The 72089-nt window shown below is 41.8% G+C and overlaps 1 protein-coding gene across 1 annotated transcript; it reads right to left on the bottom strand.

The window, feature by feature from the left end:
• Positions 1 to 27445: 27445 nt before the first annotated feature.
• LOC148022571 (protein ORANGE, chloroplastic-like) lies at positions 27446 to 68306 on the bottom strand. The gene is made up of 8 exons (XM_087695518.1): positions 67942 to 68306; positions 32045 to 32183; positions 31735 to 31848; positions 30597 to 30683; positions 28878 to 28954; positions 28568 to 28695; positions 28086 to 28222; positions 27446 to 27957 (listed from the first exon to the last, which is right to left on the bottom strand). The coding sequence occupies exons 1-8, from the start codon at positions 68175 to 68177 to the stop codon at positions 27880 to 27882; spliced, it is 996 nt and encodes a 331-aa protein (XP_087551644.1). The 5' UTR covers positions 68178 to 68306; the 3' UTR covers positions 27446 to 27879.
• Between the last annotated feature and the right edge of the window lie 3783 nt (positions 68307 to 72089).

Below are 72089 nucleotides of genomic sequence, written 5' to 3'. Positions count from 1 at the left end.
TCTCTCTTTTACTCATAAAATTGCATACGACTCATGAGAAATTGAAAATAGACTAAAAGAAAAGGTAAAGTAATATGAACGACTCAAGATTGGGTTCAATCTCCCCCCGACATGAAGTGGGCAGCTCCCTTCATGCCGTATTTATAATATTATTATGAAATCTTATTTTCCCAAGATTTAGGCCCTTTACAATCACTCTTTGCATAAAGAGTTTGAGTAAACCGAAAAAGAGATAGAGTAATATGAATTAATGGATGCTAGCAGTTGTGCATCCCACAACTCTCTAGAACCATTAATATTTTATTTGAACATATCTTCTAAAAATCTATTTTGCTAATAAATATTTACATAGAGGCTATGCTCATGCTTTATAAGAAATAGCGGTGCGTCTAATACAATAATCCAATAATTGCCTAATAAATTCTTGAGGAAATAATCTTTAGAATGCTTGCGCAATGGTGCGCCTTTCCAATTCTCCTTGCTCTACACATCAACTGCCAAAAATTTAGAAAATCATGTTAGAAAAATAACCAACTGAATAATTGCAGCTAGCCTCATAAATCAATTAATTTGGAATTCCATACAATAATTAGTTCATGAAGACGTTAATACTCATGTGGATAAAAGGGTACCACCCAAGTTCACACTTGCATTGACGCCCGAAAAGGATAGGCGTCCCCATCGACCTTCCGCCTAAGACAATTCTTAGAAACATGCCCCGCATTGACAGAGAACCATTTAAGGCACTCATTCCGCCAACGTACACACAAAGGAGAACCATTTAAGGTGCTCATCCCTTTGCGTAGGTGCCACCTGGCAACATACCCCCGGGGTGGGATTAATCCATACTAAGAAAGCTTTTAATTGTTTACGCAAAGCTCGCTTCGCCTGTGTATGATTAATAATTGGAAATAATTCAGTTTTTGTTAACCCTTCGAGTAAAATTTGTTTACCTTTGTGCTCAATGTGCATTGAGTGTGTGTTGTAATCTATATTGGGGTTGAATTGGTGACGCCATGGCATTCCTAGAATTACGTCAGCAGATTGCAAATGTGCTACTAAAAAACTTCGCTTTTCCTTATAAGATCTAATACAAATTTCTAAATTATGAAATTCTTTAGTACCATTATATTGTTGTCCTAGAAATGCAGCCTTAATTTTATAGGCAGATGGAATAGTTTTAAGTTGTAAGTTTCTAGCTACTTTTTCTGAAACAAAATCATGAGGACTACCATCGTCATGCAAAATAGTCATATCATTATTATTGATTTTACATCGCATCTTTAATAAGGCATGCAAAGAAATTTTAGCAGCAAGGTCTTCAGGTTTGTTAGAAATTTCGCCGATAAGTGTAGCCTCATCGAAGTCGGGCATTGCTTCAAGGTCTTCATTGGATTCTTCAGCTCCAAGAAAATTTAGATGTGCCGTGGGTTTCTTCCAATCACGGGTGTTGCCCATGGGACAACAACTCACAATATGACTAGGACGCTTACAATTATAACAAATTACATTTTTGGAAATGGCATTGGAGATACTGGGGTTAACATTTTTAGGTTCAACAGATTTAAGCAAATTTGAAGGTAGATTGGGAGGTTTAGAATTAGAAATTGATTGACCATGATTATTAAGAACATTTCGCATCCATGACCGTCGGTTAAAACGATTCTTTCCATATTGAGAATTGAAGTTATGGAAAGAATTAAAACGAAATTTGTTACCCATGTTGTTACTGTTGGATGCCGGAAATTGCCTTCGATCTTTAGACTACTTCTTTTTAGCATCGTGAGCTAGGGATATGGCTTCCTCCAGGGTATTGGGCTTGAACATGTTGACTTCGGTTTGGATGGATGGAATTAAGCCAGACATATACTTTCTCTTGAAGGTAGATTCGGCCACTGGCTCCACCATTTGGAGATGCAAGAGAGTGCTCCAAAATCTTTCTGTGTATTGAGGGATAGACTCACGTTCCCGTTGCATTAATAGATCCCATTGTTGTTGCATGCGGAGCTCGAATTGTGCAGGGAGAAAATTTGCAAGAACCTTCTTGCGAAAGTCATTCCATGTGAGAGGATGATCAATGCTTTTACGCGTAACATCCCACCATAATGCAGCTTTCTCAATAAAATAATGAGATGCACATTTAATTTTATCAGTTTCTGAGTATTTCTCATTGTCAAAATAAGCTTCGAACTGACTTAACCATGATAGAATTTTGCGACCATCTTTAAGACCATCAAAAGAATTAAATTTGAATGTACTCTTGCTTATCTTTGACTCCTTTCGACTAGCATGGACATCCAAAGTAGCATTGATGGCGCGGACTAGGTTGTCGTCGTTGGTAGAAATTTTACTAGCAGGACACTTGAGGGACTTCAGTTCTTGCTCCAGTTGTACGCGGTGTTGACACTCTTCTTCAAGTTGCATGGATATTAAATCCATATGCTGCTCCAAGGTTGGCTCAAGAAGTGGTGATGTAGAGTTGAAATTAGCCATGATTGCTTGATGGAGAAATTCAGAGATTTAGGATGCCTTGCAAATGAAAAATGCCTTGCTTTGTCATTGAAAAATTTTTCGTGTAAGACCACAATTTTAAACGGTCTTTGGACAAGAAATTATGGATGGAAGTAGGCAAGAAATGTGGGAATTTTTTATGGAAATTTTGTGAAATTTATGAAGCTGGAAAGAACTGCACAAGAACTACCTCTACGGGAGAGATAGTCGGCTGTGACTTGTGAAGATTTGCAGGGTCTGTGTATGACTCGGAGTAAGAGAGGTTGAAGTTGGTTAAGTAAGTTAGTAATGTAACTAGCTTGATAAGTTGATCAAGTTAAAAAAAAACTTGACGTTTTTGGACAAGAATGTGTCGTGATGCTGCTGTGGCGTCAAAAAACAGCCCCCCTCCCATGAAATCAAAAAAGAGCTTAAGCTTTAGCTAGGCTTTTAATTAAGCTTACTCATCACCTGTAAGCTCCAACTCTTCACGAAATCTGGTGCCATGATGTGGGAGTGGGTATTCTGCAATGTCTGGGAAAATCACAGAATTTCTTGATTGTGATAGAGGGGTTTGGGGTTTTGAAGGCCTGGGAATCCAGCCGTGTAGTCAGTTCACGATGAGATGGACCGTACAGCCTGTTTGCAGTAGTAGAGGCCTCACTTCACGCCAGAGGGTAGGCAATTGGAAGCCCAAGAGGTAGGCTGGGCTCTAATACCACTATTGCGAACAAGGGATGCATGGTTTGCATGTAGCGAATGGAAGAAGCTCCCTCTTTCTCTCTTTTACTCATAAAATTGCATATGACTCATGAGAAATTGAAAATAGACTAAAAGAAAAGGTAAAGTAAGATGAATGACTCAAGATTGGGTTCAATCTCCCCCCAACATGAAGTGGGAAGCTCCCTTCATGCCGTATTTATAATAATATTATGAAATCTTATTTTCCCAAGATTTAGGCCCGTTACAATCACTCTTTGCATAAAGACTTTGAGTAAACTGAAAAAGAGATAAAGTAATCTGAATTAATGGATGCTAGCAGTTGTGCATCCCATAACTCTCTAGAACCATTAATATTTTATTTGAACATATCTTCTAAAAATCTATTTTGCTAATAAATATTTACATAGAGGCTATGCACATGCTTGATAAGAAATAGCGGTGCATCTAATACAATAATTGACTAATAAATTATTGAGAAAATAATCTTTAGAATGCTTGCGCATGGCATGCCTTTCCAATTCTCCTTGCTCTACACATCAGCTGCTGCCAAAAATTTAGAAAATCATGTTAGAATAATAACCAACTGAATAATTGCAGCTAGCCTCATAAATCGATTAATTTGGAATTCCATACAATAATTAGTTCACAAAGACGTTGAAACTCATGTGGATAAAATGGTACTACCCACGTTCACACTTACATCGATGCCCGGAAAGGATAGGCGTCCCCATCGACCTTTTGCCTAAGACAATTCTTAGGAACGTGCCCCGCATTGACGGAGAACCATTTAAGGCGCTCATCATGCTAACGTACACACAAAGGAGAACCATTTAAGGCGCTCATCCCTTTGCGTAGGTGCCACTTGGCAACATTCTATCCCCTCCCTTGGATGTTATAGGCTTTTTATTACTTCTCACTTGAGCACTATTGCTCAATGTGAGTCAACTCATCAATGTGCCACATCTGATTCTCTCTCTCCATTCAATTCTATCTAATTGACCTCATTAAATAGTCATTCGGGGCCCCCCCTTTTTGAGGAGTGCTAGTGTTCATGGGGCCCTCACTTTTACTTATGCTCTCTTGACTAGGTTGTGTTTTCAATTACTCTTTGGCATAATGGTCCTTCCCTCTCTCCCACGTAGTTACAATGACATTTCTTTTAGCTCAGGTCACCCTTTGACATCTCACTCTTCCTGAAAGAGATCTAGCTTGTCATTTTTATTTATTTATTTTAAAATGTGTATTTTAATTAATTTTTTATTATTTTTATTTTCAAATTAAATTTGTACTTATTTTCTCCTCTCTCCCTCTTATGTTCGAATGCCTGTTGCACTCACTAAGCTTGAATGCAAACTTCCCATTTTATCTAGAAAAAGAGATATTTTCCTCTCTCACGTTCAATACTCCTATCAATTGTGTTCTTCTCTTGATCTCTCAATTAGCATTAAACAAGCATTCTTTCTCTAAATACTTTCTATTCATACTCAAGACTACACTTAGATGCTAGATTTCAATAATCAACTTCAACTAGAAAAGCATCAACACAAACTCTCTCCCTTTTTTCCTCTTAACCTAACCATGCATGTTTTGGAACTCACTTACATGCAAGAAAAAAATCGATCTCCCATTGATCTCTTGCTTACCCTTCACAATACACTTCTTATTTCTATGTAGAGTGGAGAAATGAGAGCTTTGAATAGTTGATTCTACCATCTTCGCAATAAAAGCAAAATGTCAGGTCACAACTGTTTTCAATGATGGGACAAGTGTGGAGCTCCTATTGTTTTAGGAGTTTGACCATTTGATGTAGACTAGCTCTCATCTAGTGTCTCATATCTCTCTCAAAACCACTGGTGACCCTCACAAACAATAACAACAACCAATAATACTTAGATTATAGTAGACACACCTTGATCTCACTTGTCATTGTAGTCTCTTACAAGTTAAAGGGTATCTCATGATCCTTGTGTAGGTGTCTCGTTCTAAAAACTTGATCACCTAATGTGCCTATGACCATGAGCCTCAAGTCGCCATCATAAGAAGAATGCACAGATGAGGAAAGAGAAGAGAACTGTCAAGTGCTTCATGCCACATTCCTTAGGCTCTCATAGTCACACTCTCTCCCTCACACACACACACACACACACACACACACACACACACACACACACACACACACACTCTCTCTCTCTCTCTCTCTCTCTCTCTCTCTCTCTCTCTCTCTCTCTCTCTCTCTCTCTCTCTCTCTCTCTCTCTCTCTCAACAACATGACAACTCAAAGTAGTAGTCAAAAAATTAGAGAAAGAAATCTTACAAGGAGTCTCAACACACACTTAAATGCACTATTCCATTATTTTTCATCCCTTTTATACATTTTTTGAGGGTTTTTACACTCTTTGGCCCCTTGGGTGTGTAGCCCATTCAAATGGCTCCATGGTGGGTTTCTTTTTACTATAGAAGTATAGGAGCTACATGGGACTCTATCCACAAATATAATACAAAATTACACAAGAGTGAGCTAGACTCCCTGCATTTATTGATCACATTATCCAATTACATTTGCTGACATGGACCAAAAATTTAATTCTTCTTGTTGTTGGGCACTTTCTTGCTTCTTTGTTTACTTTCGATTTCTAATGGGGTTAACATTGCCCTCTTACTTTCACAAGGTAGAGAAAGAGAGACAAAGTATTGTGGAGCCAGAGTACGAGTTGGATACATGATAGGTAGCTATCTTTCATGCCAATTTCATAGCTAAATGAAGCTCTTGATATAATAAGATATAATAAGAGTCTATCCATAGCCCCATTGTTGGTGAAAGCTCAAAATATTGGTTACATTGCTGAGACAAAGGGTTCAACCCTTTCTTGTATGGAAGATCATACTCTCATCGTGTATAGGATTAGGAGAGTAGTGATTACTCACAAGGATAGAGCTTTGCTTTTGAAGAAATGTTTGATTTGGTATATACATGACTAAATGAGGAAAATTTGTTTGTGGTGGTTTAAGAAGTTGAACTAATGGAGAAGATTGAGCTTCTTGCTCTTCCAATAGACCTCCCAAAATACACATTAGGTGATAAGGCCAAGTCACTTCATTTTGCAATCACGTGTATGCTTGATTCCTTTAGTACATCTAATGCATTGCATGTTTTCATGATCGATGCATCTCAAGTTATATCTTACTTGTAGATCATAGAGGAAAAGTGTACAAAACATTGAACTTTCTTGCATTTTTTCTTTTCTTTTTATATTTTCTTGTGTATCTTGAACTCAATGAAAGTTTCTATGCATAATATTTGCATGTAGTGGAGTGTCATAGCTCACTTCTTTCTTTGTCACTTAAGTCTCCTCTTCAGTCTTCAGTAGCTACTTCTTCCTTTTGTTTTAGCTCTTTTGAACTTAGATTCATCCTTTCCAAAAGTTATAAAACTTTTTCAAAGTCACACCCTCATTCCACAGGACACTTACAGAAGATTTACAGAACATAACAGATCAGAAACAGAGTAGAGGTAGAGGCTCTACAGAAGCTCATCAGAGGGTTACAGAAGGTCATTAGAGAACATCAAAACCTCATAACTCATACTAAAACCATTCCAAACTATCAAAAACTATTCAATAAGCTTTCAAAATATAAGGTATTAGAAACAATCAGAACCTCAACAGAACATATCAGAACATCACAAAGCTTCATATTTCTACTGAGAATCATCATGAGCTTCCAAAACATAATACATATCATCCAAAACACTTTCAAACACTTCCAAAACAACTAATCATCACTTAAAATCCATCAAAATCAACTATTCAGGCCTAAAAAACAACAAAAATCAGTAAAAAAATTCGTCTTTTTCCACTCTCAACATATCCCCACACTTAGAAAGGAAGCGTCCTCGTGACCTAAGGAAAAGAAGAATATAAGTTCAATAAAGAGCTCAATTTTTTTTTCGTTAGAAACTTTAATAATCATCCCAAACACGACCCCAACATGCGTGCATTCAAAAGGGATTTCAAATGTAATGTCTAAGACCCCCAAAAAATTATTGCAATATCTTTTTTGAGCATAGTTGTTAACCCCAAGTCAAGATGGCGAAGCCAAAATGGCGAAAAATGGAGAAAAAGCAAAGGAAGATGAAGAAAAAGAGTGAAGACATGCAAGCGGCCCCTAGAGATGGACCGGGGCAAAAAGAGCAACCATAAAAGAAAAGGCGCCTCGAAAAACTCGAAAAATCTTTGTAAAAGAGCGCCAAGCTCCCTCCTGTGCCCATTGTAAAATATTAGACGGGTGTAGGCTAAAAGGCCAAGGAAACACTCATTTGCAACAGTTCAGTGTGAAAGAGGGAGAGAGAGAGAGAGAGAGAGAGAGCTACCGGCCGATTCGATTCAATCGCACCAATGACAAGCCCGTCACTCCATCCAGGTATATGAATCCCTTCTCTTGCTCCCCTAGGTCGGATTTGGAAGGTTATGCCTGGTATGATTGAGTGAAGCACGAGAGATGATCAAAATCGATTTTTTGTTGTTTACGTGTGCCGCGCTCGGCCCGTCCGAGTGACCACCCACTCCTGGGTCGAGCCCCAGAATCGGCCCTCGGTCACGTGTCGAATTCGGCCCATCCGACCAAAACCCTAATCGGCCCATCCGAGTCTATAATTCGGAACATGAACAAACTCGGCCCTCGGCCCACTTGCCTCGGCCCGTCCGAATAACCTTGTCTGAGTCAACCACTCGGCACTCCGTCCGAGTCCACCCTGTCCTAGTCCCCGGATTCGGCCCTCGGCCCATGCGCCTCGGTCCGTTCAAGTAACCCATTCGGACCCTGCAATTCGGACCAGTTGGGCCGAGTATAGATTTTTGCTAGATCTTTAGAAAATTGGCCTGACTCGGCTAGGTCTCAGCAGCTCAGACTGTCGAAAGCCCGTAGGGCGCTCAGAACTTGATTTTGACAAGCGGAATAGGCAAACTAGGAGGGCGCTGCTGCTTAGCAGCCAGGAGTGGGAAGTTGCAAGACCTAGAGGCCCAGACGCGACCCGCTGAGCTGTAAGGCCTGTTCGGACAAAAAACGAACAAGGCAACATTTTAGGGAAACCCTAAACCCTAACAAGACGACTAGGAAGTGATCCACAAGCCTGTTCGGCCCAAAATAACGCGAGAGTGCGTAAGATGACTAGAAAGTGGTTGCTGCACTCACCCTGAATTTTTGCACTTGAAGTACACTTAAGGAAATGGAAAGCCTGATCGAGCACAAGTGCACGAGGAAAGACACATTGAGTGGCCATGAATTGAGGACTGTATTAAATAACTGAAGGAACTCACCCAGATAAACCACTCAAGGAACCCACCAATAGGAGAAAACCCAATACAGAGACAAACCGTCAACGATCAGAGGTAGGACCAAGCAAGGGACGCCAATGAAGTGGATCTGCCGAGCCTACTGAACCTAATCGATAGCTTGGTGGAGCACGACAACTCGACAATGGTAGAGGAAAGTTCAGACCAAAGATACAATGAGGAATTCGACTTAGGAGCCTTCCCAGATGCAGTTCAGCACTTGGTCAGTAGTTACGACACTCATGCTCGATACGAGCACCGCGGTAGAACGGCAGACGCTATCATTGCAGATCTAGAAGAGGAGAGAAAGCTGACCTGCAAGGCATTGCAAAGCATGGCTGAGTACAATAGGGATCAGCAGGCTAGGAACCAAAGGCAAAGCATGGAGTTGCGAGAGGTGCAGCGGGTACTGAACTTGGCTGGCAGGAATCGAACGGACCATGAGAGGGCACTAGAAGGAGACTTAACGTTGAGTGGGCTTCTGATGAAGCGACTGCTCGATAACACAGCTGCAAAGTAAAGTGCCACGGTTCTAGCGACATCGCTGCTCGCAGGGCTAGGAGCAAACCAAGGCTCAAAGAGCCAGGTCAAAATCCCTATTGTTGCCAAGCAACTCGATAAGTACCAGCCCATGATGATCCCTATAGCTTTGTTGGGCAGTTCGAGCAAGTCTGCGAATCCAATGGCCTCAACGACCTGACTCAATGCTCGCAAGCGTTCGGGCTTTGCTTGGGCGACAAGGGTAGGACGTGGTATACGAGCTTAGATAATGCGGAGCGAGCCAACTTCGATGGCCTCAAGGATCTCTTCATCAAGAGATTTGCTGAGCCTGGATACTCCGATAATCTACTCGTACGCTTGATGAACGTCAAGTAGAAAGAGAAGGAGGACATTCGTGACTATGTGACCCATGTACGGAGTCTCTTTAAGAGAATCCCTACTAGAGAGTGACCTACTGAAAGAGCAATGTTGACTGTATTCATCAGCGGGATTCAGAACGAGGAGCTATACAAGGCTTTGGCAGGCAACTCGAGCTTGCAGCGGGATGTACTAGCTAGGGTCTTTGAGGAGGCCATCTGAGTGGATGATCAGCTAAAGGAGCGGAGCTCTAGGAGCACGAACGTAGAAGAGACCGCTTCACGAAGCTAAGAGACACTGTCAGTCTCGAGTGAGCGATCAGCACCATCAGCCTAGGATAAGGGAAAAGCCACCGAAACGAATCAAGACTTGGCTGATGTTAGAATGGAATTAGTCAAGTTGCAAGAAATGTTGAGACGACCAACGCGTCCACACATCCAATGCGTGTACTGTGGCGAAAACCACTTGCCAATCGAGTGTCAAGACCCTAGGTCATGACCTTGTGCTAACTGCAGTAGGTTCGGTCATGATGTTGCGCATTGTAGACTGCTAAGGAGACTTTCGTACTCACAACCATACGGCCAACCTTACCTAGTGAGCAGGCTGTAGCCATTCTTCGGAAGGGGAGCCCCATTGGCCCTTTCCGCGCCCAACGACATTAAGCCGGTTGTTCCCAGGATGGAGATAAATCCTACATGCATTCCTAGGCCGCCTGGTCCTTATGTAACCCACCCACCGAGTGATGCTCTTGTCCAATATGTGGAAGAACCAAACGAGGAGGAAGCTTACATATGTCCTTATGTTTCACAGGACGACGAGGGCAATGCTGTCCTCATGGACTATCGACCAGTTTCGGTGATGGCGTTGGGAAGAGGACGAGGAAAGGGCCTAGGAGGGTAGGCACAGAACCCAATTACCTGTTGGACCTGTGGCCACCTAGGTCATGTCTCGTCGTGTTGCCCTGAGAGGGAGCAACAAAACATAGATAAGGCCGACCAAAGGTGCGGTGAGTGCGGAATCACTCATCTTTTCGTCGATTGCCCAAGGAGGAAGCCGTCACCTGGTTCAGCCAATGAACTGTCTATCCCATTGGGGCTGTTCGGTGTCGAGAACCACGACGGGGAGCCCACGCCTATCCCGTTGCGGGTCATGACCCGTGCCCAAACGAAGCAAGCTGGCATCTCTCTGCCAGGACCTAGCAATCTGGATGCAGCCTCGATAGGGAAGAAGAGCCGTAGACGGTGGAAGAGGAAGTCGGAAGCTAAAATCGCACTAAAGACTGAGAGTGTTACAACTCTGCCCACTGGGAAGAAGGTCTTCGATGTAGAAGCAGAGACGTCAGCCCCTAAGACGGCCGAAAAGGGAAGCGCTAAGGTAGGGGAGTACCCGCAACTGAAGCGACAATTAGAGGCCATAGAGAAGGTGAGGAAATGGGTAAAGGAAGCCCAAGAATACCTAAAGGACGCTGAGCTCATCATGGAGGATGGGATCGATGACCTCTCCAGCATAAGTACGTCGACCTCACTCCCACAACCCAAGTGTGCTCTTGAGAGAGGGAGTGTGAGAGTGTGAGGGAGTGAGTGTGTGTGAGAGTGAGGGATCAAGAGGGTGAAGCTCTTCACCATTTCCTCTTCTTCTTCTTCTCTTCCCTTCTCTCTTCTTGCGTGCATGGCTATGGAGGATGGAGCTTGGAGGTGGAGGAGGCTTGAGGATGCTTGAGCTAGCATCTAGGATCGTGGAGCTACCGGTGTGTAGAAGAGAGGAGGCAACTCGTATCGGCACTAAGGTAAGCTCACTACACTCATAGGATCGACGGCGCGTCAGCCAGGTGAGAGATAGCCATTAGAGCTCGCTTGGAACGCTTGAAACAATAAGCGGTCCGTGGGTCTTGGCGGTTGAGCGAAAGCTCCCACAATAGTGATCACTCCCGTGTAAGTTGTATTTCCAAAAGTTGCATGCACATAAAAATGCTAAGTAAGATTGAGCGAGCTAGTGAGATTTGGTTTGATGTGGATGCTCTGACGGGTTTCTTACCCTATGGTTGTATGCAAAGAGAGTCTATCCACGAATACCCAATAGTAAAATTACACTAGCGCCATGCTCCACCATATCCTAGTGGGGTGGGTCCAATGTACATCCTCTCCCACCTAGAACCATGCTTTTGAGCATAACACGTGTGAAAAAAGTCCACCTCATATTTAAGATGGGAAATTCAATCAAACAATCCATTCTAGTGGTGGAAAACTAACAAAGATTATCTTGTTATTACTCTTTCTTAACCTTCTTCTCCTTCCATTGATTCTCTTGCTTGCAATAGACAAGACATGGAATCTTCATCTTATGGGGATTTGAAAGAAGTCCTAATTGCATTCATCTTTCATAATGTGGGCTATTGTCTATTTTCATGTTGTCATATTCCTCTTCACCTTATTGTGGAGAGAGAGAGAGAGAAAGAAAGAAAGAAAAGAAAGAAAGTTATATTAACGTCTTCTAAAGATCAAAACTGGCCTATGAGACAAACTGTGATACAACTGATGAGGTCCAGCTATCCAAAATAAAAGTGCTGAATGAAAAGCTAAAAACTGGAAACTGAAAATACGGTGCTGTGAGTGTGATAAGTGTCGTGTATGTGTATGTGCGTATGTAGCTCTGGTACTCTAGATAATGGCTACAAAAGGGGAACAAATGTCGGCTGTGATAGGGGAACAACTGTCGGCTGTGATAAAGTGGTGCGATGTGTATATGTAATAGATGCAGGGAGATATACTATCCTGGGATGTAGTAGCAGTCGTCGAAGTCGCTAATAGCAGGTGATCCCTCTTGGATGCAGGATGTGGTACATCCGCGGTGGAGAAAGAGCAAACTGGAGATCTGAGATCCAATGTGTCGAGTGTCGTCGGATCTCAGTCTGCTGTCGATGTAGATCAAGAATCCTCCGGATCTCCTGTTGGTGTGGTTGTGGGGTCCGAAACCCACGGATCCTCGTGCGGCATCGGGTACGCTGGTCCTCAGCCTACTGTAGTGTGAGCCCGGAGGTCTGGCTGGAGGCTTGTACAGTAGCTCTCACTCTGTCTGTCTGAAAGAACTGTGTAATAGTCGTCTGGGTGGGCCCCTCTCTGACTGGGACCCGCTGTGTGCTCTGCTCTCTGATGTGCCATGCCTCTCCCAGAAAACGGCCAAATGATCTCTGATCCATATCAGTCATACATCCCTGAAGTGAGCTGCTCAATGTGTATCTAGATCTCAACTCTGAGTATGCCGGGCATCTGAGAACAAAATGCTCCTCATTCTCCACCTCTGATCTGCAAAGGGGGCATATCCTCTCCTCCCGCGGGATGCCACTGGCTCTGCCACTCTCAATCATAAGCTGATGTGATGATACCCTGAGCTGTCCAATAAGAACTCTCAATCGATGTGGCATATAGATCTGCATATATCTCGAAATCTCTATGAATCCCTGCTCTGATATCCTCAAGAACTGTGTATAATAATGTGCCATCTTCGATGGCAGTGGCTGTGCAGGGCTGACCCATGTCCTCTGTATATAAATATGCCATATCTCCTGTCTGATGACTCTGTTCCTCTCAGAGAGAGAGAGGGTGTAAGTGGGAGCCTGAGTATCATATACAAGAGGTGGGAGTCTATCAATGTCCAGCCTATGTCTGTCAAGCCAAGCTCTAGTCTGTGCATACCATGATGTGGTATCCCCCGCTCGAGCCATCTCCTGAGATGCCATATATGCTCTATATGCAATGCGATCTCTGTCCATATCCTGAAATCTGTGTAGGAAGCAGACTGTCTGAAATAATGCCTCGACTAGCATGGGCTGTGTGGCAAGCTCTGCTCGCACAATGTCATGTGGGACTGAGGCCTTGGTGCGAATCAATCTAGATATCATGATCACCTGAGGTCTCTCCATCAATGTCCATACATAATCGGCAAGGCCTGGTCCCCATATAGCTGCTCCATACATCAGTGCTGGAGTGACTAGAGTATCAAAGAGCCACCCCTTGCCCGCGGGGCTCCTGAAAATGTGCCTGATGACACTGTCGCTCCATAAGAGCCAATGCTGAGTATCCTCTAGTGAGGCGGTCACGAGCTGCCTGTGTCATCGAGAAAGTCCCTGAAGCTGCTGTAAAGGTGACTCCCAAATATATATATGATCTAGTGACCTCAATACTCCCTCCTGCTGCCATGAAAATACTCTGTCTGCGTATCTGAGCTGATGTATGGAATATAAGAACCTTGGTTTTACCAACGTTCACTGTCATGCCTCTCTGTATGCAAAAATCATCCAATGCTAATAAATGCTGCTGTAATCCCTGAGCTGAGTCTGAGACCAACACAATGTCGTCTGCATATAGTAAGATATGAACTGTGGCTCCACTGAGATCTATACCTCCACCGGCTCGCTGTTGAATAAACTCTGCTATCTCATCAATGTATAGCCCAAATAGAGTCGGTGAGAGTGGGCATCCTTGCTTCACACCAATGGTGCTCACAAGGGGATCTGATATACCTCCCGGACATCTGACTCTGCCAGTAACCCGCTCATATAGTGCACAAATACCCCACATCATGTCATCATCCACCCCTAGATCAAGTAGGCGTCTGAAAAGCCTCTCTCTCGGAATCGTGTCAAAGGCTTTGCGGAAATCCACAAAGCAACAGTACAATCTCTGTTTCTTCACTCGTGTCTGGTCGATCAGACAACGGAGAGTGAAGATGTGGATGGAGGAATGAGCTTGTATGATTGCTTTCTCGCACATGGAGCTTATGGAGACAAGAAGTTTGGAGCTTTAGAGAAATGCCATCAATAGAATCATCATAGATTGGGAGTTCATCAAGCACTTCCAGACTACGTGTAGCGAGTTCCTTTGCTTTTGTTGATTGATTGTTTGGGATTTCCAAAGTGATATCCATGGCATAGGTGAGTGGTGTGAGAGACTACATTGCAATGGATATGTCTTGGTAAGATGTTTGCAATAGCAAAAACATTGCATGTCATAAAGTAGAAGAGTTGGCAGAAACCAAACAACGAGACATCAATGATTAGAATGGATTAGGTTGATCGGATAAATTTATATGTAGATTTTAAATTTTTTTTCCTTGAGATTAGAAACCTTTCTTTCATTCAAGAAAAATGCACAAAATTTCTAAAAATAACGTGCATTGCTTGCCAAGTATCTTTGAATTGAGTGTGCTAGAAGAGACTTGACAAGGGATACCAATTCTTTGTCTATGTTGTGGCAAGGGAAAGATGAGTAATTTCTAAAATTTCAATACTTTTGCGTGAAAGTACTTAAGTTTTTCAATATGTATGGGCATGGCATTATATCATGGCTAGCTAGATTATTTTTGCTAAATAGTTGAAAATTGCATAGTTTAAAAGCATAAATCAAAATCATATGAGAATCTAATCAAGCAAGGAAACTAGTGAAATGCTTATCTTTGAATTTTTCAATTTGAATGAACTTGATGCAAGCGTGCATGTGTTTGACTAGCTGGTTGTAATCTATGGTAGTTGAATGTAATAGATGAGATCTTGTGTGAAATAAATAGGGATGATGTATACTAACAAATTATTGATTCTTTACTAAACATTCATTGAATATGCTGAATTTATGGTATCTTGGCATATTTGTAAGTGTTGGACATGATTTACCTTTACATAACTAGTCAATTAGGACTAAATGTGCATTCATTGAGTGAATCAATTGGTTTGGATTATTTCTACATCCAAAGCAAACCCAAAACCTACTCTACTCAAATTTGTGAGGGTTTTGATCAATGGGAATCTATGGTTTTTTAGCCTATATTTGTAGGCTATGGGTAGAGCTTGACTAGCTCCACATAATTGGCATTGTTTGGGCATCAATGAACCATATTGGTATATGGGTTAAATGACCATTCTACATTAGCCTTTTTTTTTCAAATTTACTAAATTTTAGGCCTATAATTCTTATTTTTTGATTGATAATAGCTAGACACTCATCTTGGAGTCTCTATGGGGTCTTTTGGGAGCTATTCTAGGCCTCATTGAGGCATAGTTTGTACATCTTTGGAATTTCCACCATGTAAAATAGATTAGGATTATGAATTGTATGTTTTTAGGCTAAGAATACAATATTTAGACCATATTTGGCTTTCCCACACCTTGGAACTCAAATAGACATGACTAGTGAATTAATAATGACTTGTAAAACCTAGTTTAGACCACATATGATCTTTTAATGCACTAGGGCACAATAATAACCAAAACTCAAAGTTTTGCAAATTTTTAACTGAATTTTTTGGTCTCTTTTAAGTTTTGTTGATGCTTATCTTCTTTGTCTCCCTCAAGGATCACCTATCATAACATTATCCACAACCTTAAACTTGTTTCTTTAAGTTACTTTGGTCTTGAGTGTTTTGATATACTTTGCACCTACCTTGAGTGCCATTCCATCCTTGCCTAGAGTTAAACTTGAACAAAAATTACCTCGAGATGCTACTTGCTATAAGTTTAACACTCGCTTAGAGTTGGATGCATGTTGGGAGTGACTACATGCTTGTCAACAAGTGACATAACCACCCAACCCTAAATAACATCAAGTCATGAAAAGATTATCTCGAGTTGTAGGCACTTATACTCCCTCAAGCTTATTCACATCACCTACCTTGTGTGTGGGAACACCTTACTTGGAGGCGTCAAGTACTTGTACTTGATCCAAACACTTGAGCACTAGCACACCCTTGAGTGCAACCACACTACCATCTTTATAGATCTCAAGTTCATCCAACAATCACATGCCTTGAAACTAACCTTAAAACCACTCTCTTACCACTCTTTACCTTGATTTAAGATTCAAACACCCTTAGCTCAAATCGACATGCACTTGGCTCATATACTTTAGCACTAGCATCAATTAGTAACACACCTCAGGTGCACCCCTCGACCACACCTCGAGTTGGCAATATTCATCCACTATGCAAGGCACATTGGCTTCCACACCTCAAGCCACAACATAGTGCTCACCTCGAGTAGCCTCATTTTGTGACTTACCTTGAGTAGATTTAGTAGTACCTATCTTGAGTAACTTTGTGCTACGTTGCCTCAAGTGGCTTTGTGATGTGCCACCTCAAGCAATGCCTAACACACCACATTGAGTAGCTCTACTATGAACCTACCTCAAGTAAGAAGTGAAACCACCTTGAGTTGTGATGGAGGCAACTACATCGAGCCTAAGTGGATCATAAGTCTTAACAAAGTGATCCATACTCTCAAGTGATTATGATTTAGTTATTGATGGCCATGATCAGTTACCTTGAGCATAATGAAAAGCAACACCTTTGTGAGGAAAAAGGCATCACCTCAAGCTACCTTAAAAAGTAACATGTCAAATGTTATAGAAAGTAGCCCCTTGAGCAATGTCAAAAAAAAAAAACCTTATCAAATGTCAAGGAAAGATCCACCTTAAGCATAAAGAAAGCACCATGAGATGGCCCTCTGATGTCCTCCATCTTGAGTGGCTAGCCCCTCAAGCCTTTTTCTTGTGACCACCTTAAGCACAATTTACCTTGAGCTTAGATGTCTTGAGTTAAGTAAAGCTCTATATCAAGTACAATAATCACTCTACCTTGAGCACAATAATTAACCTACCTTGAGAAACTTTTGATTTTAAGTTACTTCTAGTAAGATGCTCAATTGCGAGCCCAAGTGGTTGGGTGCTACATATCTTCTCAAGTTAGGTGGTAGATCACCCTATGAGCTCTTGACATATCATCTCAAGTGTGAGCCCTTGGACATCCTTGATGTCATCTTCTTGAGTAGCCACTAGCATGATATCACCTTGTGATCTATGTTAAGTCAATTTGATTGTCACCACAATCTTCTTTTCTATATCAAGCCATCATGGTTAACTTGAATTCATCTTCATCTCCATCATAATAGTTGCCACCTTGATCACAATACCACCTCAAGGTCCTACTTACCTAGAGAAGGTTGACCTATCGAGGAGGGGTTGCCTCATGATCACCTCAAACTAGGGTTGCCTCACAATCACCTCGAATTATGGGGAGCACCCCACCTCGAGTTGCATGGAACATCATATGGACCATATAGAAAAGAAGTCCATACATTGCAATGAAAATTAGCATGTGTGAACACGTAGAGAAGGCTCCACCTCATCAAACGTGATAAAATGTAGAACTTTGAGTTTAGAGAATTTTATTGTGAGCCATCTTGCAAATCATCAACTTAGGTTATTTGCAACTTTCATTTGAGGATCATAGCGAGTGCCTTTTCTTCTCATTAGCTTAGAAGCAAAGTGGAAGGAAAAGTAATCATAAAAGCAAAGAGTAAGCTTGATATTGTCATGCTCATTCAGATTAGGCATCATCATCATAAGAATCTTTTCATTGACATCTCTATCGCTGCATTCTAGCCACACTCATTGAGCTTGTCACACTGCGTGTGCCTTTAGTCATTTCAATGTGTGTAATCTAGGGTTGTTTTAAGCTTCAACAAAGCTCTTACCTTGAGCTTTTCAAGCACTCATTGGACAACTTACAAGCTCAAGAAGAAATAGAGCATCTCCTAAGAGACCTAGAAAGTATCAAATTAAAAACCTTGCATGAAGGACATAGTTGCCAATTGGTTCGATAGCAAGAGAATCTCTCTCTGTGCACAAGAGAACTGGTACTTAAAAACCAAGGGCTTTTGATTCAACAGTAAAATCACACACACACAAACTTAGGTGTTTTTTTGTGTGTTGGCAATTTAGCTAGTTGTAGTCACACCCTTAAACCCTAGGCACTAACATTAGGTCATTTCCATTAGGACTTGGGTTAGAAGTCTAATTCAAGACTTTTTATTTAAGCCAAACGACACATCCCCACTCTTAGGTTAGAACCCAATATATTAACACCATCCACTGGGTGGATTTATCATGCACTAAAGCTTTGGTGACACTACTTGGTTGGTAGAAGATTCACACTTGTGTGATTGATCACAAAAGGCTCAAGTGGATATTCACCAACCAAATCTCAATATTTGGCAGAGGAGGTGGACTTAAGTACTCCAAGAATTTGATTTTGAGACCAAATACTATCTAGGGAAGGATTATGTGGTTGATGCTCTTAGCCAGAAAGCCTTCCTAAATTCTTTACTCTTGGAGAAACCCTTAAGCAGTTTTGATGCAAGTTTAATTTCCATGCCTAACAATCCCATTTTGGAGATAGTGGTTGTTGAGATTCCCAATGATCCATAATACCTTGTGATAAAGAGGATTGTCCAAGCAGAAGGAAAGAACCACAATGAAGAAGAAAAATTTAAAATCTATCATGTAAAAGCTAAGCTTTTATACTATTAACATAGGTTATGCATTCCCAATAGCTAGGACCTCAAAAAGAAAAGCATATATAGCTAGACATCTCAACTATGTAAAGATGATAAATGTAGTAAGGAAGGGCTGCTATTGGTTTGGGATGAAGATTTATATGCTTAGGTATGCCATTCAATGTTTGAGTTATGCGTGGATCAAAGTTGAGAGGATCAAGCTTTTAGGAGAGCTACATCCTCTTAAAATGCCTCATATGAAGTGGAAATACATCATCATGGACTTTGTAATTGGTTTGTACACTATGTAATGAGGATATGGTTGCATCCTACTGATGATCAATTTGCTGACTAAGGTAGCACATGTCATTCTTGTGAAGACTACCTTTAAATCATCTAACATCACTAGATTATTCATTGGACAAATCCTTCTACTATATGGTTTGCCTAAGAGGCTCATTAGTGATAGTGATTCACTTTGCACCTCTTTGGTTTGGACCTATCTCTTTTAGCCCATTGGTGCCCTACTTTGTTTTAGTACAACCTATCACCTTTAAGCTATAGGAAACACTAAAAGAGTCAACTAGGTTTTGGAAGAGATTTTAAGGGCCTATTGCAATAGAGAGGTAAACAAATGGATTGAACACTTGTCTCTAGTTGAGTTTTTTTACAACACTTCATATCAACAAACTATTGAGATAACTCCCTTTTAGGCACTATAAGGGTAGGAGTGTTTACCCTTGTAAAAAATTTTGACCCTATTTTGAGGGTTGAGGCTTCCATGAAAATGCTAGAGGATATGGGAGAGTAGATAAAGACAATCAACTAGGATATTAAGGCTACCCAAGATCGATAGAAGGCCTACATACATCCAAAGAGAACCCCTTAGACTTTTAAAGAGGAAGGCATGGTCTTTTTAAGAGTTTGCCCAAAGAAGAGTTTGCCATCCCTTGAAAAATTTAAGAAATCAAACCTAAGATACTATGGATCCTACAAAATTGTCAAATATATTGACAAAAATGTTTATTGACTAGAACTTCTACCTCATTCCAACGTCCACAATGTATTTCATGTGACCCTCTTAAACTCTTACACCCCTAATCCTGATCATGTCCTTGATGGTGAGAACAAATTGTAATGCCAACTCAAGGAGTCCTTGAGGTATGGCTTAAGAGAATACTAGAATTCAGGGAGAAGCCCCTTAGAAACCACACTCTTTGTAAAGTCATAGAGGCAATGGAGAAGAAGATGCAATGGATTGGGAGATTCAGTCTCTACACCTCAAGTTTCTCTCAAATATAACATACTAGGTTTTTTCTTATTAATTTACATCCTCCTTTCAACATACACCTTCTTATTAGTTTTCTTTTAGAAATATTTAATCTTAGAATGCTTGCAATCCAAACATCTGAGTTGTACTGATAGGAAAAATTATTTGAGACTTGCAGTTTTCAAATTATGTGAAGCATGACTTCAATATTTAATTATAGTATCCATTCTGGAAATGATATACTTAAAATGCACAAGAATTGCAATATAATCAATCTTTTTACAAATTAAAAGAAGTCAATGCTAAGGGTAAGCAGGAGGAGAAGTTAAGGGAATAAAAGGAGTGTATGAAGGGCATCCAAAAGTGGTCTCGTGTAGGTCTAGTTTGACAATTAATAGTAAAGAAAAAATTAGTAAATGACTAAAGTTAATTGGGAGGGGGAGTTAAGATAATAAAAGGGGTGGATACAAAATTTCACTATGTTTCCCCCCTCCCATTGTAGGCATTGACACAATGAGCTCCTCCCAATCTCCATCTTCATCATCAAATTATCTCTCATGATCATGGACACCCCCATTAGGGGGAATATGGACTTAAAAAGGGCCCTTTAGCTTAAGAGTTGGTGACTCTCCTAATGACAAGAGATTTAAGGTGGATCAATGGGAGAGGGGGTGGTGTGCACATTTTATCCACTCCCTTTTCCCCCTTAGCCCTACCACTTATAGGCTTGTCCCCTTATGACCCCTTTACCCCCCTCCCCCCCCCCTCCCCCTCTTGCTTTTACCATCCTATGTTAGGTGGGTCCCACTGGGTGTCCAAAAAGGTGACCCGAAATTTGAAAATCCTCCCCCTCCAAAAATGGTTTTTTTCTCAAAGTAAAAAAAGAGAGAAAATGTTGGTGTCTTCCTACAACACATGCTTTCAATTTGGTCATTCTCTTACATCTATTCCACAAATCTTCTTAGCTTTCCATCTCCTTTTCATGCTCCAAGCTTCTCTCAACCATAGCCACTTAGCTCCCATCTTCTCTCAGCTACCATAGCCAAATAGCATCAAACTTCTCTTTTTCTTCCATGGTCATTCTCTTAACTCCATTCCACAAATCTTCTCATCTTTCTATCCTCACACAATCATAGTCACATAGCTCCTAGGTTCTCCTAGCCATAGCCACATAGCATCGAGTCTCTCTCTTTCTTTTTAGCATAGCCATAGCCACACATCCCCCATATTCCCCTAGCCATATCCACCCAACATCCAACTTCTTCTATTTCTTACATGGTAATTTTCTTTTTTCCATTCCACAAAATTTCTCATCTTTTTGTGCTCACATAGCCATAGCCAGATATCCCTCCTTACTTTCATTACCATTCCAATGGCATCTACATGTCGGAAAAGGCAACCCCATGATTCCGTATCTGTTGTCTATGTATACAATACAAAGAATGAACATGGAAAATGAAAAGGATCATTGTTCAGGAAGGATTCATGGGTCTATATGCAACCTTTAGCAATAGGGCCTCATCGAGTTTGTTATCGTGGTATATTACAAAATCATTAGCAGGCCAGAGTGTTCGAGTTTCGGGAGGCTCAAGATGGTTCTTGTTGTCTCAGTTCAACATGTGTATGGTGTGAAGGACTTGAAGCTACCTATTGGGGCTACTTGAAAATTTTTCCTCTCGAATTGTAAGTTATTGCTTTTATGTTCTTAACTTCTCATATGTTTTTGAGGTTTTTACTTCTTCTCTCATGTCAAACATTTTCCTTTCGAATCTTGTTGAGGATCAACTTTTGGGAAGCTTGTCTTGGACATACAAAGCTCTACATGTGGATGTGGGTGAGACAATGATGATTGGAAAGTCATCATAATTATCTTTTACATAGCAAGATTTTCTTCTATACGTTCGTGTTTATAGTGCCTAAATTGGTGGAGTTGTATGGTTCTCTTGAATTACTTCCGTGTCCATCTCTCAATTCTTTGGAATGGCCCATTCGGATTGAGTAGATGCTTCAGACATTAAAAATGAAGATCACACATGAGATTCATAGCTCGTTCAGATTTGAAAGAGCTTCGAGATTAGTGGGTCTTTCATGGTTTATACCAATTCATGTTTTTTCATATATCTTCAAAAGCACTAATGGGCATCAATGTCCCTCCATGTTAATTTGTAAGGACATAGCTAAGGACATTCTTAATTCCAATTTTGAAGAAGGATGGAATGAGGTGGGTGGGGTGCACAAAGGTGACATCTTTTCATGCATAGTGGTGGTCTCTATGGTGTTACATTTTGTTACTTAAATGCATGTTCATCATTGTATGTGCACTTCTATTACCAATGTTGGATGAAGAAAGCATGCCAATGGATTTCCTTGGAGTTCACTAAAGACATGGGATAAGCATTTGATGTTCAAATTCGTATACAAGGTGGAATGATTAAGTCAATCATAGTGAGTGATTGTTGGAGTCTTCTAAATTTGTGAGAGCATCTTGTCTTGATGGGAAGTGTTTGTACGAAGAGCTTCAACTTCTCTATTGGTGGTAGAAATGTGAGCTTGTTTAATATTGTTTTTTATAATAAAATTTGGTTAGGATATGTTATTTTGAATCTTATTTATTTATTTTTCATTCAAATTGGCAAAAAAATACAGAAGAATTATACGTTATGGAGAGTTTTGAGAGAAATCAGAATTTGTGTACAAAATAATGTATTAGAACTTAACGATGAATAGATCATGTGATTTTATTTTTAAATTCTTTATACATATTTTAGATTCTCTAACATTTTATATTTTGGAATTTTTTTTATTTTTTAAAAAATCAAAATTATATTTAACAAATTTAATATATTTTTTAAAACTTAAACTTTAAAGTCAATGGCCTATGAAAACGATTTACTTGGTCTCATTTTCATTTTTCAACTCTCCAACCACTTCTGCTCTCCCAGACACCCTTGCACTTGCCTCCACCCCTTCTTCTATGATGGATCACACTCTAAATAGCTTCATGCAATTTCTTTAGGGCATGGAATTTTCTAAGAGATCACATCTTTACAAAATCTTTTGTCCCAATATCAAGTACTATGATATGGTATTGTGGCATAGTCCAAGCTTGCAATACCCTACTAAGTACATAAACACATACTTATGAGAATATACCGTCATATTACTCAGTAATGTCTTCACCTTCATTTTGCTCATTGATAGTTTATATGCTATATCATAAGTTAGGCCATATATTTTCAAATCCTTTTTAATCTTTACCTTGCCTCCATGTACACTTAATGAATTTAATACCTTCTTGAATTTCTCAATTGCTGCTTTACGTCTGGAGGGAGACTTCATCGTGTATAATTTACATGCAACTTCAATAACTTGTCAAATATATGCATAAGGTAATGCAAATTGCAAAAATAGACATTCTCAATGTTTATTGGAAATATGACTTTCCAATTCTCATCAAAACATGGCCTATTTGGTGGTGCCTTTCTATTGCACGCTAGTACTCCTCCCTTTCATGCAACATTATCTATGACCTCATAAGAATTATTTGTTTTCATGCAAAATGAACAAGGCAATGATAGTGATGCCTTATTGTTACAATTGAACATACACTTTAGAGTCTTGAGATCACCACCCAAGTCCCAATGAATATTGAATTCTCCGACTCCTTCTACATAGGGATTCTCGCCACTTGTTTGCTTGGAAATTATATTAGGATATGGAGTATGTTGGAAGATCCAAGAGAGAACATTATGGGTCTCCTTGGACACTTTGGCTATTGCTAGCCACCAAATTTCCCTTTCTGAGTGCACACTAAATAGTTGGACAAGTGTGCTATCTTTTGTACAAGCCATGGCGCAATTCATCAATGTAAGGTCCACCCTCTCCAACTTGCATCCCTTTACGATTTGGCATTCGTCAATTTGTCAAGCTTGATAACAAACTCCAAGGTTGAAATAAAACTTGTAAATCATAGTTGGTACAAACTTAGAATAAACAAGTGTACTATATTGAATCCATAATGTTAGATTAGGGCAACTCAATACCTTCTGAGCATTGCACATTGTAGAAACAAGCCATAGTACATTGTAACTTAACCAAGTCAACAAAAATATAGTCATAAGAAATCTTTCCAGCTTTAGTTTCCTTCAATTCCATTTTTCCACTGATAAAGAAATACTCTCCTATTGAATCAACAATGAACATATTTCGGGCTCATCTTATAACTCTCAGCTAAAATGGACAAGGCAAAATTATGTGCTTTATTTTGCTATGAGCCAATGTAGTTGCTATCATATCGTTTATGGCCTCATAGCCTTGTTGACTAAGCCTAGTTGTATCATATGCTATTTGAACTTCTTCTACGAATAAACTCTTTAAGAACCTCATTCAAAGCAGTAAGGCAGAGGGCTCAATGTTGAGGGTCTCTCATTCCAATCAAATGCTTGCATTTTAAGAATGCCTTTAGAAGCTCCACTTGTTGACTCGCACCTTGGCCGCCAGCATCATTAAAAAAATTCATGATAAAAAATATGTATTTTCAGGGAAAAAAGTAGATTCAAATTGTCTTTCAATAAAAAATAATGAACCTTAATACTTACACACGCCTTTTTTGTGATTCACCATTCAAGGATAGTAATAGCATTGGAAGTAATCGACATTTTCTTTCCTTATAAGCCATAGGAGTTTTCTTGCACCTTTGCAACTTTGCTTCTACAATGTTCTTATCCTTCTCCATTTGGTACAAAAGCGATTTTAATGAAGCATTCTTTTGCTCCAAGGTTGAATTCCTTCGCATGTCCGTGTCTGTTGCCAGGTTGTGTCCCTTATCTTTATATTGCTTTAACTCTTCTTCAAGCTTATGTGCTTTGATTTATTGATCTTGTAGGGATTTTTACAATACATTTAAAGAACCATGGGTCTGTAACAAAGATTCATGAGTGCTATATAACATCAATTGATAGTATTGATGCATATGAATATATCTCCCTTTCTTCATATTCTTTAGTACAAATAGTAGTTCTTTCTTGAAAAATGATTTGGCAATCATTAGAGTCATTTCTTGGTCAACAACTCTCTCCATTGGGTCCAATATGCACTATAGCTTCCTCTCATACTCAACTCTTGCTGATGGTGCCTTCCCCACTATATTGGAAAGGTGGTTAATGAATACTTTTGCTATAGACACCTCATTAGTATGGCATTTCCCCCCTTCATCTTCAATCTAAACTCTAGCCTCCCTTCTATTCTTTTGCTAGAGGGCTCTAAAGAAGGCCATGGTAGGGGCATCGTGTTGGTCCAAATAGTTTCCCTTCAATCATGTTTTGACTACGACAATCTTCCTCTCCTCTTTTGCCTTAAGAAAATCCTAAATTCTTTGCAAAACCCAAACCATATGCTAGTCATTAGAATCAATAGCAAGGGCAACCATAACATGGGCCCAACATCTTGTAGTAGAATTAACATATTTCCTTGTATCTCTAACTCTATCTCTACCATATTGCTTGGTCTCTTCTACTACAGCATCGATGGCTTTCTCTACCCTTCCCAAAGGTTCATTTATCCTACACATTATCTTTCCACACTCCTCCCAACTTCATGACAAACTCCTTATTCTTCAAGAAGCTATTGTTAAACATAAATGGGGGTGGGCTACCATGACGATTTTGCAATGGGCTACCTCCCACAACTATTTGAGTGGCCAATACTGCTCTCTCCTCTTCAAACCAAAGCTCTATGTAGGCTTCAGATCCTCCTTGATCGCTTTTAAAGTACCTCCTCGACTCTAGCATTCAACAACAATGAAGAGGCAATATCCATAGATATCAATTTGGTCTATGTCATGTCTACTTAGTTTGATTTCTTGAAGTGCCACTATGTTTGGCCTCCTTCTAAATACTAGCCTTTTGCATGTATTGATTCTAGAGCTTCAACATAATCCTATTACATTCCATGATGTGCATTTTAATCTTCCATGTGTATTAAAGATGTTAAGATTTACCATTGCAGGTATTGGGACTCCTCATTCCCCTCTATAAGTAGGGCATATACATTCTTGTCAAGCAAAAGGTTCTTTGCTTGTCTCTTGAGCAAGCCACTCTTCTTTCCATTCCTTGTATAGCCATTTCCTTTGCTGTGGGTACTTAGTTTTCATTGATCTCCTAAGGAGAAGAAGCCTTAGCTAGCTTCTTGTTTAGACCCCATTAAGACTAGTTTTGGGCTTGCCCTCGTTCCCATCATCTTGCTTCTTCTCCCCCTCCTTGGTATTCCTAGTGCTTGCTTTTGTTTAAGTTTGGAGAGAATTTTTTGGGATAGATAATTCTTATTTTTAGCCTCTTTGGGTGCCTCCTTTGTTCCTACTTCATTCTTCTATTTGCAGTGTCTAGCATAGGGGCTAGTTTGGTGACACAAGCAACATGCATCAAGGAACTTGTTGAATCTAACTTCAATACATATCTCAATATTGCTCGACTTGATGACCTCCAGAAACTCCAAGGTTTCCCTTTACTTGTTCCCAGAGTATGCATGCCTTTTTGTCAAACTTGATGACTCTATTATATGCTTTGAGTATACATAGCACCCTCCCCAACATGTCTAACAAGGTGCCAATCTCATCGTTAAGCCAATCCAATAGGCTTAGATAGTAACTCATACATGGCATTCTTGTTGTAAGGACTCTTCCAGATGGAAGTGTGCCATCCATGAAAGGGCATAAACAAAATTTGCCCTAAATCCAATGGTCAATGCAAGAATCCAATCTCTGTCTTGTTGAGAGTTGGCTAGTACAAAGTAGAAGCCTCTACCAACAAATTTGTATTGATTGACCACGGTCATGCCATGGTAAGTTTGCATGAACCACTTAGGGAAATCTTCTTCCCCTGGTAGATGGCCCATAAAATAGAGATATAACCCACAAACAACAAAGTCAGCATACTTCTATTTGATTCTCTGCAAAGATAAGGTGATTGGGGCTTTGAGGACCTTTGCTCCTAATTCAGCGACTCCTTTAAACCTCTTATCAAAGAATTCTTACATGTTTCACCTCACCTACTTCATACTAACAATCTCTATAAGAGTAAGTTAATTATAGGCATAATGGCAATTTGAGAGATGTTTCTCATCCATAATCAACACCAAAAGTGAATGTTCTTGCAATTCACTTTCTCCTATATCTACATGCTCCTTTTGTTTCAAAGGGATTATTTGTATCCAACAATCTTTCTATTTAGGGTAGAAAGCACTAGATCCAAGCTTTGTACAAACCAATAAATTTCCCTTAACAAAAATAGATATATCATCCAGATCTAACATCACCAATTAAGTCAAGGCATTATCCGATGCAACTGCTAATTCAATAATAACTTTCTCAATTATTAGACATTCTTGCCCTCAAAATATACTTTCAAAGCAAGGACAAAACTTACAAATCAAAAGTAGTCAAAATAATATGCAAATGTCTAGGAGTAAATCAAGCTTTTTCTTCCTCTTATTATCCGCAAACAAAGGGTCTAACAAAATGCTTAATCGAAACATTTAAGCAAATGATCTCAATGTACGTAGACCCTTTATAACAAAATTGTGTTGAAATCCTCACTTACGTGGGTTCATTGCATGTGCACGCGCACGTGTGTGTGTGTGTGTGTGTGGAGTATGTGTGTTCTTGAAGTATATTACCTCAACATTTTGCCCTTTCTCTGAACTTTCTATTAGAATATGAAGCTCCTTCCTTTAACATTTTGGCCTTTCTCTCAACTTTTTATTAGAATATGAAGCTCCTTCCTTTACGCATCTTTCAGAATAACGCAAACAAGGTGACCACAGCAATCGCGAAGTCCTAAAGCACCTTCTCAATTATTCAAAACTTCTGCAAACACTTCAGTGCAGATTTTAGGTCAATCAAATGGGTCAATGCGGAGATCGTGCTCGCTTGCCATGGCCGTTCCAGTGCACAGGCATGTAGGGCACATTACCTGCAAGTACATGTAACCCATAAGGGATCATCTTGTAATAATAAAACCAAATTTCTGTTGATGATTGTGCTTACAGATCTAGTCATTTTAGACACAGGAGCTTCTTAGTAAGGACAATGAACAGATACCCTTGTAGAGCCAGAGCAGTTGGGGCATCTTTGAGTTACAGGAGGCATCAACGGGCTGAGAGAACTGCCGTACGTTGAAATGGCATCTACTGTCACCACTGCTCCTGTGCCAGAACAGCGTGCACAGGCCAAATAGCCTAGAGGAATCACAGGGAAAATGTCACATAAGCAAGCAACCGATATCACTAATAAGCCATTATATTACCATAACCACCATGTACACTGCTTTTCTGTCATTTCGTGCATGCAAACGTTTGGTTATTTATACTTATCTCGTATGGTTTTTATATGGATTGAAGAGGAGGCAATGGGACTACTTTTGTTGATGCATCAACAAATTCACAGAAGGCTACTTGGCCCACTTCCTGACAACTTTGCTCACATGTATGAAATAGTGGGTGTGCTGGTAATTAGACATAGAAACATCGAGTGCAAGGCCACAAAGGCAAGGGGACAGACAAAACAAAATAATCAAAACCTGCCTGTTCCATGACAGTAAATGCATCTTTTATGTTCTTGTTGCTTGACATTGTTAACTTCTACCAACATCAGTGAGGATATGACCCCAACTGCACCGCCTGAGAATGAGGCAACAATAGGGTCTACTTCACTGCAAACACCTCAAAATTTAATCAAAATGAAGAAGTGTGAACGTGTTAGTGGCACAAAGAGAGATACAATGCAGTTGCTTCAAGTTCTTATGATAGAGGAGTGAGGTTTGCTTTTACAAATAGAAACCAATGTACGTGCTTTATCTGGAGAAAACAATTCATTCTCATGTTTGCTTCAAACCTGAGCTGTGGTGGTAAGTTCATGCTTCTTATAAAATCTTCATAAGATGTACCTCCTAGTCCCAGTTTCAGCTCCAGCTGCAGATTTCATTGCTTTCAGACATTGGCAATATATTTCTCTATGTAAACTTCGTAAAAGGCTGAAAATTATCCAAAGTCGAAGCACATTAATGCTAAGAAGTAAGTTTTCACACACACACACACACACACACACACACACACACACAGCAATTAAGAAAAACTGCACATATTTTCTTTAAACAAGGACAAAGATATCATGCAGCCTTCTCTAGTATTATCACAAATGCACGCCTTAATAACCAGGTTTGCCATCATGTCATGCCACCACTCTCAAACATAATTTCAACAGACAGAGTCATTGAAGCCTCCAATACTATCATTGTCAACGAGTTGATATGACAGGAAACTTGTTGGGAACAATACCTTGTGTGAACAGTGTGTGTGTGTGTGTGTGTGTGCGCTCACACGCATATGTACAAGAACATGTCCAGAGTTAGGAAGCTGGGCAAGGATACAGGCATGTATGCATGCACACTTGAGCTTTTCTAGATTTTCAATGCAAGTGTGTACAGATTTTCTTATGCATGTCAGACTAAGCATATTGGACTAGTCCTGGAAACCTGGATACTGAGGAGAGAGCAAAGTCGCACTTTCCTTAAGTTTATTGTAATTTCTCTCGGGTGCTCTTTACAGCAATCTCTTCATGACAGGTGCTACTTGGTGACAGCATAGTCCACAGATGGGATGTGTTCTTCAGCACATCTCTTCAGCACATGCATCCCTAAAGATGCAGATGACCGCATTTATGAGTCTTCTCTGATTTGGTATTATTGCAGTCGTGAGCACATTTAAATTGTTTATGCTTTTCTCACATGGAAAATTTATCTTTTATGTCAGATTCCCTTCCCCAAAGGTATTGCTGCTCTGATACTAGTGTAAAGTAAGACTAAACTACTTGTTTCTTGTTCTGATCTGCAAAGTAGGGTTTCGGCAATTGCACAGAGAAGAGAAGAGAGATGAAAGAGTGTGTGAGATACATGTTCACCTCCCAACATTGGCAAAACCCTTTTTGTGATTAATTGCTTTAATCCTTAGCAAGTGTGGTGCAATGCATGCCACATCACCCACTTACTTAGCTCTAGCCTCTATGCACACATTAATTGCTTAGAGCCCTTGTTTTAAATGGCCTAAAACCTTGGTCACTCGAGTCTCTTAAGTGTGCTATTAGTCATGCCCCCTAAACCTTGTACATAAATATTATAAGATACGCACGGTCAAAACTCCTTAAAATGTTTCCCTGTAAAATTAATTAACACTTCAGTTTATGTGACAATGTTGGCTTCATGTACGAATGGTGTTGCAACCAAACTAGTCAGCCCTTCCATGATGCTGCTTCCATATCGACGTTTCTACTCCAATCCTGCCAATCTTGCTCTAGTCCACTCATACTCCTTCCATCTATCTCAATTGCAACCTTTTAGTAGACCAACTGCTATCATGATTTTCTATTTAGCAGGTAGAACATGTCTGCCACATCTCCCATTCAGTGTACATGACTCAGCATCAGAAGTTACATAAGTTTAGACAAGAAGGAAATTTCAGCATCATGTTTGCAAAACGCAAGATAAACAGCCATGTGATCCTAAAATGAACACATTAAGGTAAAAATTAGTAATGGGGAAGGGAAAGCAGAATGTACAGTAGGTGCAAGCAAGCCACCAAAAAGAATGATTGCAGCTACAAGTCCGCAGCAAAATAGATAGTATTGCTTCAATGTTGCTGAGCTCTGAAGCAGAAAAAGAAGAGAACATGGTTAGTTCTTAATAGCAATGTTAGCAATCGCAACTGCAAGTCCGCAGCAAAATACATGGTACTCATTCAATGTTCTCAAGCTTTGAACCAGAAAAAGTATAATTCATAGCAATGAAAGTGGTTAAACATGAAAACTTTCAAAGCAAAACTGTCAGAAAACTTTCCCACTAAATTCTACCTGTTATCATGGCATTGCTCAGCCTTGTGAGCCTTTTTTCAGAACTTCTTACATACTTCTCTAATAAACTTAAGAGTCATCTAGGAGGGTACACCAGCTTTCCAGGCTGTAGGAAGACTTTTCCAAACCTTTCTACACACTTCTATGATCAAGTTCCATGGCATGGAATTGCTGGCTCTAGAGGCATGTGTTTCTCTTAATATAGCAGAACACATGAGCAATACTCCAAAGACAGAAATGATAATCAAAACCCTCAAACATACAACTCCACAGCAAATATGAAAATGATTGCCTTTATTACCAAACTGTTTGATAGAAAAGGGTTAAGAAGAAACTTAATACGGTAGTTTTGAGATGTCCTGAGGAGGTCACCATACACAACCCCATTCTGGTAGCACTAAGAGATCCCAGAAAACTTCTGCGTTGGTCTAAATACAAGACTGCTTAACCACAGCACAGAAATGAACAAACCTTCCTACCTTATCAAATGCCTAATGTTTGAAGCACGATGTTTGCCTCTACAACTCAAGCCTACAACTGTACACACTGTTGCATGTCCCCAGAGTAGCAATTATTTTGAAAATTTTACCATCCAGCTTGATAAAACCTTTGGAACCAATCGAAACCCTGACTCAATTTAGGTAAAAATTGCTTCAGAACAAAATCAACTGCTCATGACACAGGCCAACCATTGTGATGTTGATGCCCTACAAACTCAAGGTGTCAGACTAGCAAGAATAGATTAAAACAAACCTTTATTTAATCCCCCATTTTCTTCCCTTCTAAGCCTTGCAACTTTAACATGCTTAGAAACATGATCATATCAGGACTGGCAGCTGTCAAGTACCAGAGGAGGGAGAAAAGGAATGAAGGAAGGGAAATTGGGCATCTCATTTTCCTCGTCAGTTGTCATTTCATGTTCTGCTGATTTAATACGCTGCTGTATCCGCAACCGCCGGACCTACACCAAAAAGTGTAAATTCCCTCCCCAAAAGTTAGCTACACTTGTGTACTTGCGTGTGTGTGCGTGCACGCACAAAAAAAAGCCATAACCATATAATTGACATATTATTTTGTATTACTATCAAAGCTACACTTCTAGAATTTGCAAATATGAAAGAATATATGGTAAAAGAAGTGTTGTGGTCTGAGACTACCTCTTCCATCAGCAAAAAAATCTTGTTTCTTCGACTTTTAATGTTATCCCGGATTTCCTGCAACTGCAGCTTCGCGAAGTTTTGCACAGTTTCTGGACCCTCTATGATGCAAAATGCTCCCAACACACCATCCTCTGAGCTGTTAAACATATACAATGTGTCAAGTAGGATATGGTAGATTAAGAGGCCTATACAATGTGTCAAGTAGGATATGGTAGATTAAGAGGCCTTTTTTATTTTCTTCTTTTGGGGATGGGTGGTTCGGTTTTAGAGAGAGAGAGGGGGCGGGGGGGGGGGGGGAAGGAAATAAAGCTACATTTAACATTTACAAGAAGCCAAATCAGCATACAAAGATAGAATCTAGATATGTCCCAAGGTGGGTTTTTCTTTCCTTTTCTTTCTTTTCTTTTCTTTTCTTTTTTTGGGGGGGGGGGGGTGTGGTTTGGTTTTGGTTGTGTGGTGTTTGAGAATTGGATGCAGCAATGGAAGCATAGAAGAATATTGAAATAAATTGCTGAACACGAGATAGAAGAGAGAGAAAAGAGAAAACACAAGAACACCCATTGCAAAGGCGAATTCAAAGATGTGCTCAAGAAATGGAATCCATATACCAAACATGAGGTAGTTGCGTACAACAGTAAGTCACTAGCTGTGTGGGCAATGGCATCGGTTCCCTCTCTCCAACCCTTGCACTGGAATCTGCAAGTGGTGAATGACTGACTATAGAGGAGGGAGCCAGAATATAAAGGCAAAAAATATGCCCATAATCTGATCAGGTCAGCCAGCATTTAATGCTGGTCTGCCAGCAATAAATGCCAAAATCATCACCATAGTGACAAGTAAAAACTACCTGAATAACACTAGAATGCCTAGCCCACTAGAACACATGCCTAAACTCACTCTTGTGCTGACTAGATTGCTCAGATCATGGGTGATCTGATACAATACAATGATACAATGATAATGACTCATCCTAGTCCACACAACAAAGACCACCAAAATAGAAAACCATGGATACCCAAGCAATGGGTGATCTAGTCACCATCAAGTTGCCTTGTAGAGAACTTGATGTTGCTGCCAATTGTACCAATTCCGCAAAATAGAAAAGAATCATAGCAACCCTCTGTGTTTGTCAACAAGGCCTTGCAGTAACATACATGACCATCCTGTCAAAAATGCCTCTAACCATACGTGAACATGGATTCCCTACCTTTGGCCAAGACCACCAAAGTGTCCCCTCCTATGAACTTGAATGAGGGGCCAATCCAACTCGTTGTCGAGTAACAGCCCATCATGAACCTAGAAGTCAATCCTAGCTCCAGGATTTCAAAACCCACCAAACTTCAATTGATGTGTCAGAGAGGTCTCTCTCTTGAGCCTATGAACCTATATACCTGTATAGATTAGACTCACCTGCCCCACCTCACCATCCTCTCACACTCCCTCTTTGGCACTAGAGAGTTGTGAGCCATAATCGCATCACCTATACTAGAAAATGGCAAGAGGGGCTGCCTAGCCCTTCCCACAATCCGAATAAAAATACCCCTTTCATGCCTTGGCTTGGGCCTTAGCCGAAGGATCCAAGTCAAAGTCAAAGGAGACGGATGACTCAGTGGAGAAGTCCATGTCTTGCTGCTACTTCTTCTTTGAAAACGCTAACTCCTTATAATCCTTTCCTAAATGTCCCTTCTTACTACAATGATAATATTGGGCCTTCAACTTCTTCTTCCTGCCGCCCCTCTTTGAAGTGGTCAATGCCTCATTGGAGCCACCATATTGAGATGGAAGCCTCCTCTATAACTGCAAAGATGCCTCGTGCTCAAGCAACATGGAAAACATATGGGTAAATCTCACTCACGTCAATCATGTCTAGGTTCGTAAAGCATTGGCTACTCTATCAAAGTCCAAAGAGAGCTTGTAGAGCACAATCCCCTCAAGATGAGCCTCTGAAAAGGTAGAGCGCATGTGAAGAAAACTAATCATGTACCCATGTCACACGAAGTAAAAATGATTAAATAGTATCCTTGGGCTCAAACTTCATCTGTTGGGCTGTCTATAAAGGGTAACTAGATGCATGGTCAAGGGAGCCTCTTACAACATCTATAGCTTTGCTATATTGCTGAAGCAATCCTACAAGAGGTGACCACCAGAATGGAAGCATAGAATTGTGAGAAATGGAGGATTGAAGCTCAACTAAGAGTACACACTTGACAGTGAAGAGAGTGAGAGTCAAGACATAATATGACTCCCAATGCAATTACCAAAGAGTGTAATGCAAGTATAAAGTACAACCCTTAAACCTTAGGGTTGTTAATGTGCGTTCACACTCGAAAAGTGTAAAACACAATAAGTGCTCGAACCATGTAACATAAGCACATAAAATAAAAGATAATATAACTAGGGCAAAAAACCTCATAAGGAGAGTAAAAAGTGCCCCCAATGTCCTACCATGGATCATCGACGCTCCTCTATGAGCATAGGCACGAGTCATACCCAACAAATCCCTTGGAGTAAAAAGTGATCAGCATACAAGGATCATCCACCAAAGGAGATCAAATATAAAGCATTGCAAAATGCTTCAAATTTGTCACAAGGAAGAGCTTTGGTAAAGATGTTTACCACATTATTGGTGGTAGAACAATAGATAAGGCTAATATCTCCTGCATGTAGCCTCTCTTTGACAAAGTGATAGTGGATCTCTATGTGTTTCGTATCTGCATGAAACACTAGGTTCAGTGATGACACCCTTACTCTTAGCAAACAAAGGAGCAGACTCCATGATAGATACATCAAGATCAACCAACAAACATCTTAGCATACACATTCAACTATGGTAGTGAAAGCTACCTTGTATTTAGCTTCACAAGATGATGTAGCAACAGTGGATTGTTTCTTGCTAAGCCAAGAGATGTAAGATGAGCCAAGAAAGAAGCAATTTCTACTCGTAGAGTGACGTGAATCAAAATTACCAGCCCAATCTAAATCATTGTAAGCATAGTTGCAGTGGTCCCCCCTTGGCATAAAGCAGTCCAAGAGTTCTAATACCCTACAAGTAACGAAACGCTTTACAACTTGCCAATGTGACATGCATGGGCTGTGCATATATCTCCTCAGGGCTGAAACTACAAACTGAATATATAGCCTAGTGTTGCATGAATAAATGGGACATCCAACTACTAGAGCATATGTATGGACACCAAAAAAATCATTGTCAATGTGCAAGGACAACTTGAATCCAGTCTCCATTGATGTGCAAACTAGCTTGCAATCCTATAAGCCAAACCTCTCAAGGAGTCTACCAATATATCTAGACCGTGACAATCCAATGCCTCTAGCATCATGAATGAACTAAATGCCCAAATAGTAGTGCAAAGGCCCTAAGTCAAACATCTCAAAAGTTAGCAACAAATTTTTCTTGAATGCTAAAATCTGATCAGCAGGTGTCCCTGTGAGTAGAAGATCATCTACATAAAGACATATGACCAACAAGGATCCCCCCTCTTTGCATACATAAAGAGTTGACTCTCATGAGCTGTTAAGGAACCCATCAAGCTTTGGGAGCTTACTTTAAACCATAAAAGCCTTTTTCAGCTTACATACCAAATGTTCGGATCCTTCAACTGCAAAACCAATGGGCTGCTGTACATACACTTCTTCATGAAGTTTCCCATGTAAAAATGCAGTCTTAATATCAAGCTAATGAAACCATGATGGATATCCAAAGCAACCATAGATCGAATGATAGTCATACGCGATGTAGGAGCAAATGTCTCCTCATAGTCAATGCCTTTCTTTTATGCATAGCCTGTGGCCATAAGCCTAGCTTTATACTTATCAACGGATCAATCCGCATTTCTTTTCAACTTATAGACCCACTTTGTACCAATGGCTTTCTTTCCAATAGGCAACATCACTAAATCCCATGTTTGATTCTTTATGATATAATCAAATTCAACTTGCATTGCTGCTATCCAATGCACACTTTGTTGTGCATCCTCAAAACATTCGCACTCCTCATCATCAAGTGTGTGTGTTGCCATAACAAACTCCATTGTATTAGCATGATCATGCAAACGAGCTTGTCTTCTAGTACGACCAACAATAGGAGCATCCAAATGACTATCTTTCATAGTCTGCAAGTACCATCTAGGCATCTACCTAGCTTCTTGACTATGTACAAGCTCACACTGAAGCTCAAATTCAATAGGCTCTTGCTGAATATTCAGATCAGCCATAGGTTGATACAACTGGAATTTCCAAGCCTCCAAAGGCGTAACATTTTTTAATGCCTTGGTAGGGCACTTGTTCAAAACATGACAAGCGCACATAACTACTTCCATCCAAAAGCCATGTGGCAAACTCTTAGCTTTTAACATACATCCGACCATCTCCACGAGTGACCAATTCTTCCTTTATACAACCCCATTCAGCTATCGAGTATATACAGCAGTATACTAATGGATACCTTTCTGCTTCAAAAATTTATTCAGCAAGAAAGACATATTCCCCCTCTTGGTCCGAACGGAGAGTCTAAATCCTACAACCAGATTGATTTTCAGCAAGTGCAACAAAAGCCAAAAGTGCATCATACACCTCTGACTTTTTCACCAATGAGTAGACCCAACAAAAATAAGTAAAGTCATTAATGAAGGTGACAAAATAATAACATCTACCCAATGACTTTGTCTGCATAGGTCCACATACATCTGAATGCACAATCTATAATCTCGCAGTTACCTTAAAAGCAACATCACGAGGAAACGAGAATCGATGCATTTTTCCCAAAATGCATCCCTCACAAATATGCTCAGGAGGTCTCTCCAAGAGAGGTAAGCCATCTAGTATCTGAGTACGCTACATAAGCATCAAACTGCCATAGTTAACATGCCCCATGCGAGCATGCCATAACTCTACCTATGACATAGCAGGAGTAAGAGTAGATGCTAAATAGACTGATTGATCAATTGAATAGGCATCTAACTCATAGAGTCCATGACATAATGTGCCAGTCAAAACCAAAGTCAAGAATTCTTTAACTCTAACCATATATTTGTCATCATCAAATGTAACTTGCATACCACACTTTGCTAAAGAAAAAATGGATAACAAATTCTTCTTTATACCGAGCATATATGATGCATCCTGTAAACAGAGAGTAGAGCCATGAATGGCTTTTAAGCCAATCTCCCAAATACCTCCAACATGATAAGATACATTGTTGACACACTACACAAACTTGCCAACATGAGCTGCAATAACAGAAGAAAGTAAATCCCTATGGGATATAATGTGCATAGAAGCACCACTATCAAAGAACCAAGTGCTAGTACCCTCAATAGAGCTAAATACTTTATCAGTCCAAGAAGAGTCATAACTGCAAGTGTAAAAACAGTAGTCACAATCTACAACAAAAGACGTAGACTCTGTAGCAGTAGAAGGTGCATCAAAAACAGACATCCCTGACTTCTCCTTGGCAAAGCACTTCCTACATTCCGTGATGTAATGACCTGGCTTTTTACAATAGTGATACTTGCCTTTCTTGGCTTACATCCCCCCTTGTTTCTTAATGCTCTGTGAAGTACCTAAACTTCCAAAACTTTACGGAACATTTTTAGACTAGCTGCCCTTGCCCTTCTGCCTCACCATAAAAGCCTGTTCAGAGGCTATTACATCACCCCACTCTTCTTTCTTGTTTGTTCTTTTTCTAGGAGCAAACTAACCAACTGAAGAAAAGTAAGTAGTGTTGAGCTAAAAATGCATTAGTTTCACTTAAACAACCTTAAAACATGCTTAATTAAGGAAGAAACCTTGTTTATTTAAAAAGAAATGTGTTCCTAAAGAGTGTCTATTCCATAAGGACAAACCCACTTGGGAGGGCCCAAACTTTCTATAAATAGATATGTTGCCCTCCATTAAGCCTTAATCTCGTTTTTGTAAATTTCAGGTGTATTTCAGCTTGTTGCCCACACCCAGGACGCAGAGGACATCAGAATTTGCTCCACAAAATTTAGTATTTATGCAACAGCTTGTTAAGAAACAATGTGACTTGATTGTCAAATGACTCAGCGGTCCTTGAAGTGGAGAATTCAACAAGGAGATGGCAATACTCAGCCAACTTGACTTTCAAGTCATCCTAGTCAAATATTTTGAAGTTCTGAAGCTCATGGTTAGGATTTATTCGATGGGTCCTATCTCGAGCCGTATAGCATTCAGTCAAGTGTGCCCATTGCTCTGATGCTAAGTCGAAATGTTGAAGCTGAAAATGAAAGCCAAGCAATAAGCTCTGCATCAGCTCGACAATAGCGGAGGCATTCCTAGCCTTCCATGAGCGGATGACCTCATATGGAACAAGTGCGGGATCGGGTGGGGCTTCCAACCCTTGCACAAGATTCCATAGGTTCTGTGAGTCCAGGACATGTCTCATCAAGTTCGACCAAGTTGTAAAGTTCGACCCATTAAAATGAGTCTTATCATTGAATGCATGCTTGGCGGAAGATGAGGTAGAACCATGAGGTGTCAAGAATGTGGGGTAAGATGGATGTGGAGAATAAAATGGTGGTGGTGGTGGTGTCTGATAAGGAGCAGGAAAAAGAGGTGGGTAGGCAGAAATAGGCTGTGAGTGTCCAATGAGTGTCGATTGATACGGAGGCACTGGAACATAAATGTTTCCATAAGGTGCCGGTGGAGGTGGAGACACTAGGACATGTAAGCCTTGTCTAAGGCTAGGACAACATAATGACTAGAGGGTCCAGTAGATAATGCCATGGAGGCAAACTGTGGAACCAATTGATCCACACTCGACAGAGACTGGGGGGAATAGCCAAGCTGCAATGATTTCAAAAGTGTGTGAGGAAATGATGGAACACCATCCGGTTGAGGAAGAGATGAGGTCCTACAACTGTGCCTAAGTTTGAAGAACCTCCTAGTGTGGTGAATAAGAAAAATGGAATGAGCTTGAAAAGCTCTATGAAGCCACTGGTAAAAATACTAAAATCTTCCTTAAATTTGAATTCTTTAGCTTGAAATATAGATCAGGAGAAGACTTGGGAAAATTCATTTCTCACATGAAGGGACTTATGGCATAGCTTGCCTCAGTACAAGCTCCAATACATGAAGAAGATGCTATTGCTATTCTCCTAAAAGCTGTAAAAAAGGTGTTTCCTACCCTTGTAACCACTCTTACCAACATTCTAGATCCTACATTGGCAAGTACCATCCAATTCTATTTGGATGAAGAAAAGAGGAACCACAAAGAAGGCAACACTAGTCAAGCATCTTCAACATCTTGTGATCAAGTATTGGTACATACAGTTCTCACTAGATGTTCTTTCTGTAAGAAAAAAGGACATATTGTAAACAACTATAAAAGAAGTATCCCGAAAAAATGAAATGTAACAAATGCAAGAAGACAAGGCATATCACTAGTAAATGCCCCAACATTCCTGATGTACTCAAAGAACTGGTGGCCAATTATGCCTCCAATCCATCTGAAGATCGACTTTTTTGAGTCTTTAAACCATCTACCTAAAAGCACTCTTATAGCCTGATTTATAAAGGCATCCCGTTTGTTTAAGGGGAAGGGGGGACATCTTACATGCCTAGTAATCCAATGCCACCCTGGCATTGAGGAGGAGGAGGGGACGGGGGGGGGTTTAGAAGATAGGCATAGAAACCCACTGTAAGCAAGGGCGTATGAGGGCAAATAGGTGTGAATAGCCTAAAGGGCAGGGAAAACCCTAACCCTAGCTAGGCAGAGGCTATATAAACAGCCTATGGGTCACTATCAAACTTGAGATAGAGTGTACCCAAGTTGCACCTTGAGCAACTTAGTAAACAAGATTTTGTTCTTGTACTTTGAGCTCCTATCTCCCTCTTGTGCACACTTTTTCCAGCTACAACTGTGATTCTCTACACATGGGACCAAGACTAAGAGAGTAGAGTGAACATGGAGAGAAGAAAGAGAGAGAAAGAGCCAAAAGAACAACAAGATCTGTTGTATAAAGCATGCTGAATACAAAGGAATGTAGATATGTACATGGGTGCAGTCCGTATGTTTGCGTATCTTGACCTCAACAATGTCTCCCTATTGGACACCTCCAAGTCTCCTGCAATTTGCCCGATCTTTGCCCTGAAATCTGCAACTGCATAAATGAGAGTGTGCTGGTGTCAGCCTATTTATAGCCTACAGAAAATGCCAAAAGAAAAAACTATCAGGTCGGAAGCAGCCAACTGTGCTGCAAATCTAGCCGACTAGATTGCCACATGGCAGTCCAACTGCATCTTGCGTGGCTGCTGCTGACATGGCACTGACAGATGAACACACCTGCTCCGCACACCAAAACTCTCTTGAATGACTACCCAGCTGGAAAACTGCATATGTACACAGCCTAACTGAGAAAAATGCCTGTCCAAGGGATGACAATCTCTAACACCCCCTCTCAGATCCTGGACAAGGCATAAGGCTGAGGGATCTGGAATATCGTTGAAGTAGAGCTTGGGTAAGCGCCTTCGTAAATAGATCTACAAGATTGTCCTCGGTCTTATAGTACTCCCATCTATGGTCTCATCCAGAAGCTTCTCCCTGATGAAGTGATACTGGATCTCTATGTGATTCATCCGGGCATGGAATACGGGATTTCGTGCCAAGGCAATGCAACTCTCATTGTTGCACCGTAGAATAGTAGGACGAGTTTGGGGGCGGCCAAGCTCCAACAATCTCCGAAGCCACACAATCTCACATGTGGTAGAAGACACGGCCCGATACTCTGCCTCAGTCGAAGATAGAGCTATCGTGGGCTGCTTCTTGCTACTCCAAGAGATAACACTTGCACCCAAGGTAAAACAATAGTCTATAGTAGACCGCCTATGGTCCACATCGCTAGCCCAATCCGAATCACTCCAACTTGCAAGGACAATATCGGAAGCACCTATACCTGCCGGATAGTAAATTCCTAGGCTAGAGGTCCCTCTCAAAAACCGTAGTATCCTCTAAGCAGCCTGCCAATGCACCTACTGGGGTTCACTCATGAACCCAGCCAAGAGACCTATAGCAAAACATAGATCAACCCGTGTGTTGAGGAGCCAAATCAACAATCCAATCAGCTGACGGTAGTGGGTAGCATCCACCAAAGGAGAATCTGAGTGTGAAGTGGCCTTCCAGTTCAGATCCATAGGAGTAGAAAGGGACCGGCAATCCTCCACCTCAAAAGTCACCAAGAGCTCCTGTACATATCTTTGCTAAGAGATAAAAATCCCCCTCTGAGCCTAATAAATCTCGTGGCCCAAAAAGAAATGGAGAAGTCCTAAATCCGTCATCTCGAACTTCTGATGTAAGGCTGCCTTCGTCTCTTCGACCTTCTATGTATGGTCACTTATAATAATCAAGTTATTAACATACAAAACAAATAACACACGAACACCCTCTGAAGTGTGCACATAAAGCTACAGATCGGCCCTGGAGTGTCAATATCCCAACTTTGCTTGGAGGAACAAGTCAATATTCTTGTTCCAAGCACGCGGAGCCTGCTTCAAGCCATGCATGATACAAGGCCTTCTTCAACCTCTAAACCTTCCCATTTGAGGATCCAAAGCCAAGAGTTTGCTCTACATAAATCTCCTCCTTCAAATCGCCATTCAAGAAGGCTGACTTTACATTCAACTGAAAGACATGCCATTTCCTATGACCAGCCAAGGCAAGAATAGCATGGATTGTCGCCATACGAGCAGTGAGGGCAAAAGTATCATGGAAAATCAATGCCTGGGCAGCACTGAGCAAAACCTTTAGCAACAAGGCAAGCCTTATGCTTGTCCAAAGAGCCATTACTATGGTACTTGGTCTTAAAGACCCACTTAACACCAATCACCTTCTTATGAGAGGGACGAGGCACAAGGGACCAAGTGCCATTCCTCTCAATAGCCTCCAACTCGGCTTCCATCGCTTTCTGCCAATGGTCAGACCATAGTTGTCAAGTACGAAAGGTACGATACAATAAAATACAATACTAAATGGTACCTCATGATTTTATAAGGTACAGTACGATATTAGTACCCAAAAAAATTTAAGATGATTTTTTAAATAACAAAAACCATAAATCATTAAATGATAGATCATAGAATGCATATTTAAAGTGGAAATAGCCATTTCATTACAGAATAAGATGAATACATGGGGGTGACCATCACGATTGCATGGGTTGCGCAAAACATGTGATACAACTACAGTATAGTATATCTGATACAAAAAAGAGAGAGACCTATGAATCTATGATGAGGCATCACTATCACCATCACCATCATCATCAGAACCATCTGAGTGTTCATCAAGAAAGTTTGAAGATGACTCCTCGGCATCAGATGATGAGACACAATCATACTCATCCTCACTGGATGACGTTACCATCATCATCAAACGATGGCTCCTTGTTGGGATAAAGGCCTGTTTAACCTTCCATGTATAGTATAAGCACATTATTTAGTTATGCATGTGAATGCACCCTTATGTGCCCTAAGTATAAATACATTCTATTCTTTGTGTACCAACACATTTGTTGGTACACTCATATCAAATCATACTTTCACTCCTCTCTCTCGCTCACCAGTTGTCACGCTTACGCTCACTTCTCGAACTTCTGCACGTCCACACCTAAACAACAACTGGTATTAGAGCTGATGGTTCCATGCTCACTTCCCAATGCTTTCCCACCTAACAGACGTCAGCAGACGAACAATGACCAGGACAGTCCCAGGCGCCAACCAATAGACTTCAGCAAGCAGACGGTGGCGACAGTCCACGTGCTGAGCATGTCGGGTACTAGCAGGTGCAGCGAACGGGACCAGCGGGGCACTGACGCAGCGCATAGACGACGGGACCAGCCAACAAGAAGTGTTTTGCTGGACCACATACGCGTGGGGACAGGGACTTCAAGCGCCGGCAGGCGACGATTCACGTGCCAGTCGTCACGCGACGGGGCAAGATCAACGGATCCCCCCGTCAGTTCTTTTTTTTTCAAATAATTTTTTTTTCTTTAACCTTTTCAATTACCACTTGTCTTGGCGGGGGTTCACGCGCTGGAGGCACAGATCTCAGATTTGTGCAAATTCGAGCCCAAAAATTTGAGATTTTTCCCAGATTTGACTTCGTTTATGGCCTAGCAATGATATTCAAGTTAGAAATTGCAAACATTGCGTGTGGTGACCTAAATTAAATTGGGGATTTGGCTAAATTTGTTAGAATTTTGCTCTTTTGAGTAAAATTTCTTAACATTGGATCCCAAGAAATTGAGCCTCTTCATGTATTGATAAAATTTTGCTTAGCTGGGTCAGATTGGCTAACATTTATGCAATTTTGGACCTGAAATTTTGGGGGTTTGTGCAGAATTTGACAAATTTCTGCATTTTTGCCTGTTCATGTACAAACAGCAGAGATTTATTTCTGGTCGAGGAAGAACAGCAGTGTGTTTGCTGGTTCAGCGTGTGCTTTTGCAGTCCAAGGGCATTTACTCTTGTGTTCGTGATAAAATGGCTGCAACTTCTTCCAGTTCAAACATCAAGAGTTTGATGGAAATCAAACGGTTTGATGGTCATGGCTTTGACCTTTGGAAAGACTGTATGCAGGGCATATTGTTCCTAAAGGATTGTGAGGATGCTTTGCAGGAAGATAAACCCGCACTAATGTCTAATGCAGATTGGGCTAGAGTAAACAAAAAGGTTGTGGCTTACATTAAGATGGGTATCACTGATGACATCTTGACAAACATCAAGTGTTTAGATACAGGTTATGCAATATGGGAGAAGCTGAAAACTACCTATGAGATCACCACACCTATTAATAAGGTGCATTTAATGTGCAAGTTGGTGAATATGTGACTGGATGAGTCAAAGCTTGCAGCTGAGCACTTGAGTGCATTTACAAGCATTTTAAATCAGCTCAAGGATGCAAATTTGGACTTTGCTGATAAGTTGAGGGCGATCTTTTTTATCATGACACTACTTGACTCTTGGGAGACCTTGGTGGTTTCTCTCAGCAATAACCCTAATCTCTCATATGGTGGGGTGAGGGGTTCAATCTTGAATGAAGAAATTAGTAGTATGTCTAGTGAAGAACACAGCAACTCAACTTATAATGTAAGAGGCAGGGCTGAAAAGAAAAATGCAAATGCACGACAGAGAAACGGGAGCAAGAGCAAAGGAAAGAAAAATAGTCACATTACTTGCTATCACTGTGGTCGAAAGGGCCACAAGAAACCTAATTGCAAGTATTACGAGAAGGAACAAGAGAGAAAGAAGAATGCAAGAGATAAAAAGAAGGAGAATAAGACAGATGCATCTAAGGTAATCAAAGGCAAGGAAAAGGCCAATGTGGCCTCTAGTGTGGCTATAGAGGAGCTTTCGTATACAAAGGCTGATGTATTATGTGCAGTTGATTATGATGCCCTTGTATGTCACATGCACGATATGCAAATTACCAAGGCTAATGTGATTGATGCACTTTTGTTAGTTGATGGTGTCACTAAGACTTGGATTGTAGACTCTAGTGCCTCTTTTCATGTAACTCCTTGCTTGGAGTGTTTTGCTATATTCAATGTAGGCAGTTATGGAAAGGTGTACACTTGCAGCATTGATGGAATTGACACTGTACACTTGTCTTTAGACAATGGGAAAGAGCTTGTGCTGAAAGATGTCAGATATATGCCTAGCATCAAAAAGAGTTTACTATCTGTTGGTCAGCTTGGCTTACATGGCTACACTACACTACTTGGTGGTGGTTTGTGGAAAGTGAAAAAGGGTTCCATGTTGATTGCAAAAGGAACCAAGAAGGGCACTTTGTATTGTTTACATTGTAAAGCCTTGAATGGCAAGTTTCTTGGTATTGTCCAGTTGCGACCTTCGCGTGGGCAGATTCTCATCGGAGATAGCTCTTCGGTGTCTATTGCAGTACGGGGTGAGATGCAGCTTATTCCAGATAGACGTGGTGGTACCCATACCTCAGAGGTGTTGCATGTACCAGGTTTAGGGTATCATCTACTTTCGGTTCATAAGATTTGTTCCCTTGGACTTTTGGTGGAGTTTGATAGTGATTCGGTACGAGTCCTTGATCGTGGATCCCGGAAGGTTCTCTCATCCGGATATGCGGAGAACGGCATCTACAAATTAACGTCTTCTACCGCTCTCCCTACTCTTCTTCTTACCTCTCAGACACAGTCCGAGCTATGGCATGCTCGGTTTGGTCACCTAAACTATGATTATCTTCGGAGGGCTCACGTGGACAGCTTGTTCGAGGGTTGCCGGACATAGTGGTGAGCCAGCAGCCATGCGTCTCCTGCATTCGTGGGAAGCAGCATAGTGATGCGATTCCCAACAAAGCTTCGCAGCGGTCTACTTCCCCGATGGAGCTTATATCTACGTATCTTTGTGGCCCTATGCAGAACGAGTCCTTGAAAGGGAGCTCGTACTTCATGTTAATCATAGATGGCTACAACAAGATGACTTGGGCCTACTTCTTGGCGTTGAAGTCAGAGGCTTTCTCCCACTTCAAGGATTGGCTTCTCTTTGAGGAGAACCGATCGGGCCGGCGATTGAAGACCTTGCGATCCGACAAGGGTGGTGAATTTGTTTCTAATGAGTTTGCTCATTTTTGTGCAGATAAAGGTATTCACCAAGGAGTTTGCTAACACGAACACTCCTCAAGAAAATGGCATTCTTGAACGGAAGAACCGAAGTGTGATCGAGATGGCGCGCACCATGATGGAGCACCGACAGACACCTCAGTTTCTGTGGGCCGAGGCTGTGGCTACTGCAGTCCACATCCTTAACCGATCCCCCACTTTGGCCATTGATGGGATGACACCTTTTGAGGCTTACTTTGGTACTAAGCCCGATGTTTCTTATTTTAGGGTTTTTGGGTGTGATGCCTATGTTCACATTCCCAAGACTCATCGTGATAAATTTGAAGCGGCTTCCCAAAGACAGGTGTTCATTGGCTACAGCTCTCAGTTCCAAGGCTATTGTTTGTATAATCCCGTAAAGCGGGCTGTGTACACCAGTTGAGATGTGCGGTTCGTGGAGGTTCCGGCCATAGGAGCGGGTGAGGAGCATCCCGTACTTGGAGATCCAGGGGAAAGTTGGGCTCCCGAGACAGTTCCTTTGAAACCAGCACCTTTTGATTCCAATTCTGTTTCTGATACAGAGTCTACTGTTCCACTGGTCATCCCCGAGGAGTTTCCACCGGTGGATATCCCAGAGTCTTCAGCTGATGGAGAGCGACGAGGAGAGGTCCGGCCTCCTCCTCGTTGGGCCCGTGACACACTTCGAGATTCCGGGATCGAGGGGGTCCCTGAGGAGTGGGGACAGCAGGATGGTCCGCGGCGGTCACGGAGGCACCAGGCTCATTCTACGGAGCTTGTTTGCTCTAACTATTGTTTGATGACCCGTGTTATGCAGGATCGAGAGCCCACCTCCGTGAAGGAGGCTTTACAGTCCGGACAATGGAAGAAAGCTATGGAAGCCGAGTTGGAGGCTATTGAGAGGAATGGCACTTGGTATCTCGTGCCTCGCCCCTCGCATAAGAAGTGATTGGCGTCAAATGGGTCTTCAAGACCAAGTACCTTAGCGATGGTTCTTTGGACAAGCACAAGGCTCACCTTGTTGCTAAAGGTTTTGCACAGCGCCCCGGGATTGACTGTCATGATACTTTTGCCCCCACTGCTCGTATGGCGACTATTCGAGCTGTTCTTGCCTTGGCTGGCCATAGGAGATGGCCTGTCTACCAGTTGGATGTGAAGTCGGCCTTCCTCAATGGTGATTTGAAGGAAGAGATCTATGTAGAGCAGCCTCCTGGCTTTGGATCTTCAGATGGGCAAGTCTACAGGGTAAAGAAGGCCCTGTATGGCCTCAAGCAGGCTCCGTGTGCATGGAACGAGAAGATTGACTCGTTCCTTCAGTCACAGTTGGGATATCGGCGCTCCAAGGCCGATCCGCAGCTTTATGTACACACTTCCGAGGCTGGTTATGTGCTTTTTGTGTTGTATGTTGACGATTTCATTGTCACAGGTGATCATGCACAGAAGGTCAAAGAGACGAAGGCAACTTTACATCAGATGTTCGAGATGACGGACTTGGGTCTACTCCACTTCTTCTTGGGCCATGAGATTTATCAATCTCAGAGGGGGATTTTTATCTCTCAGCAAAGATATGTACAGGAGCTCTTGGTTTCTTTTGCGATGGAGGATTGTCGGACCATTTCTACTCCTATAGATCCGAACTAGAAGGCCACTTCACATTCAGATTCTCCCTTGGCGAATGCTTCCCACTATCGTCAGTTGATTGGTTCGTTGATTTGGCTCCTCGACACTCGTGTTGATCTTTGTTTTGTTGTTGGTCTCTTGGCGGGGTTCATGAGTGAACCTCAGACGGTGCATTGGCAGACTGCTCAGAGGATACTTATTATCCAACAGGCACAGGTGGTTCAGATCTTGTACTTGCAAGTTGGAGCGACTCAGATTGGCCTGGCGATGTGGACCACAGGCGGTCTACTACAGGCTACTGTTTTACCTTGGGTGCAGGTGTTATCTCATGAAGTAGCAAGAAGCAGCCCACGGTAGCCCTTTCGTCTACTGAGGCGGAGTATCGGGCCGCGTCTTCCACCACATGTGAGGCTGTGTGGCTTCGGAGATTGTTGGAGGAGCTTGGCTGCCCCTAGCCTCGTTCTACTTTTCTGCGTTGCAACAATGAGAGTTGCATTGCCTTGGCACGGAATCCTGTTTTCCATGCCCGGACGAAGCATATAGAGATCCAGTACCACTTCATCAGGGAGAAGCTTCTGGATGAGACCATAGCTGTGGAGTACTGCAAGACGGAGGACAATCTTGCAGATTTGTTTATGAAGGCGCTTCCCCAAGCTCTACTTCGGAGACATGCCAGATCCCTCAGGCTTTTGCCCCGTCCAGGCTCTGAGAGGGGGTGTTAGCGATTGTCAGTCATCCCCTGCCGGAGCAGCAGCCACGTGCCATGTGGCAGTCTGGTACAGTCGGACAAATCTGTACCAATCGGCTGCATTTAATGCAGCCGACCTGCCATATTTGATCGCATTATTCTTGGCTATTTATAGCCGACATTTTGCACATTGTTCCACACTTGTGTTTTGCAGATTTCAGACTGGAGATTCGTGCAAACTGCAGCATACTTCGAGGTGAACAGCAGGTTGCATCGTCGAGGTGGAGACACGCAGTCCCGCGCACTGCGCCCGTGTATATATCTGCATATCTTTGTATACAGCACACCTTATACAGCAGATCTTCATCTTCCACTGTCTCTCTCTCTCTCTTCTCTCTGCGTTCACTCTCTCTCAGTCTTGGTCCCACGCTTCCGCATCGCTGCACTCTAACAGAAACAGCCCGAAGGCTTTGTTATACATGGAAAGGAGCATTTGGTATGTAAGCTTAAGAGAAGCTTGTATGGTTTGAAACAGGCTCCTAGACAATGGTATAAAAAGTTTGATGCATTCATGCTCTCACATGGATTTAAAAGGAGTAGTGCAGATCACTACTTATATATTAAGAAGACTGATGATGGAAGCCTTATTATACTTGTGCTTTATGTGGATGATGTGCTTATTGCCGGTAAGCATAAAAGCCAGATTAATGCATTGAAAAGGCAGCTGAATTCAGTCTTTTCTATGAAGGATTTGGGTGCAGCTGAACATATTTTGGGCACGCGTGTAACAAAAGATAGAGAGCAACAACTCTTATTTCTCTCACAAGAAAAGTACATTAACAAAGTACTTGATCGTTTTTCTATGGCTGATGCTAAGCCTCTTGGTGTACCTTTCGTCAAAAGATGACGTACCAACGAGACAGTAGGGTTGGCGGGGAGGAACACGGAGTGAACTCGGCAAACATGGAGAAGAGAAGAGAAGAGAGAAGAAACTCTGATGAATGGAATGATGAAGTTCCGAATCATGGAGTGAATGTGATACAAGGGAACAAGGGTGCCATAGCACAAGGAAGATGATGAAGATAGCCACGAACAACGAACCGCAATGTCCTCCTGAAGGGGTGTGAGAGCAATGGAGAGGTTGGAGAGAAGAGGTGATGGACTAAATGAATCAGCCGTAAGGAATGAATGAGAGAGTGGCCTATAAATAGGCACAGTCAGTCTAGGATGGCGCCTCTTTTTCGGGCTGCAAACCCTAAACACAAAACCTAAACGCAAAACTGCAAACTGCGGGTGAAGGGTTTCTCAACACCCCCTCTCAGGCCCAAAAAGGGGAACAAGAGAAGAGCGAGGTGGAGATGCAATGCTACATGCTAAAGAATGCTCATGCAGCAGGTGCCACTGGGACAGTATCCCTCGTGGGAAAATTGTTCACTTGCCCAAGCGCCCGAGTACATAGATGATGAAATCATGCAATGCATAGGAGGAATGTCGAACTTTGTGTGGTGCCGAGAACCATAAGGATATGCCCGTACTCGATCTCAGGAGGTGGCTCCATACTGACCAAGGGACAAAGGCAAGAAGAAGAGGAGGAAGAAGATGTAGAGGATCCCGAAGATCCAAGATTTCCACCGAAAAGAGAACCTGTAGTAAAGACCAGTAAACAGAGTGAACTGGAGAACCTGAAACACAACCTCGGGAGAGAAGACACTAGCTCCGTGCATCCGTGCTGGAAGGAATACGAAGGCCTCGTCACCAAGTCGCGGCTGAACCTCCGAGGTCTCGATCTAGGTGGTACCTAAAGATCCTGGGTATCAATAGAAGAGATGACTGGTAGAATACAGCCACCCCAAGAAAGTAGAGGATGGGTGAAAAACTTCATGTGGAGTAGGTTCCCCCTCTAAGGTGGGAGGTGGAGGGGCCCCCGCTGAAGTCGAAGAAGAAGTAGATGCCCCCTCTGAGGGCAAAGAAATAACATCTTCCTCTAAAGTAGATAGGAAATCCAAAAACACATGGATCACGTACTCTAAAATGTCTGATGACGAAGGAAGTGCCGCTAGTCGGGCTGAAGAAGGTATCTGGGGTGCCGAAGGGCTCCCAAAGGTGGCCTCTCGAACCTGAGTAGTCGAGGGTGGGGAAGGGTGGGGCTCAGAATGAGCTAGAGGTAGGCAACAGTCGTTGTCTCTCAATGGAGCAGACTGGGTAGCCGAAGAAGAGGAAGGAGTCGAGCAGCCACTGTCTCTCAAAGGAGTAGACTGACGAGGAGACGATATCAAACAATCATTGTCTCTCAATAAAGCAAACTGCAGATCCGTAGGTCATGGAAGCCACTATACCTAAAAATAAGTGGGAGAAGACTGCCGCTGACATTGCAACAATCTCTAGGAGGTCGTAGCGCCAATCGATCTTCCATGTGCTCGAAAGAACTTAGTGCGCATCGGATGTGCCTTATCCTGGCAAAGCACATTGGGAAGTAGTGAAATGTATCTTACGGTACCTTAAGGGCACACAAAGAAAATGTATTTGCTACGGCAAGGGTACGTTAGACCTGTAGGGGTATTGTGATGCAGACATGGCAGGTGACTTGGATACTCGCTCGCAAGTCGACTAGCGGGTATATCTTTACCTTGACAGGTGGGGCAGTTTCTTGGTGCTCTAGATTGCAAAAAATAGTAGCACTCTCTACCACTGAGGCTGAATATATTTCAGCCACTAAAGCTTCAAAAGAAGCAGTTTGGCTTGGTCCTTTGGTCAAGGATATTGGGCTGCCCACCAAAACACCTGTACTTAGATGTGATAGCCAAAGTGCTGTATACCTAGCTAAAAATGCCATGTTTCATGCACGTACACAAACATATTGATGTTCAGACCATTTTATCATACAAGTTCTGGATGATGGTCTAGTCACCCTAACTAAGATCAAATCACAAGATAACCCTGCAGATGTTCTCACTAAAAGTTTTGCAAAGGCTCCACATGAGCATTGCATCAAACTTGTGGGAGTTGGTTAAAGGTTCGCTCCGAACCTTTAAATGGAAGGTTGTTGGGTGTAAAGGCCCTTTACGCTCTCCCGTGTATATATTACTTCACACATGTGAACCCACCCTAACGGGTGTAAGTGTATTGTACCCTATGTATAAATACATTATTTTATTCTTTGTGTGTACCACGCTGGTACACACCTATCCGTCGACTCATTCTCACACTATCTCATTGTTCAACACAGTTCAATTCAGTACTATTGAGCACCTCGACTATTGTACATGCTCTCTCTCTCTACCTCCGCTTCTGCTTCTGCTCGTGCTCATCACAGATAAGGGTGAGCCTCTTACATACAAAGAGGCCAAGTCATGCGAATTCAACGGTAAGTGGAAGCTAGCTATGCAAGAAGAAATTAAATCTCTATATGCAAATGATACTTGGGATCTTGTGTCATAGCCCAAGGAAAGAAAGCCACTTCCAAACAAATGGGTGTACAAAGTAAAAACAGTTGATGGGAAACCAAGTACAAGGCAAGACTAGTTGCCAAAGGGTATGCACAAAAGGAAGGGATTGACTTCCAAGAGGTCTTCTCACCTGTTGTGAAGATGACCACTCTACGTGTGCTTTTTGCTCTCACTGTTGTATTGGACTTAGAGCTGTAGCAAATGGATGTAAAGACATCTTTCTTGCACGGTGACATTGATGAGGAAATCTACATGAAACAGCCCGAAGGCTTTATGGTTCCTGGAAAAGAGCAAATGGTGTGTAAACTAAAACACAGCCTGTATGGGCTGAAGCAAGCACCACAGCACTGGTACAAAAAGTTTGGCACTTTATTGCTATCTCATGGGTTTACACGCAGCCATGCAGATCATTGTTTGTACATGAAAAAGGATATAGATGGCAGCTCCATCATACTTGTTTTGTATGTGGATGATATGTTGCTGGAAAAAGAAAGACTAGCTTGGATGCTCTCAAAAATCAACTGAAATCAGCTTTCTCCATGAAAGATTTGGGGAATGCATAGCATATTTTGGGCATGAGGATTCGTAGAGATAGAATGCAGAAATTACTGTTTTTATCTCAAGAAAAGTACATTGAAAAGGTACTAGACAGATTCAACATGGCTGAAGCTAAGCCTTTTGGGGTACCCTTACCTCCTTATCTTAAGCTTAGTAAAGCTAACAGCCCAAAAGATGACGTGGAAGTAAATGCTATGAAGGGAGTCCCTTATGCATCAGCTTGTGGCTCTCTTGCATATGCTATGTTTGCTACTTGTCCAAACATTGCTCATGTAATGGGAGTTGTTAGTAGGTTTATGTCAAATGCTGGCAAAACACATTGGGAGGCTGTCAAGTGTATTCTTAGATACCTCAAGGTACACAAAGTGTTGGGTGTAAAGTCCCTTCGTCTCCATGTAAATAGCCTTACAGATGTGAACACACCCTTATTGTGCCTTGTACCCTAACATATAAATACATTCTTTTATTCTTTGCATACCATCACGAACTAGTACACCTATCTCTACGTTCACTCCCTCTAACTCTCAGCTCTGCTCTGCAGCTCACGCCTTGATCTCGCACTCCATTGCACACTCCCCCCTTCAAACTAGTATCAAAGCACAGAGTGCACGCTTCCCGAGGTCAAAGGCAGCTCACGTACAGCTGCTAAGTGTGTGACCATTGGCAAACAAGAGATGAGTAGCAATCGAGCAGAACCAGGCGGCAGTTCCAACGCTACCAGAGTGGACCAATGGGCAGCAGCAGTGAACTTCGTATCCAGTGCGACGTTGCAGACCAACAACCACGACTTGTAGTGCACGCAAGCACCAGCCACTACACATGACAACCAGGCGCTGACAAAATCAGCTATCGCGACAAGTCAACGGGGGGTTCCTATGTCACGCGAGTTAGACGGGTTGTCGACAAGGAGTTCCAAGTCACGCAAGTTTGACAAGCCGGCAGACTGGCGCAACGTGCATGATAGGCCGAAGGACAAGCGTGAGTTAGGACATGACTAGCAGGTCAACAAACCTCGTCACGTCATTTTTCCTTAAGGTCACAAATTCATTTTTTTCTCCAAAATTCTCCTTGAATTTCCCCTTGGCCTGACAGGGGTTCGTGTGCATAAGCACAAAATTCAGATTTGTGCATATTTATGCCCAAAAATTTGGGGCTTTTCAGATTGAGTGCTGCTCATGCAAAATTGAGGCATCTGTGTCAGAAATTGCAGACATTGTGCACGTTTGAATTGGGGATTTAACCAAACTTACTAAAATTTTGCTCATTTGAGTGAAATTTCTCAACATTGAATCCATAAAATTTGGGGCTTTTGCAAAATTTGGTGAAATTTTGCTAATTTTGCTCGTTTTATGCTTTTGGGAACGTGTATTAGTGCAATCGGGGCAGATTGGTCAGTGAAATTTGGGGCTTTGCTGAAATCTATGAAATTTGGCAAAGTTTATGCGTGAAATGCACTTTGGGAATATTGCTAAAGCAATCTTGTGGTTATAAACAGAGTGATTTGGGCTTTTTTATCTCCTGCTTGTGCGATTTTGGAGAAATTGCAGAGACTTCTTGGTGTTTTGAGTATCAGAAGATGATATGAGCACATATGTATGCAGTATACATATTGGACAGCTCCCATTGAGTTGATGTATTGCTGATTATTCATGTTGCAACAGTCTTAGTGATCATTTGCAGATCTAGGATTGGTGCAAATATATTTTTGGTGATATTGCTGAAGTGGGAGTTACCTGGCAATGATGTATACATTTAATGTATGCTGAAATTGCAGTCATACTCCTGAAAGTCATTCGTTCTATTGATGTACATGTACTTGGACTGAATCTTGCTATTATTTGCTGAAAAATCGAGCTGAAATCAGCTGAATATTCAGCTCATTTTTGCTATCATAAATTGCAGCATTGAATTTCTAGTTTATTGCTGAAAAATGGCTGCAAATGCTTCTAGCAATAGTGACACTAAATCCTTCTTTGAAATCAAGAGGTTTGATGGCACTCGCTTTGACCTGTGGAAGGATAGGATGCAAGGCATTTTGTTTCTCAAGGACTGTGAAGATGCTCTCTTGGAGACTAAGCCTGCAGCTATGACAGATGTAGATTGGGCTAGACTTAATAAGAAGGCCATTGCATACATTAAGATGGCAATGTCTAATGATGTACTTACAGACATCAAGGGTCTTGATACAGGTTATGCTATATGGAAAAAGCTGAAGGACAATTATGAAAATAGAACTCCTGTGAATCAAGTGCATCTTATGCGTAAACTTGTGAACATGGAGTTGGATGAGTCTAAGCCAGCATCTGAGCATTTGAGTGCTTTCACAGGGGTTTTGAGTTGGTTGCAGGACTCTGGTTTGGCGGCTTTCAATGATAAATTGAAAGCTATTTTCTTATTGATGACTTTGCCAGACAACTGGGTATCTTTCGTTGTGTCGCTTAGCAACAATCCTGCTTTGACTTTTGATGGTGCAAGAGATTCAATCCTTAATGAAGAAATCAGAAGAAAGTCTACTAGTGAAAGCAGTGGCTCAGCTTACCATGTGAGAGGCAAGTCTAAAAAAAGGGGTAATGTAACCAGTAAAGGGAAAAGCAGAAGCAAAAGCAAGGGCAAACAACAGGATGTCACATGCTATCAGTGTGGATGTAAAGGGCATAAAAAGCTCGATTGTCAGTACTTCAAGAAAGAGCAAGAAAGAAAGAAACAGCAGAGTAAGAAAAAGAAGGATGATAAGAAAGATGATGATAACTCTTCCTCAAAAGAAGTTGCAAAGGCAAATGTTGCATCTAGTGTGGTGATTGAAGAGCTTTCTGACACTAAAGAGATACTTGTTGTAGCCTCATGTAATGATGCATATATTATGGCAGTAACAGGTTATATGCACATCACTAAAAAGGAGGTAATTGATGCCTTACTTTCAGCTCATGATGGGCTGTCACAATCATGGATAGTGGACAGCGGTGCCTCTTTTCATGTTACCCCCTCTTTGGAGTCATTTTCTGAATACACTGCAGGTTAACTAGGCAAAGTTTACTTGGGTAATAACTATGCATGTGAGATAGAGAGTGTTGGCACCATTCACTTGGCTCTTGAAAATGGCCAAGAGCTGATCAGATTTGTACATGGCATAAAGAAAAGTCTACTATCAATTGGGCAGCTTGATGCTAAAGGGTATTTTACTACCTTTGGTGGTGGATCTTGGAAGGTCCATAAGGGCTCTATGCTGATTGTTAAAGGCAACAAAAGGGGAACTTTATTTTACTTGCATTGTAAAGCATTACCTGGAAAGTTCTTGGTTGTGGCTGAAGTCCATTCACAGATGGAGCTTTGGCACAAAAGACTTGGTCATATGAGCCAGAAAGGCCTTCAGGTTCTCTCCTCTTTAGGGAGATTTGATGTAAACAGCTCTGATCTCGAATTTATAATGATTGCTTATATGGAAAACATGTGAAGTCTCCTTACTACTCTGGTGTCATTAAGAAGTCTAATGCTCTTGACTTAGTACACTCTGATCTGTGCACTATGCTTGTTAATTTGTATGGGGGTGCACGCTACTTTGTTACTTTCATTGATTATTTCAGTAGAAAGTCATGGGTGTATGTACTTAAAAGGAAAAAGGAAGTGTTGGATGCCTTTAAAAAGTTTCATGCTTTTGTTACCATACAGAAAGGACTTAAGTTGAAAGCCATAAGAACAAATAATGGGGGTGAGTATGTCTCAAATGAATTTAACAAATTTTGTGAGATGCATGGCATTGGGAGGGAGTTGACAGCCCCTTATAATCCTGCATCAAATGGTGTGGCTGAAAGATTTAACCATACACTTTGTGAGAAGGTTAGATGCATGCTGTCTGCAGCTAATCTCCCGCAACAGTTTTGGGGAGAGGCTCTTAAAACTGCAGTTCATGCATGCCTCAAGAAAATGGCCCATGCACTGACAATTCGATGCATTGTCGGTAACAACTTACATCACATTTGAGGGGCCCACCTACAACCACAATTTACAAATTACAAGTAAACTAACAATACTTGGAGGTTAGAGAGAGAAAGAGAGAGTTGAGCTTTTAAAGTTTCAACTTTCAAGAGGGGATGGGAGATGAGAATGACAAATCACAAGTCCATTCAAGATCCAAGAGAGGAAAATGCAAATGGTAAATGCTTGCTGAATTGGTGTGGAAGCATGGAGGAGAGGAGCACCTTTTGTAGATGAGAAAAGGGTCAAAGTTCAAACAGTCAAAGAGGGGTCAACGGTCAAAGAAAGGGCTGCGAGCTAGATGGAATCCAAAGGAAGGGGGGGGGAGGGGGGGGGGAGGAGGTTGTTGGGATGAGGTATCAAAAGCTTTCCAGCCCCCCAAAAGGTGCCACACAAGCAACCGGAACGCACAAGAGTAAAGGCAAGGCTGCAAGGAATGCAGGATGCAGGATTCATTGGCGAGGTGGCCAAAAAGGGCCAGTTTTAACGTACAAATCCCTACAGATACAGACGGTATAGTACCGTACGGATCATACGGTACGAACAATACCGTACATCGTACGGAAACAACTCTAGGTCAGGGTGTAAAGCCTCCTTCACAGAGGTAGACTCTCTATCCTGCATAACATGGGACATCAAACAGTAGTTAGAGCAAACAAGCTCCGTAGAATGTGCCTGGTGCCTCTGTGACCTCCACGGTCCATCCTACAGTTGCCACTCCTTAGGGACCCCCTCGATCCCTGAATCTCAAAGCGTGTCATGGGCCCAACAAGGAGGAGGCCGAAACTCACCATGTCGCTCTCCATCTGCTGAAGTTTCTAAAAGGTCCACCGACTACCGAGGAGCAATCGGTGAATCTGGTGGCTGGGAACTAGGCTCCTCATTCAAAGAAGAGGCCACCACGTCCATCTGGAATAAGATGCATGTTGCCCTGTCCCTGTATGGGAATAGACGAACTGTCACCAATGAGAATCCAGCCATGCGAAGGCCGCAAATAGCACCACCTAGTGAAGGAGTCATGTGCTCGGAGGCACCACTATCAACAATCCACTCCGGAGTGTATAGGGCCGTCAACGTAGCATCAGAAGCTGTCATGGGTGAATCCTCAACCACCTCCAAATGGAGGAAAGCAACTAATGAGGGAGCAGCCACCACTCCGGAATCCTTTGAAGATTTCTCCTTCTTCTCCTTGTCGGGGCAATCCTTCTTCCAATGACCTATTTTGACACAAATGTGACAAGTAGATTCCTTATCTTTCTCCTTCTTAGATTTGACCTCCTCCTTCTTTTGTTCCTTTCCCTTCTTCTGAGAGGATTGACCAACCAAGGCCTCAAATTTTGAAGCATTCGTTCCTTTCAGTCGCTTCTCTTGGTCCAAGACCATAGGAACCAACTCTTCCCACCGAAGAATCTCAGACCGCCCTAAAGCAATCAAGGCGGAATAAAAACCACTGAAGCAGGGCAGTAACTATGAAAGGAGAGTTATCGCCATGTCTTTAGAAGTAATCACCTTCTCTCCGTTTTGAACATGCATCTGGAGTTGCCTCAGCTTCTTGATATGCTCTCGCATGGATGATGACTTGTTGGCACTCATGGTCCACATCTGCACTTCCAAAGAAACACACTTCATAACGGTCATCCAATTATACATTTGATCTAACTCCAGCCATATCTCTTGGGCCACCGTCAAATGCTCAATATGAGAGAGAACAGATGTAGTACATGAGAGAAATAAAAATGAGCAAATGCAAGCATTGAGTTTATCCCAATGTGCCTGAGCCTTTGTCAGCTCCACCTTATCACTGAAAGAGAGTCTGGGCTCGTCTCGCAAAGGACGATGGATAGCCTCCGTAATAACAAGCTCCGCCAAATCATAGAACTCCAAAATGGCAAGTCTCATGACTCACCAGATGCAATCGTTCTCGTCATTGAGCTTTTGATATAATGGAAGAGCTGGTAGGACGGGCACCTTCCGGTTCATGATCGCCTGAAACTTTGTCTCGTCCTCAGTAGACATCTTCACCTACAATGCCTGCACAAAACACAAGAACAACCCCCTCTGACTATGAAGATACAACCTACTAGGACTAGGGTTCGCTCGTCCCACTCCTTTGTCGCCCGCCATAGACGATGAAAAGGGAAAATCTGTACTTGAAGGCCAAAAAATAAGCCTTCCTCCTCTTGGCACAGCAGCAACTTCACCAACTTTGCTCCTTTCCTGCACAACCACGCTTGCTTCAGCCTTGTTCTGATGAGCAACCCACACACTCGCCCTTGAATGCTGGAAACGCAGCCTTGTGCCGCACTCAAATCTACTCTTCAGAAGGGTTCTTCACTCAATCCGTCCGTCTTCACTACTCTAATACCATGTCTAAGTGCAACAGTGCAGAAGCCTGGGACCAAGACAGAGAGTAGAGTGAACATGGACAAGAGAGAGAGAGAGAGAGAGAGAGAGAGAGAGAGAGAGAGAGCCAAAAGAACAAGATCTGCTGTATAAAGTATGCTGAATACAAGGGAATGAAGATATGTAGAAGGGCGCAATCCGTATGTCTGCATATCTCGACCTCGACAATGTCTCCCTGCTGGACACCCCCAAGTCTGCTGCAATCTGCCTGATCTCTGCCCTAAAATCTGCAACTACATAAATGAGTGTGTGCTGGTATCAAGCTATTTATAGCCTACTGAAAATGCCAAAAAAAACTGTCAGGTCGGCTGCATTAAATGTGACCAACTGTGCTGCAAATATGGCCAACTATACAGCAGTCCAACTAGATTGACACGTGGCAGTCCGACTGCATCCTACTTGGCTGCTGCTGATGTGGCACTAATAGATGAACAAACCTGCTCCGCCTACCAAAACCCTCTCAAATGACTGTACGGCTGGAAAACTACATATGTACACAGCCTGATTGAGAAAAATGCATGTCCAAGGGATGACAATCTCTAACACTCACGCACAACAATGAGTCACTGGTTGTGTGGGCATTAGCACCAGCTCCCTCTCTCCAACAATGCCCTACATTAGAATCTATAAGTGGTGAATGGCGGACTATGGAGGAGGGAGCCTAAATATAAAGGCCAAAAATATGCCAATAATGCGATCAGGTTGGCCAGCATTTAATGTTGGTCTGCTAGCAATAAGTGCCAAAATCATTACCTTAATGACAAATACAAAATACCTTAATAACACTAAAATGCCCAACCCACTAGAACACATGTCCAAACTCACTCATGAGCCCACTAGACTACTAACACCCTCTCTCAAATCATGGGTGATTTGATACAATACAATGATACAATGATAATGACTCATCATACTCCATACAACAAAGATCACCAAAATAGAACCATGGATATCCAAGTAGTGGGTGATCAAGCCACCATCAAGGTATCTCAAAGAGAATCTGATGTTGATACCGATGGTACCCAAACCGCAAAATAGGGAAGAATCATAGCAACTCTCTATGTTTGTCCACAAGGCCTCGTGGTAGCATACATGACCATCTTGTCAAAAATGCATTTGCGCATACATGAACATGGATTCCCCGCCTTTGGCCAAGACCACCAAAGTGTCCCCTCACGTGAGCTCGAATGAGCAGCCAAAACCCATTCATTGTCAACTAGTAGCCCATCATGAACCTGGAAGTCCATCCCAACTCCAAGAGTTCAAAACCTACCAAAACTTCAATTGATTCATCCCTCTATGGAGTTTGTGTGTGTGTGTGCATGTCTTGTGGGGGGGGGGGGGGGGGGGGGGGGGGGTACATGGCTGGAAAAGGGGGTGGGATTAGGTATCCAAAGCTTCCCACCCCCCCCCCAAAAAGTGCCACACAAGCAAGCGGAACGCACAGGAGTAAAGATAGGGCCGCACGGAACACAGGAAGCAGGACGCACACGCGAGGTGGCCAAAAAGGGCCAATTTTAACATGCAAATCTGTACGGATACAGATGGTATAGTATCGTACGGATCATATGGTACGAACAATACCGTAAACAACTCTGGGTCAAGTTGTAAAGCCTCCTTCACATGGGGGTGGGGGGGTAGGGGGGGCAGTGCATGGCTGGAAAAGGGGGTGGGATGAGGTATCCAAAGCTTCCCACCCCCCCCAAAAAGTGCCACACACAAGCAAGCGGAACGCACAGGAGTAAAGATAGGGCCGCAAGGAACACAGGAAGCAGGACGCACATGCGAGGTGGCCAAAAAGGGCCTGTTTTAACGTACAAATCCGTACGAATACAGACGGTATAGTACCGTACGGATCATACGGTACGAACAATACCTTACATCGTACGGAAACAACTTTGGGTCAAGGTGTAAAGCCTCCTTCACAAAGGTAGGCTCTCTATCCTGCATAACATGGGACATCAAACAGTAGTTAGAGCAAACAAGCTCCGTAGAATGTGCCTGGTGCCTCTGTGACCTCCATGGTCCATCCTAAAGTTGCCACTCCTTAGGGACCCCCTCGATCCGTGAATCTCGAAGCGCGTCATGGACCCAACGAGGAGGAGGCCGAAACTCGCCGTGTCGCTCTCCATCTGCTAAAGTTTCTAGAAGGTCCACCGACTACCGAGGAGCAATCGGTGAATCTGGTGGCTGGGAACTAGGCTCCTCATCCGAAGAAGAGGCCACCACATCCATCTGGAATACGATGCATGTTGCCCTGTCCCTATATGGGAATAGATGAATTGTATGTTGCCATGTCCCTGTATGGGAATAGACGAACTGTTACCAATGAGAATCTGGCCATGAGAAGGCTGCAAATGACAAACTATCACCAATGAGAATCTGGCCATGCGAAGGCTGCAAATGAGCACCACCTGCTGAAGGAGTTATGTGCCGGGAGGCACCACTGTCAACAATCCACTCCGAAGTGTATGGGGCCATCAACACAGTATCAAAAGCTGTCATGGGCGAATCCTCAACCACAAGGCCTTGGAGTAGCATACATGACTATCTTGTCAAAAATGCCTTTGCGCATACATGAACATGGATCCCCGCCTTTGGCCAAGACCACCAAAGTGTCCCCTCATGTGAGCTCGAATGAGCAGCCAATCCCATTCGCTATCAACTAGTAGCCCATCATGAACCTGGAAGTCCATCCCAACTCCACGAGTTTAAAACCTGCCAAAATTCAATCGATTCATCCCTCTATGGAGCTTGTGCATATGTATACATGTATAGATAAGGCTCACCTACCCCACTTCACGACCCTCTCACACTCCCTCTCTAGCACTGGAGAGTTGTGAGGGATGACTACATCACTTGTACTAGAAACCAGCAGAAGGAGGGACTGCCAAGCCCTTCCCACATTCCGAAGAAGATGACCCCTTCCACACCTTGGCCTAGGCCTTAGCCGCAGAATCTGAGTCAGAATCAAAGGAGGAGGACTCTGCAAAGGAGTCTGTATCTTGCTTCTTGTTCTTGTCCTCCTCCTTCCTCGAAGCCACTAACTCCTTACAATCCTTGCGCAAATGTCCCTTCTTACCACAGTGATAACACCAAGTCTTCAACTGCTTCTTCCTGCCACCACTCTCTGAAAAGCAGTAAATGCTTCATTGCAGCCACCATATTGAGATGGAAGCCTCCCCTATAACCAAAAAGATGCCTCATGCTCAAGCAACATGGAGGACATATAGGAAAAGCTCACTGGTATCGATGACATTTGGGCCCACAAAGCATTGGCTACTCCATCAAACTCAGGAGGGAGCTTATAGAGCGGAATTCCTATAAGATGAGCCTCTGGAAGGGCGGACTATGTATGACGAAGTTAATCTTGTATCTATGTAACACGAACCACGAATAATTGGATAGTATCCTTTCGCTCAAACTTCATCTGCTGGAACTATCCATAAAGGATAGCTGTACCCATGGTCAAGGCAGCCTTGTACAACATTTGAAGCTTTGCACATATCACTGAAGCAATCCTACAAGAGGTGCCTATTGGAAAAATCTATTTAGAGATATAGCAAAGAAGAGTAGAATATGCACGGGCATCATCAACATCCCATGTGAACATAGCTTCTTCATAGTTGTCCTCGTTGAAACCAGTTGGAAGAGTGGATTGTTGAGGACAATCAATAGCTCCAGAATGTACCATAACCACTTTTGCACAAACCAAGCTTTCATAACAGCACTACATTCGATAATCAGGGCCGTGAAGTTTATCATCACTAGAATTGCAAGGGGGAGCCATCTGGCAAGGATAGGAAGAGAAAATAAAGCAAAGAAGAGAAATAGAGAGAGAGTACAACCAAAGCACAGCCCAAGACGCTAAAATGCAAATGTTACAGGTTAAAAATACAAACAAAAAGCATTAAATGCTGTCGCCAGCATTAAAATAATGCAAAAAAACAATAAAAGCAAGCAGGAACAGCATTAAGTGCAATCAATGCAACCTCAAAGGTGATCCAAGCAGCAAAATGTAGAGATTGGAGGGCTGAAAAATCCCAAAAAGTGGTTGCCCGGCTGTAGCAAACACAGATGATCAATAATCAATAAGAGATAGCAACGCAAATGTAGATTGTGGAATCTAATACCATGTCCGAAATGGATGCAGCAATGGAAGCATGGAAGAATGCTGAAATAAGCTGTTGAACACGAGACAAAAGAGAGAGAAAAGAGAAAACACAAGAACACTGCAAAGGAGAACTCCGAGATGTGCTCGGGAAATGGAATCCATATACCAAACATGAGATAGTCACATACAATAGTAAGTCACTGGTTGTGTGGGCACCACCACAGGCTGCCTCTCTCCAATAGTGCCTTGGACTAGAATTTGCAAGTGGTGAATGACAGACTTTGGAGGAGGGAACCCGAATATAAAGGCCAAAAATATGCCAATCATGCGATCAGGTTGGCCAATATTTAATGCTGGTCCGCGAGCAATAAATGCCAAAATCATCACCATAATGACAAATAAAAACTACCTAAATAACACTAAAACACCCAACCCATTGAAACGCATGCCCAAACTCCCTCATTAACCCAGGGGGCCGGGGGGTGTGTGAAGAGGGTGGGTGGTGATGATGACCAAAAACACGTAGGAACCTACCTACCATTAAATGCACAAGGTGTGCTCTATATCAGTGAAGCTCTAAAAGGAGTCTAGAAAAGCATTGGTCTAGAAAATCCATCACCCTAGTTAGTGGTCTAGATACCTCTATGGACAGCAAGTGGAAGCACCCTATGATCTCATGGTACATTAATGATTAGGCACCTGCATATGTGGTGCTCCTCAGCCTCTCCATCAAGCTAGCAAACCTAGCTACTAGTCTCTATCCAATGTTGTGTGAAAAGGTGCAAAGTTGGCCAATACCAAGCCATGATTCATGAGAGGTGTGTGTGTCAATGTACATCAAGAAAACCCTAACACCATCAAGAAATAGATGAAGCAGATACTCTTGGAAGAAACCTATATGTACCTGATGTCCATATCGCTGAGGGCACCAAACTCTTGCAAAAGCAGTGGAGAAGAATGAGCCATGAGGAAGAGAATGATGATGAAGAAGAGGGTGACTACAAGAGGATAAATGCAATGCACACTAGCACAAACAACCATTGTTGAGCTGAAATATGCATTACATTCTAATTAGCCTCTTGAACAGCCCCAAAAGTGCTTATTGAATGTAAAAACCCTAAAACAAGGAATGGTTCAAAAGAGTTAAAACAAGTAGAGATTCTAGATTATTGAGAACACTAAACTTTTTATAAATAGGCATGCTGCCCTCCATTCAGTCTCAATCTCGTTTTTGCGGGTTTCAAGTGATCAAGCTTCACTATCCACACCCCGTTTGTGAAGGACATCTCAACCAAGGCTGCCCAAGATTGTCTCCATCCGTCCAGCACCTGTTTCCAGCCTCCATTGCACAGTTTACATCAATTTCTATTGTGTTCCGTGATTGGCCACGTCATCTATAGTTGGCAACCTGCTGAACTGCTGCGTTTATAAACTACTACTGGTGTACAGATTGCCACACCATCATACTTGCATTTTTGCTGCCGTCAACCTGCCCACGACATCAAACCTTCATTTTGCTGTCGTCAGCTCCACATCATCATCAGCATCTACGTTTGCTGGTTTTCTCTCTCCCCGGCGTATCCGACACTAATCTGGCATCTCTTTTGCTGCGTTTGCTGTTGTCCAACATCTTGGATGCTTCCTTGCTATGTTTTGGAATCCACTAGGAGTAGGACACACTCTCCGACTCATTACCTTTGCCTCGGTCCTCGAGACACAAGAGTTCAAGGATAAATATTCATTCCCTGCATGGTTTGTTTGCTACATGAGCATTGTATATTTAGTACTCAATTCACTTTTTTATTCAGTGTATTCATTGTCTCTATATCACCCTAACCCTAGCTGTGTTCTGTGTTGATTTTATGCTTTGTCGTTTGCTTTTATTTGTGTTTCTACGTTAGGGTATTTATTTACATGGTATCAAAATCGAGTACTCTCAAAGAAATGTTGGCCTTGATCTAAAAGCTCCTCCTAGAAGCCTGAACCATAGAAGGAAAGATGACTTCAAAAACATCTTCACCACATCATGATGCTCCCAAGCTTAGCACATTGAGATTTGAGCTAGAGTGGGTCTCGCAACGTACTCAGCAAAGATCTGACATAGCTGGAGAGTCATCAGACTACCATGGAGTCCCTTGACCTTCTGAGATTACACAAGCTAAGTACGATTTTATCTTGATGCATCGAACTCAACAACAAATTGAAGGTAAATCTGAGTTTCCCCTTTAGATTCGGTGCACCACTCTAATGATTTTGCAGGAAGAACAAAAGCTCCACAAAGGACTGGTCATCTTGACGTGGAAACTGGCATGGAGTCCTCTTTTCCATAAGGCATGCATGCAAGCATCCTAATGCTACCATGCAAACCCTTATCCTTGCTGGAAACACATTTGAGCACAGAAAATCAGCAATCCACACAAAACAAGGATCTCACCCATTCTATTGTCCACTAACCAAATTTGCATTAGCAACCTTCCTTAAACAAAGGCACATATGCAAGCATCCCAATGCTACTATACAAATCCTCATCCTTGCAAGAAACACACTGAGAAAAGAAAATCAACAATCCGCTACATATCAAGTTTAAATCAGAGGCTCAAGGCTCCAATCACCTCACCAAATGACACATGCATTAAGCACAAATGAGAGAAAATTTTGCAGTTCAGCCCTCAAACAGTGACGAGCTTCCATTACTTGCCCAAAAACATGTCAAAAATCAAGCTTGTTGCTATATCTCTCAAACAGTAACTCTAATGGCACTATTGATGGCGCCAACAGCGTCAAAAGAGGAATAAAACCCCAACATAGCTAACAAGCCCTCCTCTTCTGCTACCGCCTTTCACTAAAGGAGAGAAGAAAATTGTTTCCCATGTCAAGCCCATGATTGCAGCCAATTTCAGGGCTCTAGAATCATCTTGAAGACAAGTTGTCCTACTGCCATGCTACTACAATAGCTCTCCCTCTACCCAATGTTGAGATCTCCACCCTCAAATCATCCATTACTTGCCCAAAAACATGTCAAAAATAAGGCTTGTTGCTACATCTCTCGAACAATAACTCTAATGGCAATACTGATGGCGCCAACAACTTCAAAAGAGGAATAAAACCCCAATGCAGTTTACAAGCCCTCCTCTTCTACTACCACCTTTCACTGAAGGAGAGAAGAAAATTGTTGCCCATGTCAAGCGCACGATTGCAACGGATCTAAGAGCTCCAAAATCACCTTGGAGACAAGTTGCCCTACTGCCATGCTACTACAATAGCTCTCCCTCTACCTAGTGTTGAGATCTCCACCCTCAAATCTACCCCAAACAACTTTTCACGACCTTGCATGATACCGAAACTTAGGCAACTACCAAGTGTCAAATTTGCAAATGCAAACTCAGCCTCTAGATTTAATTTCTAGGCAAAAATTTTAGCAATCTAGTCAGCTACAGTCTCGGCATGTGCCTTAGTGGGACATGCATTACTACTTATTTTAGGCATTTTTTATTTGTCATTATGATGGTGATTTGGGCATCTATTGCCGACCGACCTAATCACATTATTGGCATATTTCTTGCCTATTTTTGGCTCCCTCCTCCACAATCTAGTCATTCATCACTTGCACATTCCAGTGCACGCCCCTGTTGGAGAGAGGGAGCTAGTGCCAGTGCCCATGCAGCCAGTGACTCGCTGTTGTGTGCAACTATCTCGTGTTTGGTATATGGATTCCATTTCTTGAGCATATCTCTAAGTTCTCCTTTGCAGTGTTCTTGTGTTGTAACTTTTCTCTCTCTTTTCTTGTGCTCATCAGTTTTATTTCAGCATTCTATACTTCCATTATCGCATCCACTTCTAACCCAAAAAAAAAAAATTTTGACAATACATGTCCTTGCCCAATTGTTGACTATGTCCAATCTCAATTTTAGACTCCTAACTTCTTTCCAACTAAAAGAGTTGAAGCTTTCTACAAACCTTAGTTTAAGACAATAAATCATTTAAATCACTAGCCCCCATGACATCAAAGTCATTTCCAAAGGGATATTCAATGTCCTTGTTGTCTTCGGTTCAATAGCACCTATCCACACAACTTCTACCGATATTCCCCGCTACCCAAGCTAGAATTATCTATCACCATGAAGCCTTCAACTTCATCTCATATGTGCATCTCACATGTGTACAACTTAAGTGTCCGAAGAGCATTAAGGTAAAAGAAATTCACATCCTCATAACACCTCCCAAGTGATGGTATTCCTCACATATGAGATCAAAATCTCATCTAGAAAACATCAAATGATGTGACAAGAGTGTCATACTCATATCCTCCGATTGGAGGATCTTCCCAAAGGGTGCTAACTCATCATAAATCTCCTCCATCTTATTGATGTGGTCCTTTGTAGTGGGGGAATCAAAGACAAATAGTTGTCTCAACCTCATCTCAAGGGTCAAGCAAGGGCAAAGGACTTGACCTGAGAGAGAAACAAACACAAACTTCACAGGAGTGCGGATGCACCGTACATGAATAATAAACTGCCATAGTTCAAGGAGGAGGAATAGGCACAAGCATTTAACATGTCCCAAAGGGCTGCTCATGGGAAGAGTAACAAATTCCCAAAGGTCAAAGGTATGAAGAATGTCATTGACTTTGCACGTTAAAAGGGGGTAGTTGATCCCAGCCAACTTTTGGTCTTGGATGTAGTGAAACTTTTCTCAAGTACAACGCCCATCTAGGGTACATTATCTATCCAATAGACAACCCTTGAATTCAAGCTTTACCTTAAGATGGTCATTCCGTAGTACTTAAAATTATTGAATTGCAGTCATCCTCAGCAGTTGTTCTGTCCAAGGGACGAGAATGCACTTCCATTCTTGCAGTATTTAGGGTTGTATGTCATTACTAGTGTACATCAATGGCGATGGGTACATCTGAGTCACACCTCATCATTTGCAAAGTAGAAGCAGTGCCACAAGATAATAAATTTAGAAATTCTATGTTCATCACAGATAATGATACGAGGAGTTCAGTCTTTAGTTCATTACTTTGGTGGATTTACTGTCAATTAATTGAAATTACAAGGATTATCGATCTCTTGGATACAACATAGATGGCATACATTATACGTGATCTGGGCCTTCTTGACAGCTTATCAATCTCCAACTACAATGTCCAACAAGGAACTCATGGGCTGGCCTTCACAATAAGTTTTAGAAAAGTTCCCAGTATAATTCCCACATTGTCAATTACAACAGCATCGTGCACTTCTACGAGGGAAGGATCGCACACCTAGCTAGGTGCCGTTGGGAGCAGGGGGCTCCAAGCCACATGCTGTCCCCAACCACACCTAGCTAGGTATGTGGTGTATCCCAAGCCAAACCTTATGATGTTGAACACTAGGGGTTTGCAGTCCCTGCCCCCAATCGCACCTAGCTCCATATGCAGTGCCTCCCTCCCCAGCAAAAGCTCATGATGATGAATACTACAGGGAGCACACCTGGAAGATGAAGAGCCATCGCCAGCAGAGCTGGCCAATTCAGGTAAGCCATTTTGTGCAGCTATGCACAGTCCGGCCAAGCCTCTCTTCTTGTGCTGTCTCCTGGTGCTTCGAGCGAGCAACTGCCGCGCTCTTGAGGTGGAGAAGGCTGGCGACCGAGAGCTGCGAAGGATGCAAATGACAGACTTGTAGGCAGTAATGTCGACGCAGATGGGACCAGACCGGAGTAATGACATTGTTCAGAGAGAGGTAGCTCCCCCTCACTCTCTGCGTCTCGCGCAAATCGGCTAGGATTGAGACAGAGAGAGACTAGGCCTGCGTGGTTAGCCTTTAGCGGAAGGAGTCCTGAGATTAGAGAATCGTTAAAAGTTTTTCTGCCCTTTTTGGGTAGAATTGTTAAAAGATGAGTAGAGTTATTTGCATTGTGTAAATAATAATAATAATAATAATAATAATAATAACAAAGATGAGTAGAGTTATTTACATTGTGTAAATAAGCTTTGTAAGAAGCTCACTAAGCGTTACTTGCGTGCTTCACGCATGTGAAATGTTATGTTGTTTCTTCGCTATCACGAAGTGGCGTTGTGAGGAAGAAGCACTTCCCTCACTTCTTCCTTAGATATTATATTTCACTTCTTTTTTCTCTCCCTTTTTTCTTCCTCTCTTTCTTCTTCTTCTTCTTCTTCTCTCTCTCTCTCTCTCTCTCTCTCTCTCTCTCTCTCTCTCTCTCTCTCTCTCTCTCTCTCTCACATTTTTTTCCTTATCTCTCATCTTTTTCTTTTATTTTCTCTATCCTCCTATCTCTCTCCTTTTTTCTTTTCTTTTTTGTCTCCTCTTTCCCCTCTCTCTCATCTTTTTTTCTTCTCCTCTCTCTTCTTCTCTTTTCTTTTCTTCTCTCCTCTGTTACCTCTCTCTCTCCCCCCCTTTTTTTCCTCTTCTCTCCCTTCCTCCCTCTCTCCCCTCTCTTTTTCTTTCCTTCTTTCCTCTTCCCCCCTTTCTCTTCTATTCTCTCTCCTCTATCTTTCCCAAACACACACTCTCTCCCCCTTTTCTTTTCTCTCTCCTCTTTCCCCCCTCTCTCTCTCATTTTTTCCATCTTTTCTTTTCTCTCATCTTTTTTATCTCTCTTTGAATTTTTTTCTCTCAAACTCTTAATTTCTTAAATTTTCCCCCTAAAATTTTCATCTCTCTCTCTCTCTCTCTCTCTCTCTCTCTCTCTCTCTCTCTCTCTCTCTCTCTCTCTCTCTCTCTCTCTCTCTCTCTCTCTCTCTCTCTCTCTCTTTGTGGATTGGAATTTTTGGAATTTTGATTGGTGCAAGATTAATTTTTTTGGCATAATTTAAACTTAGGGTTGAGAATGGAGGTGGACCTAGAACTTCGATAGGGGACAATTTAGACATTTTGGAAGAGTGGAGTCTACTATCCATGAGTGGGGGACTTAAGACATGGAGTTAAGACATTAGGTGCATTGTTAGTTGTAGGGGAAGGGAATTAGTGCCTTTTAAATCCCAAGGGTTACAGCTTAGGATTTGGGGATCATGAAGGTTAGGCCTTAGGACTATGGTTGATAGGGAAATGGCCACATTAAGCCTGGTTACACACCAAGCCGTGCCCGCCCTAGCCCCTTCAAAATGGGCCAATTAAAAAAGAGGGTTTGCTATTTTGGGCAGCTTGTGTCTACACACAGGCCATGGACAATTGAGGGCATATGGGGGGGCATTCAATGCTTCCCCTGCCTTGTTTTGGGCATGAACAGGGAAGGAGAGCTCCCTCGCCCTAATCTACCACCATATCTTCCTCCAATGGCCTTTCACCTATGGGGCCCTTCCTTCCCGTTGTGTGTTCATCCCTCCTCCTCCTGTTGCACATGAGCAAGGATGCATCTAGAGCTACCATTTGTGGCTACATGCTACACCTATCATTTGTTGCAGATCCTTTTGCAAGCTATCAGGAAGGAGGCGCAATCTACTGCTCATTTTATTGTTCATTTTCCAAGAGGGAAGAAGAGGCACAACAGGATGAAGATTGATGTTCGTTTTGCGTGAGGCGCAATCTAATGCTCCTGATTTTCCTCGTTTTCCTCATTTTATTACAAAAGAATCGTTTTGTTGTAGGTGCAATCTGCTACTCCTCATTCACCTCGTTTTGCTCTTCCAGGAGGGAAAGGACCTTCTACCATTGTCTATTTGTAGGTTGTTTTGCTCTTCATTGTTGTAAACAATTATCCTTGGATTGATCACTTCTATGGGCAAATCATGCACACCAAATGCTTTGGTAATAAACTGATGCATTTCCTTGTGTTCGCTTCTTTATTGTACTCATGCATCCTTGTACATGTATTGCAGGCATTATGTTTGAGTTTACCAATCGCGAATGCAATTGATTGGCAATCGCTCATGTATCTAAATCTCTTTGTGTATCATCCTCTAATCCTATTGGTTTAGGGTATCATTCAACATTGTATATTATTCTTATGACTTCTGAATCATGCTGGTTTAGGGTGGTCATTTTGTATTATGTTTGATTTAAAATACGTTGAGTGAATCTTGTTAATCCATGCATGTGCAACATGAGATGTATCCACAACAAAGATGCACTTGTGTTGGATAGACCTTACATCCATAAATCAGATATGCAAAGAACAGAAACTAGAGATAACGATATTCAAATGTAGCTGCATTTAATGGGTTTATACATATAGTGCATTTGTAATGATTACCATATACAATTAGAGATGCATATGGGGAGCTGCATGTTGTGAAAGCCATTACTCGTCAAGATAGATGCATTCAAGGTAAGCATTGCTATCATGTTTTAGAATAATGATAATTGGTCAATAGCAAGCTCCACTTAGAAAGCTACAACAAACATCATAAGTCATAAAACCTAAACCAAATTCGACAAAATTATTAGGTCTATGTTCTTACTAGTATCCTTATGATTGTGATATATGAAATGCCTTATTTTGTGATGCATAACATGATGGATCTAGCTCGATATATTGTCATGTATGCAATTTGATTTGAGTACCATTTGTGATTGAAAGTTATGTGCATGGGTATCTAGAATGCATGTTAAATCACTAACGAATGTATAGGATTGACCCAAGAATAGACATCATTGCCCACACATAAGTATGTTCTTTAAGTATATTGTTAATTGGGAATTGGAAGTAAGTGTATTGTTAAACATTGCGTGCACATAAATATATTGTTAATTGGAAATTGGAAATAGCTATATTGTCAAGTATAATGTCAATACGATTATGTGTTATGGCCATATGTCTTTCACCTCTCGTTGATGTTGCCAAGTCCTCTCAATTATGTGTAATCAAAACTTTACACATTCAGTACTATCTACATAGATATAAGTATGTACTACCTATGTAGACGTAATTATGTAGATATATTACAATGATGTTTTATGGCTATATGTCTTTCACCTCTCATTGATATTGCTAAGTCCTCTCAATGATGTGTAATCAATAATTTATGCATTGAGTACTATCTACATAGATCTAAGTATGTACTACCTACATAGACATAATTATGTAGAAATGAGTATGTACATAAATGTTGAAATGATGGATTTGCTGAATATATTGTCATGTATGCAATTTGATTTGAGTACTATTTGTGATTAAAAGCTACGCGCGTGGGTATCTAGAATGCATGCTAAATCACATTAAGGAATGTATTGGTTTGACCCAAGAATAGATAGCATTGCACACACATAAGTATGTTCTTACATATATTGTTAATTGGAAATTGGAAGTAAGTGTATTGTTAAGCATTGCATGCACATAATTGTTAATTGGAAATTGGAAATAACTATATAGTCAAGTACACTTTTGATACGATGATGTTTTATGGCTATATATCTTTCCCCTCTCATTGATAATGGCAAGTTCTCTCAATGATGTGTAATCAAAACTTTATGCATTGAGTACTATCTACATAGATACAAGTATGTACTACCTATATAGACATAATTATGTAGAAATGAGTATGTACATAGACTATTGTACGTATGTGTCCCATTTTGACACATGCCAATGTAGCAAACAAAATCCAAATGAATACAAACCCATTTTAACACACAACAATTGTTTATCAAGTTCAAAGTTGAAGCATCATGGACTCTCAAGA

The sequence above is a fragment of the Lygodium microphyllum genome, chromosome 16 (assembly GCF_053477565.2).
Source record: "Lygodium microphyllum isolate KBCC chromosome 16, Lygodium_microphyllum_v1.1.10, whole genome shotgun sequence".
In the NCBI taxonomy this organism is placed as follows: Eukaryota; Viridiplantae; Streptophyta; class Polypodiopsida; order Schizaeales; family Lygodiaceae; genus Lygodium; species Lygodium microphyllum.
The sequence above is the reverse complement of the archived record's forward strand: the minus strand, read 5'-3'. Positions and strand labels throughout refer to the sequence as shown.

What these genes read in the sequence shown, in the direction of transcription:
- LOC148022571 (XM_087695518.1), bottom strand. Translation starts at nt 68,177, where the DNA reads ATGTCATTACTCCGGTCTGGTCCCATCTGCGTCGACATTACTGCCTAC. An exon ending in TTTTTTTGCTGATGGAAGAG is followed by an intron (nt 31,849 to 32,044) that starts GTAGTCTCAGAC and finishes TTTTTGGTGTAG; the next exon opens with GTCCGGCGGTTGCGGATACA. An exon ending in CATTTACTGTCATGGAACAG is followed by an intron (nt 28,223 to 28,567) that starts GCAGGTTTTGAT and finishes TGATTCCTCTAG; the next exon opens with GCTATTTGGCCTGTGCACGC.